At 49.3% G+C, this 69,883-nt stretch overlaps 4 protein-coding genes and 1 pseudogene across 6 annotated transcripts in view; 1 reads left to right on the forward strand and 4 right to left on the reverse strand.

The window, feature by feature from the left end:
• The window catches only part of LOC145540732 (CMRF35-like molecule 6), a 5,217-nt gene extending 728 nt beyond the window's left edge, over nucleotides 1-4,489 (reverse strand). The window contains exons 1-4 of the mRNA XM_081575811.1: nucleotides 4,280-4,489; nucleotides 3,441-3,770; nucleotides 1,462-1,585; nucleotides 1-165 (exon numbers count right to left, since the gene is read on the reverse strand). The exon at nucleotides 1-165 is cut by the window's left edge and continues 728 nt beyond it. Coding sequence (XP_081431937.1) covers nucleotides 18-165; nucleotides 1,462-1,585; nucleotides 3,441-3,770; nucleotides 4,280-4,340 — 663 coding nt within the window. The 5' untranslated portion in view covers nucleotides 4,341-4,489 and the 3' untranslated portion in view covers nucleotides 1-17. The remainder of the gene's footprint in view (nucleotides 166-1,461; nucleotides 1,586-3,440; nucleotides 3,771-4,279) is intronic.
• A 6,722-nt stretch (nucleotides 4,490-11,211) lies between these two features.
• Nucleotides 11,212-11,493, reverse strand: LOC145540978 (small integral membrane protein 10-like protein 3 pseudogene; annotated as a pseudogene).
• A 2,272-nt stretch (nucleotides 11,494-13,765) lies between these two features.
• LOC145540979 (protein CD300H-like) lies at nucleotides 13,766-21,258 on the reverse strand. The gene is given in 5 exon segments (XM_081576138.1): nucleotides 13,766-14,415; nucleotides 16,445-16,499; nucleotides 18,113-18,409; nucleotides 18,412-18,468; nucleotides 21,237-21,258. Coding segments are annotated over 4 exon segments (495 nt in total). The 5' UTR covers nucleotides 18,437-18,468; nucleotides 21,237-21,258; the 3' UTR covers nucleotides 13,766-14,297.
• A 9,460-nt stretch (nucleotides 21,259-30,718) lies between these two features.
• LOC145540828 (CMRF35-like molecule 5) lies at nucleotides 30,719-36,461 on the forward strand. Its single transcript, XM_081576011.1, has 3 exons — nucleotides 30,719-30,893; nucleotides 34,085-34,414; nucleotides 35,733-36,461. The coding sequence occupies exons 1-3, from the start codon at nucleotides 30,839-30,841 to the stop codon at nucleotides 35,762-35,764; spliced, it is 417 nt and encodes a 138-aa protein (XP_081432137.1). The 5' UTR covers nucleotides 30,719-30,838; the 3' UTR covers nucleotides 35,765-36,461.
• Nucleotides 36,462-38,822: 2,361 nt separating this feature from the next.
• LOC145540980 (CMRF35-like molecule 5) lies at nucleotides 38,823-46,482 on the reverse strand. Of its 3 annotated transcripts, none has more exons than XR_014078679.1 (5): nucleotides 46,342-46,482; nucleotides 43,267-43,596; nucleotides 41,847-41,934; nucleotides 40,365-40,468; nucleotides 38,843-39,847 (listed from the first exon to the last, which is right to left on the reverse strand). XR_014078679.1 is itself a non-coding variant. In XM_081576140.1 (4 exons), the coding sequence occupies exons 1-4, from the start codon at nucleotides 46,397-46,399 to the stop codon at nucleotides 39,712-39,714; spliced, it is 612 nt and encodes a 203-aa protein (XP_081432266.1). In that variant the 5' UTR covers nucleotides 46,400-46,482; the 3' UTR covers nucleotides 38,823-39,711. The 3 variants fall into 3 exon arrangements, 1 of the variants encoding a protein (XP_081432266.1); XR_014078677.1 differs by having other exon boundaries at nucleotides 40,365-40,640; XM_081576140.1 differs by lacking the exon at nucleotides 40,365-40,468 and having other exon boundaries at nucleotides 38,823-39,847.
• Between the last annotated feature and the right edge of the window lie 23,401 nt (nucleotides 46,483-69,883).

Below are 69,883 nucleotides of genomic sequence, written 5' to 3' on the forward strand. Positions count from 1 at the left end.
ACACGATGAACGTGCAGCTACTGGTTCTCATAAAAGGACTGACTCCGCCGGTCTGCAGAGCTGCTCAGAGGCCTGCTGACCCAGAGGACGGCGCCGAGCATGCCCAGGAGCAGGGGCACCTTCAGGAAGACCAGGAGCAGGAAGTGGATGCTGCCCAGCAGGGACCTGTGAGGGACATGGGGACGGACAGGGAGCAGCATCCTCAGGGGAGGCCCTGGTGTCTCCACCTTTCTTGCCCCGCGTCCAGTTTCTGTGGCTACAAGAATCTATACAAGGATCAACCCGACACAAAGCAGCCCCACCTGAAGGACTTCTGTGCCCCGATCTTCAAGAATTGCCCCTGAGACTTAGGAGTGTGGACATAAGGGTGGATGTGGCTATGAGAATCATGTGACGGAGACCAGGGATTCAAGGGGGACCTGGGCATTAGGAGGGTTTCTATCTGAGCCCTCCTCGTGGGGGCTTCCCCAGTGGCTCAGAGGGTAAAGAATCAGCCTGAGATGCAGGAGAGACCCAGATTCAATCCCTGGGTCAGGAAGATCCCCTGGAGAACCCACTCCAGTATTCCTGCCTGGAGAATCCCATGGACAGACTTGCCTGGTGGGCTACAGTCCATGGGGTCACAAAAAGTCAGACATGACTGAAACAACTAACACCCTCGTCATGTGGGGGTTTTGTGGTCTAGGGTATAGACCCCAACAATGGGGAGACTTGGCTGATGTCTGCCGCCAATAGAGCAAAGCTACCTCGAGCGCAGGGACTGTTCTGTCTTATTCAGTGAGCAGCCGGTACCTGCCCAGGGTCTCCAAAGCTCCAGTCCTTAAAAGTCCTTGGCTGATGAAAGAGTGACCCCCTCAGCTCTCCACCCTCAGAGGCCGGGGCTCTTCAGCAAGATGATACAGATGACCAGGGCTCCAGGGGACAGAGGGGTCACCAACGCCCAGAGCGTCTGCTTCCTGCCCTGCCCTGGGCTGGAGGCCTTTTGTTCAACCTGTTCCTCCTCGTGCCTGGTGCCTTATTTCTGAGGTCCCCGGCATACCTGGCTCCCCAGATCCTGCAGGCCTCCACTCAAGCGTCTATAATCAATGAGGTGCCCTCTCATCATTGTGTCTTAACTAGAGAACTCCGCCACCCTGCCACACAGGCTGGCCCCTCACCCAGGTAACATCTTCCTCCAAGCAATCATCAATAGGTGGTGTATTTTTACGACTGATGTGTCGATCTGTTCACTATGTGAATCCCCTCTCAGGACACGACTCTGTCAGGGCAGGACTGTGTCTGTGAGCTTTGCTGCTGTATCCCAAGTCAACGAGAGCTCCAGGCACTTAGTAGGACCTTTACTGCTTGTTACAGAATTTGTTGAATAAATTAGGGTCCTTGGTGAAGGAAGACTCACCTATTACTCCCCGGTCTCACCTAGAAATCACCCAGGTGAGATGTCCTGGGATGCGGGTCCCTTACCCATGAGCTTGGCCGGGATCGGGGGCCTCCTGCCCAGACATGGTGCCCCAGGTGGGCACTGGCAGGCTCGTGGGAGACTCCGGGGTGCTTGTGGACCTCTCGGGGCTGGTGGTTGTCATAGAGACTGAGGGAGAAACACAAGTCAGGCCCCGTTTCGTCCCCTGTGTCCCCGCTTTCCATCCCGGTGTGGCTCTGACTCACAGTCAAGGTCACTCACGCCATCTGGATGGATGTGCTGTGTCCACCACCCCCATGGCCGCACCCAGGCCTGACCAACACCCTGGGCCCCCCTCCCTGCCCCTCTCTAGGTGCCCCCTGGCCAGGTGGGCACTGTCAGAGGCATATGGGTCTGCTCCCCTGGGGATCTGAGAGCATGGAGAGGGACTTGGCTCCAGCTCACCCCCAGCCACAGCCACACCTCTGTCCTCCTGGCCCACCCTGCCAGGGGACAAACGGGGTGACTCGTATTCTTTAGGGATTAACACAGAGAGACGGGGCAGACAGTGGCGGGCAAGGGGAGTGGCTGGAGCGAAGCTCAGATGAAAAGTCCTGCAGCTAAGTCTGAGCTGAATCAGGAGACCACGTGTCATCTGTCACCCAGGCCCAGGGCCCCAGACAGTCCTCTCCGTGGGGGGGGGGGGGTGACCAGAAAGATCTAGAGAGATATCGACCTGGTGGACTCCATGAAATGTGGCCTCTCCTGAGGTAAGTGGACAAAGCCCTTCCCTGACACACCCTGCGGAACTAGTAATCTTTTGGTTCCTTTCTTGTAAAGAGAAACACACAAAGGAAACCTCCCTCGTGAGAGAGAAGCAACAGGAAGGAACTCAGGGGAGCCAGGGACAATGTCAGAACAAGAAATCAAGGGGAGAAAGCATATATATGGACAGAGGATCATGACTGGGTTCTTAGGAAGCCAGAGCAGCCTTCTGTTAAGGAAGACTTATTGGGGCTTCCCTGGTGGTCCAGTGGTAAAGGATCTGCCTTCCAATGCAGGGGACATGGGTTCGATCCCTGGTCTGGGAAGATTCCACATAAAGGATCTGCCTTTCAATGCAGGGGACGTGGGTTCGATCCCTGGTCTGGGAAGATCCCACATAAAGGATCTGCCTTTCAATGCAGGGGACGTGGGTTTGATCCCTGGTCTGGGAAGATCCCACACGCCACTAGGCGTGCACATCGACTGAGCCCGGGCTCTAGAGCCAGTGCTCCGCAGCAGGAGAAGCCACTGCAGTGAGAAGCCCAAGCGCCACAATAAAGGGTAGCCCCTGCTGGCTGCAACCAAAGAAGGCCCGCGTGCAGCAACCAAGACCCAGCACAGCCAAAGAGAAAGAAAGAAAAGTTTAAAGATTTATTTGCAGCACGTGGCGGTCTACTGAGGGCCATAACACCTCCTAAGAGCGCATTTCCTCATCCTTCTTTGCCTAACGGGCTCCTCTGGGCTTCCTCCTCGGGTACCAGGAGGAAGAGGGAGAGGCAACGCCAGGCTGGAGGGGGGAGGGGCCTCCAAAGCATCCAGAGCCCCACGTGGGCTCCGGGACTCCGCCTCCCACGTCTCGTGGCTGCTGCAGATCCCCAGGACCACCCCTGCGAGGCTGGGGCCCCAGCAGCCCTCCACGACACTGCAATGTCTTCTGCTGGCCCTGCTGGTCCCCGCCCCATAGGGCTGGCCAGAGAGGTCCAGGAAGAGACACAGGGTCACCTTCAGAGTGGACCTGACCCTTGTAAGGACAGCAAGGCAGCAGGTACCCAGATTCAGGGCCCCTTCTCCTCCCCTTCCACCCAAGGGAGCTTCAGGCGTGAGGTGGACACAGAGGAGGTCTCGAAGAACCAGAAGTGGACATGTGCCGTGTGCATGCCGACCACTCAGAGCCTGGGTCCTGACCACCGACCCCACGACACCTTCCGCTCCAGGTCCTTCCTGAGGGTCAGGGTCCCAGGTAAGGTCAGCAGCCCTAGAGCTGGCGTCACAGGCTCACCTGGGACCACAGACACCTCCACCTGGAAGGTGGGGTCAGCTGAAAATGGTACATAGATCCCACATCCGTACGTCCCCGCATCCTCCTCTCTGAGGCTCTCCAAGGTCACTGTGAAGGTGAGGCTCGCAGGACGGTCTCTGATGGACACGCGGCCCCTCCTCACTTCTCTCTCTGACTCTCTGGTCTCCACAATTTTCCACGGTGACACACATGGGTGTTTGCACCAGTATTTGATATTGTCCACGAATGCCTCCTGGTACCGACACTCCAAGCTCAGGGATCCCCCCACGATGCCCGTCACACTTCGGGGGCCACTCAGGGACAAACAGCCTGGAGAACACAACCGAGTCCAGCTCCATCAGGTGAGTCTGGGTCAGGGGAGCCCTGGATGCGGGCCCCTCGGGGGCCCATGAGGTCTGGAGGAGGCCAAGGCAGGAGGCAGGCCCTTCTTCAGACCCAGAGGAGGACGACGGGGGAAGGAGGGGACTCCTCACAGAGGAGAGGGCTCCGTGGAGACAGGAAGGGCACAGGATGGGAGAAACTCAGGGTGTGTGTGTGGATGTGGGTGTGGATGTGGGTGTGGGTGTGGGTGTGTGGTGCCCCAAGGGGTCATCTCTGACTGTGACCGTTGAGGTGTAACTATCCCAGGCGCCCCCTCCTACCAGCACAGTGGACCAGGCTCACCTGCTTCGCGCCCTGAACCCTCCTGCTCGCTGCTGAGACAAGTGACGGCCCCTTCTGGAACCTTCTCCCCCCCATCCCACCCCGCTGCTGGTCCCCCGCTCACCCACCTCCAGCCCTGCCCCCTCCCCACCCCCAGGAAGGGCTGAGCCGCTCACCTGGGACCTGCAGCAGCAGCAGAGCTGAAGGCAGCCACCCGGCCCTGCCCCTCGGGGTCATTTCTCCAGCAGGGATGTCACCAGCAGCAGCGCCAGGCCCCGGGCAGGGACAGGGTCGGGCCTCTCTAGAGGAGTCCCTCCCGGTCCCCTCTAGAGGAGTCCCTCCCGGTCCCCACTTCTGCTCCTCTGGGCCTCTCTGCTCCTTGTCCAGCCCGGTCCCTGGTCTCCACAGTCCTCCTGGTGAGCGGCGCTGAGCCGCGTGCAGAAAGCTGGGGGTGAGGAGCAGAAGGACTGTGCGACGCCGAGCGGTGACCCCTGGCTCCTCTCAATCTCGTGACTGGACGTCCGAGGTCACCTTCCGAGGATGAGCGGCCCACTCTGCTCAGCCCACAGCTGCCCTCTGTGGGTCTCGCACGCGCCCCCCAACACCTGGGTCAAGCTGGGCTCTTTCTCCGAGGCACGTCCCCACCCTTGGTGATACATCATTTCCTCTGCGGTCAGGGTGGACGGCTCCGGGGGCAGGTGCCAGGTTCCTCCATCCTTTCCGGCCTGGGTGGTGACCACAGCGGGTCTGTGTGCTGCCGACCCGCAGACCCAGGCACCCGTGATAGCACCAACCCTGTGGAGCCTCGGGCTCCTCTTCAGGCCACTCAGGTTGGCACCTCAACCTCAGATGCTTCCAGAAGGTCCTGTTTTGGGACCGAGCACAAATCCCACAGCCCATGGCTTCCCTCCCAGTGTGTCTCCCTGATCCCCAACACAGACGGGGAGCCACTGACCCCAACCCTCCACGTTCCTCACTTTTTACTCTTCTTTTGAGAGTGGACTGCATCGGGAGCTTCAGGACAGAGAACTGAGCGTGAGCTAGGGCAGTTCAGTGGTGGGAGAAGCTAAGGGGGAGGCTGGGACCCTGGGAATCTCACTCCGGCCCTTTACCCTCCACCCGAGGACATGGAGGGGGCGGCCATATAACACGGGGGCGGTCTGCCCGAAGACCCCAGAGCTGGCCTCTCTTCTGAGTTCGCAGTGCTGAGCAGAGATGCAGAGATGGGGGCTGGTCCTTCCCAGGAGGTGGGCAGGCAGGTCTGTCCTCACACAGAGCGACTCGGCCTCATGACATGATGGTTTAGGGGCAGTTTCCCCTGGGATTGACGGGGAGGTCGGTCCACGTGCAGGGTAATTCTCACCCACCTTATGCACATTTCTCCACCTTGTCCTGCACAAGCCAGGTCTACTGATTTCCTCCTAAACACTCTCTTCCCAGATCTGTTCCTCTTCTAGACTGTCTTATCAAGATCTGAGGCCACAATATTCCTGGAACCCATATCCTGTAGTCCTGGATTTGTCTAACTCTCTCTCTTTCTCCCTCCTTTCCCCAGGCATTACAATAGCCCTCTCTCCCTACAACACTGTGATTATAGCTGTCTCCATCTCAATCCTCCTCATGCCCTTTCTGTTTGTGTGTTATACCTCGATAAAGGAATTTAAGCACCAATTTAGAAAGAATAAAATAGTGCTGTGTGCAGCAATATGAATGGACCTAGAGAATGTCATACTGAGTGAAGTAAGTCAGACAGGGAAAGACAAATATCATATGATATCATGCATGGAGTTCAGTGTTTTAAAAAATGATATAAATAAACTATTTAGGAAACAGAAACAGACTCACAGACTTCAGAAACAAACTTATGGTTTACCAAAGGAGAAATGTGGGTGGGGGTAGGGATACGTTAGGAGTTTGAGCTTAGCAAACACATAACACTCTACATAGAATAGATAGACAACAAGGATCTACTGTGTAAAACAGGGAACTCTCCTCAGTATTCAATAATAATCCATATGGGAAAAGGATCTGAGAAAGAATGAATACACGTGTGTGTATAACTGAATCACTTTGCTGTTTATTTGAAACTAACACAACATCGTAAATCAAATAAACTCCACTAAAACTTTTTTAAAAAGAATTTAAAAACCAAAACATGGAAATAAAAAAAACAGTAATGAACACACATGCAAAACCAAAATGTGAAATTACACTCCTGAGAGTTTGCTTGATTTTTTTGACGGGGGAGAGAATTTCACGTAGCAAAGAGTATATCAGTAAATCTCGCCTCTCAGCTACGTTTCCAACGAATCAGAAGGTAAACAAAGTGCATGTGTGCATGTTCAGTCACGCAATCGTGTCTGACTTTCGCAACCCCCTGAACTGCAGCCCACCAGGCTCCCCTTTCCATGGGATTTCCCAGGCAAGAATACTGGAGTGGGTTGCCATTTTCTTCCCCAGGGGATCTTCCTGACCCAGGGATCGAACCCATGTCTCCTGCATTGGAAGGCAGATTCTTTACCACTGCACTACCAGGGAAGCCCAGACAAACTGACCAGAAGCATATAAGTGATGGCGTCAAGACCCGAACCTAGATTTCCCTGGCACAACGGCCCAAGCATCCGCTCACCATATGGTGACTCTGAAGGGGAAAGAGCCAGGAGCCAGCAAGAAGGAGCATCAGACCCAGGAAGCAGAATGGGGTGGTTTGTTGGTCACCATGGCAACCTCAATAGAGAAGCCTGATCTGGACTCTGTTTCCTACACCTTCTCCACCCACCAAGATCTCTCCCTTCTCGCTAACTTCCCCAGGGTGTCTTCCTTTCCAGAAAAACGTTTCTTGAGCTGAAAGTAGTTTCTGCTGGCTCCTGGCTGTGCTGACTGGTTGGAAGAATCAACATGGGCAATGACAACAGTAATTCAGGAAATGCATCTGGTTTTCTGCAGGGGTTCCTGTTATGATGGCTAATTTTATGCATCAACCTAAGTGGCCACAGAGTGCCCAGATTAAACAATTCTGGAGGTGTGTGCGAGGCCGTTTCCCGGTGAGATTACCATGGGAATGGGTGGACTCAGTGAAGCAGGTTGCCCCTGCCCAATGTAAGTTTTTGTTGTTGTTTTTCAGTCCCTATGTTGTGTTCAACTCTTTGCAACACCATGGGCTGCAGCACGCCGGGCTCCTCTGTCCTTCACTGTCTCCCAGAGTTTGCTCAGGTTCATGTCCACTGAGTTGGTAAGGCCATCCAACCATCTCATCCTCTGCTGCCTCCTTCTCGTTTTGCCTCCAATCTTTCCCAGCCTCAGGATCTTTTCCAATGAGTAGGATCTTTGCATCAGGTGGCCAAAGTATTGGAGCTTCAGCGTCAGCATCAGTTCTTCCAATGAATATTCGGGGTTGACTTCCTTTAGGAAAGACTGGTTGGATCTCATTTGATCTCCCAGTGTAGGTGGGCATCCTTTAATTGGTCTGATGAAATTAGCCTGACAGGTGGAGGAACAAGGTATTCAGCCCTTCCTGCCTGGCTGCTTCCTATCCTCGGCACTTCTACTTCTCAAACTATTGAACTCGGTGTGAATAATGTCACCCGGTTTTCTTGAGTATCCAGCTTACAGACAGCAGATGGTGGTATTCCCAGGTGAGCCAATTCCTCAAAATAAATCTCTTCATATGCAAACATCTCCTATTGTTCTGTTTCTCTAGAGTGTTGACCAACATAGGTGTGTATCTGGCCCTGTGGGAATTTCCTTCTTCAACTCTCAAGTCTGTACATGAAGACTTAACTCAGAAAGATTTCCTGCGAGGAATTGACACACAGATCCCAAACCTCTATGAGGGAAATAAAGCTGATACTCCTGATCCACTCCCCTTCAAAGAAAGGCAATTACTTGGCTTTAAGCTCAGGCTGTAAAGAATCTGTCTGCGATGCGGGAGACCTGGATTCGATCCCTGGGTTGGGAAGATCCCCTGGAGAAGAGCATGGCAACCCTCCTACGGAGTGACATCTCCCACACTCTGCAGACATTCCCCGGAGCTGATGAACTATTTGTGTTTCAGAGGGCTGCAAGAGAGACATGTAGAGCAAAAAGCCTAAAATGTCAAGTGAAGCATTAAAGAGCATGGGAACCAACCACAGAGTGAATTTGATTGGGACAGAGTAAAGGGACAAAGTAGGTGATTAAACAGTTACCCCACTAGGGATTGTAAGTAGAAAATAAATGGGTGGTGGGTGGGTGAAAGCAAAAGTCGCTCAGTCGTGTCCGACTCTTTGCGACCCCATGGACCATACAGTCCATGGAATTCTCCAGGTCAGAATACTGGAGTGGGTAGCCTTTCCCCTCTCCAGGGGATCTTTCCAACCCAGGGGTCAAACTTAGGTCTCCCACATTGCAGGGAGGATTCTTTACCAGTTGAGCTACAAGTCTTGTATGTTGATGATTACTCATGAAAGCAGGTTTGCTTAACCACAAAACCGAGCAGGCTTGTTTAGCAACAAAACCATGCAACAGAAGCTCCCAAAAATAAACCGATGGTGGCGTGAGCCCCACATCCCGCCCAGTGAGCTCAGTAATTAATGCTCTCTGCACACGTAAGAAACAATAATTTGTGGACCTAGCTTGACCGCGTGGGGACAAGAAAACTCCACTACTCAACCTGGAGGAGGGGCTGCTGATGGAAGCACTACGTCCACTCGAGAAGGACAAAGTTCTCCTCCCCCTCCCCACCTTTCCTTTGATTATAAAACTGTAGCCCAGTAAGTTCTCAGGCGCGACATCTCTCAGCCACCCTTTTGCAAACCTCACAAGCATCCTATTCTAACAAATCATTTCTTATCTACCACTTTGCTGTCATTGCATTCTTTGCACTGAGACGTAAAGGACTATGGTATCAGAGCTCTTCGGAGCCCCCTGAGCAACACCTAACGTTTCAAATTGGGTCTCTCTTTTGACCGGGAAAAATATAATTAAACTAATAAAAAGTTGTGTGCTTAGTTGCTCAGTCATGTCCGACTCTTTGAGACCCCATGGACTGCAGCCCACCAGGCTCCTCTGTCCATGGCGATTCTCCAGGCAAGAATACTGGAGCAGGTTGCTATGTCCTCCTCCAGGGGATCTTCCCAACCCAGGGATCAAACCCAGGTCTCCCGAATTGCAGGTGGATTCTTTACTGACTGAGCTTAAAGCCAAGTAATTGCCTTTCTTTGAAGGGGAGTGGATCAGGAGTATCAGCTTTATTTCCCTCTGGGTTTCAAGGTCTCTCTAAGCTCCTCAGAAACCTGGGGAATAAGATAGATACTTTATAAAATAAAGCCTTTTATTTTTTTTTTTTATTTTTTTTTCACACGTAAAATAAGACGTTTATTACACTAAACAACAGGGTTTATTTTTCATTTCCCCAGAACACTAAAATAGCACACGGCATAGTAATTTAGCACACAACAGAAACTGATATATGCGACCAATAATTCCGAAAATGGGGATGTCTTACTTGGGGACTCCTTCAAAACTTCTGCTCTTCAGTGCCTTTTATCAAAGCTAGCAACACACAACAAGAGGGGTCATCTCAGAAAACATTTTAGTGTAGGAGGCATCTCAACTCCTAGAGACTGGAGACCTTCTCTAAGGGGAAGTCCTTGCTGTTTTTTCCTCCATGACTGAGCTCCGGTGGACAGGCTCGAGCTCATTTTTTATCTTGGGTAACACTGCTAGGGTTCCTAGTTTGAGGAAGGGTTATCTAAAGGTAACATTAATATTGCAGCTTTCACCATAGGGCCTCCATGTAGATTGCATGTCAAGTGGAAGGAAAGGGGTGTGAGAAAAGATATCAGATTTTTGCTCAAATTATTCTACAAAACACAGAGATGACAACAGCTTGCCATCAACTTGGCCTGGCTCAGACCAAGCCCAGCAGGGTAGACTTTTACAAATATCTCCTCTCATCAGATGGTCAGAGACAGGCTGGAGAGATAGTGCCTGGGATGGCAGCCCTGCCGGATGGGTGCTGAAGGTAAACTTAAAACTTGCTGTTACATCTTTCGATTTTAGTCTGATAGGTGTATAAGGTAGTATCAATAACCTCCTTGACATGGCTTCCCAACCCTAAATATCTTTCAAGTACAGAGATTTCCTTCCGTATCAACCAGCTTTCTGTGGGTTTAAGTTCCACTGACCTTGTCTGTCACACGAATCAAAGCCGGAGCTTCACTGCCGCAGCGTGTGCGTCCAGAGTTAACGCAAAGACAGCATTCGAGGACAGCGCTTCAAGTTAGTCTCACTATTTTTATTGTTCTGCCTGTACCTTAACCACGGCATAACAGAGTTGCTCATTCAAAAGCTTGTGGAGCTAGTGATGCCACTGTTATCTGCAGATCATCTGAGGTACTTTTTTCCCATGAAAACATTTTCTTGTATCCTACTCTTGGCTCTGAAAACATGGGCTCTGAATGGCCAGGGAGAACACTTTTCGTCTCATCATTCAAGAATATTAGGGGATGTGCGTGCAGCAAGATGGATCGCAGGCAAGAGGGTGCAAATGCCAAGTCCAGCTTCTCCAGGAAAGCACTGGGCGGGTCGTCCTCAGAAGCCCCCTTTGTGGACCCTCTCTGCCGGCCCAGCAGTCCGGACCCCCAAGGCTCTCCACTGTGGCTCCGTCCTCTGTGGCCGCCAGTGGGCCTGGGCGCTGCCTGCAGCCAGTCCGTGCCCGGAGCCTCCCCGACGCAGCGGACCAGCCCCACACCTCGCTCCCCTGCAGGAGCCGAGGACAGACCTGCAGTGTTGTTCTGCGCGGCCGCTGAGGCTGAATTTCTTTGTACTGATTCTTGCCACCGTGGAAGTGCTTCGAGGCCACTGCGAAGCAAGGAGCTGGCCCCACGCAGGTCATGCTTTGCTTCCAGTGAGGACTTCTCCTTTCGTGGATTTCCCCAGGCATCGATCGCAGGCCTCTTCACCCGGGAAGCGGCATCTGCTGGCCGAGGGCCCTCCTTCTGCCGTCTCTCACTCCAGAGTTCTCTGCACAGGGCTCTGTCCAAGGCAGCGCCCACTCCTTGCTCCTCCGCGAAGCGGGTGCGGAGAGGCCTGCGTCCGTCCTTCATGCTGTGTCTCTGACCCCTGAGCCCCAGGACACGCCGGTCAGTCCGCAGAAGGCCTTCAGTGGATCTCAATATGAACCTGCAGACGGACGTTGAGCATCATGGAAGCCACGATGTAGAGGTAGGGGAAGTTGATGCGCAGGCGCCAGGCCAGGTCGAAGAAGATGAGCAGCGTGCGGTCAGCCCCTTGCAGAAGACCCCATAAGAGCGGGCGGCGGCCGAGCGCGAGAGCCGGACAGCCAGGCCCGACAGAGCCGCCGCCATATAGACCGGCGCCCGCCGCCGCCGCCGCCCGCCGCCGCGCACCGACCGGCCGTCGGACGCGCCAAAGCCCGGCCGCCCGTCCTCTCGGCGCCGCGACGCCCCTGAGCCTCCGCCCCGGCAGCTGGCCCGCGCTGAGGGAGCGAAGGAGGCGGCGGCGAGGCCGGCGGGCGGGCGGGCCGCGGGGAGGGGAGTCGGCGCGTCACGCTCTCGGGAAGCGCCTCAGCGAGCCGGCGCCCCGTCCCAGCCCGGCCGCGCGAGCCTTTTATTTTTTTGAAGCTCTTAGAGTCTTAAAAAAAGGAGAGATGCCAAAAGAGGATTATAAAAATTGCAGTGTATTTTAAATGCGCCAAGTTCACAAATTGACTTTCTGTTACACAAATGGCCATAAAGTAGAATTAATTGGGCTATAAAATGACTACTGTATTAAAACTTAATTTGCTGATGCAAGTTCGTTTGCCCGACACACAGTGAGGCCAAACAAACTGAAACGTCGGAGTCCGGAGGAAAGGAAGTTTCATTGCAATAAGAGGAGGCTCATACCCTAGAAAGCCTTGAGCTCCCTGAAAGACTTCAGCAAAGCATTTTAAAAAACCATTTTGGGGTGGGGTGGTCGCTAGGTCCCCCACAATCCTCTGATCAGCTGATGAGGGAGCAGGGGGTGTCACAGGGGTTCCGTCTACCAGTCCTGAGGCTCCAGGAGGCCTGGGGCCAGGTGCTCATGGTCCTCAAGTAGTCAATATCTTCCCTTTGGTGGGGGGTTTTCACCTCTGCAAAATAGCTCAGGAAATGTGCATCAGATACTACTACCTAGGTACTTCAGAGAGGAGCTAAAGCGGAGGGTAAGGGGAAAGGCCTGACCCCACACACACACCCCCACCCCAGGAAGGCCCCGTAGAGTCCTGCTCACTTACACATCTACTGGTGGTTTGATAGGAATAGCAGCTTGCCTCACTCATGGTCAATTCCAAGCAAGTAGACACGTTCTGCGAGGGGGCGCTGGGTCTCTCCACTCATCCCAGGGAGGAAGAAATCCAGAACAGTTAGGGAGGTGCTGCTCAGGGAAGCTGAAGTCCCGGACTGCAATCAGACGTGTCCTTATCTTTCTTACCTGAGTCTAGCCCCTCCCTGGGGAACGGGTCTTTAGGACCTCGATCGACTCCAGTCTTAACTACCCACTGGGCCCCAGACCCCTGGTTGCACTTTGAGCCCTGGCCCTGGAACCCCTGGATGTCTGAGTCCGTGTCTGGTCAATCCCAGGGTGGGAAGGTGACCCCTACTCAGACAGCTCAGGCTGACAAGAGGGAAGGGGCTGTAGGACTCAGCCTGGAGAGGAACGGCTGTCAGGATGTAACGGGTCTTGTTCAGATACTCACGGCGGCCAGGATCAGATCCAGCAGCTGAGAGGCAATCCCGTTAGAGTAGAATTGTTCCTATGTCCTTGAAGGAGTGAAGCTCTGCAAGAGGCCACTAGCACCATCTGTTGGTGGGCTGAAGAACTGTCACAAGTGTGCCCTGGTGTGTGCCGAGTTGCCTCAGTTGTGTCCAGCTCTTTGCGACCCCATGGACTGTAGCCCGCCAGGCTCCTCTGTCCGTGGGATTCTCCAGACAAGAATACTGGAGTGGATTGCCGTGTCCTCCTCCAGGGGATCTTTCTGACCCAGGGATCAAACCTGCATCTCTTATGTCTCCTGCATTGCAGGCGGGTTCTTTACCACTAGCACCACCTGGGAAGCCCGAGTGGTTACCTGCTATTTTTGCCCTTGAGGTCAGGAAATAGAGATGCCACATCCACCCAGCAAGGCTTCCGACTGACCTGTGGCTCGGACACAGGGGATGGGTCCCAACGAGGTAAACTACACCTCTGCCCAAGCTCCCACCTCCCAGAGAGCAAGAGGCTCTATTTCATGGAGACTGTTTTTGATGCTGGCTGACTTAGAGGAGATCACCCGGCTGAAGAGAGAGGATCGTCACAGCCCCGCTCCTTCTTGACCCAGGCCTTTGCCTCTGTCCAGCCTGTCCACCTCCCCCACAAGCCAGCTGGAGGCTCTCATCCGAGAGGTCGTCTCTGCCCTCCTGTCACCCCACTCTCTGAATTCTGTTTTTTTCTCTATAAGGCTTATTTTTTTTATGTGAACCATTTTTAAAGTGCTTATTGAATTTGTTACAACATTGCTTCTGTTGTTTATGTTCTGGTTTTTTGGCCATGAGGCATGTGGAATCTTAGTTCCCTGACCAGGGATCGAACCCACACTCCCTGTATTGGAAGGTGAAGTCTTAACCACTGGGCCACCAGAGAAGTCCCCACAATGCTTATTATAAACCAGTGTTATATCTTTATTTTTTTAAAAAACTTCCATTAGAATATAAACCCATGTTTTAATGATTGCTCTCTCCCCGGCACTTAGAAACATGTTAGGCTCTTTGTATTTGGTGAGTGAATGAAGAAATGAAGAGTTGGGAATCTACACCTGGGGGAAAGGAACGCAGGTGGGTGAGATGGCAGCAAATCAGACCCTGGGGTCCCCTGACGGGTGGTGCTGTGCCTGGGGCTCCCTCCTAGGGAATGAGGGGTTCTGGGTGCCCTTGTGAAATGTTCTCCCCGCTTCTCCCCAGCCAGGTACCAGGCAGGTAAACATCATATAGACACTTGTCTATGTGATATATTTCATTAAATTTTTTAAAGTTTTTTTTTTTTTTTTTGTAATGAGTCTCTGGCTATAAGGTGAAAAGAGGCATGAAGTTCAAGGTCAGAAGTTCTTCTCTAGTCTGAGCGGCTGTGTCTCTGGACAGGATATTGATGGCGGGGGGATGGGGCTGCAGGTTGTCTTGGGCAGACTGGTTCTGTCTACCCACAAATTGCCCGCTGAGGCCTGTTGACCCAGAGGACAGCACCAAGCAAGCCCAGAAGCAGCGGCACCTTCAGGAAGACCAGGAGCAGGAAGTGGGCGCTGCCCAGCAGGGACCTGTGGGAGGATGCGGTGACCAGTGGTGAGTTTCTGCTTCAACAGGAGGCCCAGGCCCCTCCCCCATCTTCCTCTGTGCTCAGGTCCTGTGGCCTCAAAACTCAAAATCAAGGTCAAGTCTGGTTGGTATTGAGGCTGCACTGGGTCTTCGTAGCAGTTTGCGAGATCTTTAGTTGTGGCAAGTAGAATCCTAGTTCCCTGACCTGGGATTGAACCTGGGCCGCCTGCGTTGGGAGCATGGAGTCTTAGCCACTGGACCACCAGGGAAATCCCCACTCATCCGTAACATCTGCGTGGGAGAGCATCTGTTCTGTTTAAATGGTTCCGCAGTCTCAACCACAACGATCTCAACTCCAAGCTCAGCTCATGGCCAATTCTCTCACCTCCGGGTCCCAGGACCTGCCCTCACTCCGGCTCCTCACAAATGCTGCGTCCTCTCCCCACCCTGAGCCTCCCCGCCTCCTCGCCCCTCATCCTGGCTCCCAGCCTAAGGCGGCCCTCCAGGGTCACCTCCAAGATTACCCTGGGCTCCTGTGGCCAACCCTGTTGGTGCCCCGCCTCGCACCCTCTTTGCCCACGTTTGAGCTCCTGGCTGCTTGGACAGTGCTCAGCCCACCAGTGGTTTCCCACATCCTTGGCTTGAGGGCGGTCTCTGGCTTTTGGGGTGTGCGTGGCTTCCTGCAGCAAGCAGGCCGGACGTGCCGCGGAGCCCTCTGCCGGGACACTCCTCCAGACTCCACCTCGGTGGGCTCTGCTGCTCCCCCCGGGGTTCTGCTCCAGGGTCACTTGTTCTGAGAGGCCGTCCCTCATCACTCTGTATGGAAACCGCCAGCCTCTCCATCTTCTCCCACCGTGAGGACCATGACTGTCCCGGGGGATGCCCCACAGAGTCTCTCTGAGAGGGAGTGAGCCCCGTTGCTATGCTGACACCTCTTTCACTGACGTCTACTTCACTGGCATTCCCTGCTTCCCTGTTCCCTCACCATTATTCCTGGGATCAACTTGCCAAAACGTGTCTTAGGATCGAGTTCGAACAAACCTAAGCTAAGACAATCTCTGGGTTATTTGTTTTCACTCAGCCTCGTGATAGCCTGCATCATGTCCCGTCATCTTCCTACACGTCTCTCACCCTATCCTTACCCACCTGCTTCATTTGCCTCACAGTGATTGCCGTTAACGGACGTTTCCTCTATTGTCTATCTATCATCTATCCAAGTACCTCTCTCTCCATCTACCTCTATTATCTATCATATATCTATCCACCTGTCACATGTCTCTATCTCTACCAACTATCCTCTGTATGTATGTATCTGTAAATCATCCATCCATATCTATCCATATTCATCTATGTATGTATCATCCATCCATCCATCCATCCATCCATCCATCCACCCATCCGTCCATCCATCTGCCCATCCGTCCGTCCGTCCATCCATCCATCCGTCTATCCATCCATCCATCCATCCACCAATCCACTCATCCATCTGCCCATCCGTCCATCCATCCATCCGTCTATCCATCCATCCATCCATCCATCCACCAATCCACCCATCCATCTGCCCATCTGTCCATCCGTCCATCCATCCATCCATCCACCCATCCACCCGTCCACCTATCCATCCATCCATCCATCTATCCATCCATCCATCCATCCATCTAGCCATATCTAGCTATCCTTCCTTTCACTCATCTCTATCAACTGTCCTCTAGCTATTCCTATGCGTGCATGTATCTTTGTATCTATCAATCATCCATATCTATCTACCTATCTATCTATCATCTATCTATCTTCTTATCCATCTTGCCATTGTCTAAAATCTACCCATTTGAAAGAAACTTCCATGAAAGCACAACCTTGCCCATCAGTTCCCAGTCATATTCCTAGCCTTTGGATCAGTTCCTGGCACACGGCAAGTAAATTAAACGTTTGTTGAGTGGTGACTCATTAAGGAAACCTGTGTCTAGGAAGCCCTACCCTAGGGAAGAAGCCGTGAAGATGATAGAGGACACCAGGAGGCATGCACCTTACCCTTGCTGCTGGCTGAGCCATCCAGAGGTCCACGTAGAGCTGTTGCTACTGGAGGCTGTAATGGAAGGTGGAGTGAAGAGCAGTGAAGGGTGAAGAACGGTGTCCTGTCCACGACTCTCCCCAGCCAGCTCCCTGTCACCTGCCTGGTTCCCAGTCCACAGAGGAGAGGGAACTCACAGAAGGGGCTGGACAGGTGTTCTGGGACCATCGCCTCCTCATGCTCAGACCCAGGCCTGACCAGCATATAGGAGTATCTCCACCCAACTCCATCCCAACTTGTTCTGCATCCATGTGGACACAGCCAGGACCAGCGTCATTGCCTCTAGCATTAAGCATTTTCCTTTTCCTCACCTCGTTGAAAACAGGAGCGCATGAAGGTCAGCACAAGAGTTGGACCTCAGGTCCCACCCCCTAGCCAGTGCATTCACATTCCACCCCAGCTCACCCTGCCCACCCTGGCAGAAGACAGTACTACGGAAGCTACTGAAGCCTGAGCGTCCTCGAGCCTGTGCTCAGCAACAGGAGAAGCCCGTGCACCAGAGCGGGAGGGCTGCACCCACTCACCACACCTGGGGAAAGCCCGCGTGCAGCAGTGAAGATCCAGCACACCCATAAATAACAAAGTAACTATTTTGAAAATATTCTGTTAGTGGTCCCCCAGCCCACTTCCACCTTGTCCGGTCCAGGGGTTTGTGGGCTCCCTCCTGCCCACGACTCAGAGCCTTCTGGTTCAGAGTCCAGAAGGGAAAGGAGCAGAAGCGGAGGGAGGCTGAGGAGACAGCGAGGATGCCAGACAGATGAGACAAAGCACTTAAGCACAGCACAGACACTATGCACAGCATGTTGAGTGCAGCACTTTCACAGCATCATCTTTGAAGATTTGAAATAGCTCAACTGGAATTCCATCACCTCCACTAGCTTTGTTTGTAGTGATGCTTCCTAAGGCCCAGACAGGGGCCAGAGGCTTGGGGGCTCCCTCTCAGCCTTTCCCTTGTCTACAAACCACTCCCCTTGGCCCCCAGCCCAGTTGCTGGTGCCTCTGGGAAACGGGTTTTCCCTGGGTCAGCACAGCAGTCAGAGGCCGAGGAAAGGCCCAGGGGAGGAGCTGGGGCTGGGGCTTGCCCTTTGGGATCATGCAGTCAGAGGGGTGAGCCTGGCAGGCTCAGCCATCTCTGAGCCTGGACCACTCAGGGCTCCTGGATGAGGATCTGGGTTGTTGAGAGGCCCCAGTTCTGACGGCGGAAGCCAGGGGAGAGTGAGAAGAGATTCTTTTGGAGTGGACCCCCCACCCCACCTCCCACATACACACCCTGTGCCCCGTGAGCACAGGGAGATGGCAAGAGCCCCTTAGTCCTGATGGATCCGGGATAACAGCAGGCCCTTCCCCCCTCTACAGCCTCAGAATCCCCCAGGCCCACGGACAATGTCAGGGCCCGGCGTGGTGGCAGGAACCCAGATGTCCCTCCCTCACTCTCATACCCTCTTACACACTCACACTCTCACACACCGGACACACACTCATATGCACACGACGCACTTGGCCCTGAAGCTCTGACACATGAACACCAGGCCCAGTTCCTCTCCCCTGGGCTGAGATTTCCTGGGATGCCCCGCAGAGCTGAACTCAGATTCCTTCACTGCCAGTACCAGAGAAAAGGAGGGTCTTACCTGGGGAGACAATCACTTGAATCTGGAAAAAGGGATCAGGCAGAAAGCCAAGGAGTCCTTCCTCCTTCAGAATCATCGCAACCCCATACCTGTATTTCCCTGCATCATCTGCAGTGAGGTTTTCCAAGGTCACTGTGAAGGTGAGATCCTCCGGATGGTCCGTGATGGACACCCGGCCGCTCTTCACCTCCACTTCGGACCCACTGGTCTGCACAGTCCGCTGCCAAAGCAGGAAGCATGGTTGTCTGCACCAGTATTTGTGAAATGCCTCGTATTCCTCCTCGTACCGACACTCCCGCTCAGGGAGTCCCCCACGGCGCCCATCACAGTGCTGGGGCCACTCAGGGACAAAGAGCCTGGGCCAGAGGAGCCTGGGGGGTCAGTCCCTCTGGGGCCCGGAAGTCACCCTGAGGCCAGAGGAAGGATGGATCAGAAGCAAAGGACGCAGAGGATTAACCCAGTGTAAAGGTCGGTTGAGAAATGGTTTTGGCAAAGCACCAAACTTCTGGAAAAAAATCGTGTATGTAATATACTTGTGTGTGTGTGTGTGTGTGTGTGTGTGTGTGTGTGTGTGTGTGTGTGTGTTAGTCGCCTCAGTTGTGTCTGACTCTTTGCGACTAACAAGCTAACAAACTAACAAACGTGTGAAGGAGGCCAGAACTCGGCGACGATTGTCGTTGCTGTTTAGTCGTGTCTAGCTCTTTGCACCCCCATGGACTATATAGCTTGCTAGGCTCCCCTGTCCATGGGATTCTCCAGGCAAGAATACTGGAGTGGGTTGCCATTTCCTTCTCCAGGGGATCTTTCTGATCCAGGGATCGAACCCAGGTCTCTCTCATTGCAGGCAGGTTTTTTACCATCTGAGCCAGCAGGGAAGCCCAAATAATCTACTTACTGATCACCTATCTGTCTGTCCATCCAGCCATCGTTCCCTCTCTCCTTTTCTCTTTCCTTCCCTCTCCCCATCCACCCATCCAACCAACCATTCAGGCATTATACTGTCATCCACAGATAATGAGCCTTTTGCTTTTTCAAATGTTCAAATTAACATAAAAAATACATTTTTTGCTTCTTCATTTTTTAAAAAATTTTTTGGCTGAGCTGCCCAGCTTGCAGCATCGTAGTCCCCCACCCTCCGCCCCAGGGATTGAAACCAGGGCCCTCAGCAGTGAAAGTGCTGAGTCCTAACCGCTGGACCACCAAGGAATTCCCACTTCTTCACTTTTAATATCTTGAATTTTATTTCCCAGCAGGTTCAAGTGGCCCCACTAACCTATATTCTGCAACACAACTCTGTCTACGTCTCCCACCAACATTCCCTAGTGCACTGGCTCCCAGGCTGCAGCGATAGTCCCCAGTTGAGATACCTGGCAATGTTTGAAGACATTTTTGAGGGTCACCACTGCGGGGCAGGGGGAGGGAGTACGGGAAGGGGGTGCGAACTGCTCCTGCCATCCAGTGGGCAGAGGCCAGGGATGCTGCTAAACATCTCTCAGTGCACAAGGCACCCCCCACTACACAGAGTGATGCGCCCCCATGTCAGCAGTGCTGGGGTTCAAGAGCCTTGCTGGAGGGGGCAAAATGCCCCAGCCAGAAGACCTCCACGCTGAGGCTTGGAACTCAAGGCGAAAGGGGGCAGCCTCGCTGAGCCCTCTCTGTGCATCTGGGCTCTGCAGGCGCTGTCTCTCTGATTCTGACCGCCAGGAGAGGAAGGGGGAGGGGAGGAGGGGAGGGACGGGGCGCGGGAGGAAGGCGACTTCTGTCCTGGACTCTGACATTGGACTCTTTCAGTTGTATGAGCCCCACCCTTAAAGATCTGGGGCCTGCCTCCTCAGTTACGGACAGGAAACGTGAGGGACACTCGGAGTTTCTCCAGAACCTCCCTGCCCTCTGATGCTCCGCCAGACCCTGACCCCAAGCCAGCGTGAGCAGCTCCCCCAGCACCCCCTAGAGCAAGCTCCCTGCCCACCAAGGCCTAAAAAAAAAACCCTTGACTTTTTCCTTCTACCGTCATTTACAGGAGCTCTCAGACCAGGACTGACCACATTCCCAGCAGTCTGACTTTCCAGAGGCCCACAGGGCAGGGACACCCCGCCCCCCTGGTCTGTGTGCCCCCACCTGGGGCCAGCCCAGACCCCCAGAGAGGCACCGGCCCGCAGGGCGTCAGGGTCTCCATGCATAAAGGGATATTCACTAGGGGACTTAGAAGTAATTGACATTGTACTATTAAAAAGACCAACACCCTTGGATATAAAAGTATTTGGTTTGAATCTTGACTATGTCTTTTATATATGTATGTATATATATATATATATATATACACATACACACATATTTATCTACTTATTCTGCTGTGCTGGGTCTTACTTGCAGCATGCAGGATCTTTAGTTGCAGCATGTGGGGTCTAGTTCCCTGACCAGGGATGGCACCCCGGCTCCCCGCATTGAGAGGGCACAGTCTTAGCCACTGGACCTCCGGAGAAGTCCATTGGCTTTGCGTGTCTTTATGAACCGATTTAGAATAAATTATCTACACCTCTCTGAGTTTGTCTCTCTTTTTCTAAATGTATGTATTATTTTTATTATTTATTTAATACAACAAATAATATTTATTAATTAATGCATAAATAATATAATTAATTTTATATAATTATTTATTATTTAAAAAAATTTTTTACAATGTTGTGTTAGTTTCTGCTGTACAGCAACATGAATCCATTATATGTCTACATATATCTCCTCCTTTTCAGCCTCCCTTCCACCCTACAGTCTCTTGTTTTAATAAGAATTAAGGATTAGATTAAGTAACAGGAGAAAATCTTGTCTACATTGATTTGTCCAATTAGTATTAGTTCTCTGCTCCCCCTGCCCTTCTCTCTGGTGTATCAAGACGACATTTCTGATTTTAATCATGTTGGGATAATGACTCAAGTGCCCAGATATAAACTTAGGGCTCAGTACGTGCTGCCAGGGAGGAAATATGCTGAACTGGGGTTTTTACGGGCACATCTCACCCTCTGTTTCCTTATGCTTCTTCTCCTTCCCATCACCACCCTTTGCTCACACCGTGCTCACCCTGACTCGCCCGCATGAACTTCCCCACGTCAGGCCCAGCCCTGCTCACCTGGGACCCAGAGAAGCAACAGAGCCGCCAGCAGCCGCGTGGCCGTGTCCCCCAGGGATCTCTCCAGGCTCCTCCAGAGCCTGGCGCCTCCTCACCCAGTTCCACTCACTGTCTCCCTTTTCTGCTTTTCTTGGCACTTTTCTGCTTCCTCTGTCAGCCTCTAAGAGCTATTCTCTGTTGGTTAGAAAATGAGGGAAGCTGGGGCCTTGGGACATCATATGATAATGATGCTGAAAACTTGTTGAAGGTCGTTCTCATGTTGCAGTTTGAATGTGCAGTTCCAGTTTCTGTTCCTTGTGAAGATGATGCCCTTCCCATTCCTTGCCTGCGGTTGATGGGCCCATCCACCCTTCTCTAAATCAGTATTGCCCAGACAGCCACTCCTGTCTCGGTTAAATTCCATCTAGATTTTCTGAGCAAGTCCTCCTCTATGTAAAGAGAGCCCATTTCCTGTGGCTGGCATGGGCAGTCCCGGGTGATCAAGCATTGACTAAGCCTTGTCTGGACATAGCTGCTTGCAGGGCCCAGTGCAAGATGAAAACATCCTCATTCTGGAAATATTAAGAATTTCAGGAGTGGTCTAGTGGCTAAGACTCTGTGCTCCCAATGCAGGGAGCCCAGGTTTGAACCCTGGTCAGGGAACTAGATCCTACATGCCACAACTAAGAGTGATGCAACGAAGATCGAAGATCCTGCGGCCACAACTAAGACCCAGTGCAGTCAGATAAATAAAGAAATACTAAAAAAAAAAAAGCATTTCAAGATGGCGGCAATGGAGTATCAGCCAAGCATGTGGCTCTTCTAAGTGTGAAGCCTGGTGATGCTACACCGGCTGTACCCCTGTGAGGCTGGCTCTGTCTTGGCCCTTGATGGCACAGATCAAGGGCATTGTAGAAGCCAGTGAGGCTGGCAAAGATAGAATGGGGGGAGATTAGTTGGACATGATGTCAGAGAGAAACTCAAAAGTGAAATGGGGACCTTGGAGGGTTTTGAGCAGAGGAGTGGCATGATCCCATGTTTGTTTTTGAAGCATCGTTCTTGCTGTTAAATGAGGAATAGGGGCTTCCCTGATGGTCCAGTGGTTAAGACTTCGCCTTTCAACGTAGGGGATGTAGGTTCAATCTCTGGTTGGGGAGCTGAGATATCACATGTCTTGTGGCCAAAAACCCAAACCATAGAACAGAAACAATATTGTAACAAATTCAGTAAAGACTTTAAAATTGGTCCAGATAAAAAAAAATCTTTTTAATAAATGAAGACTAGACCACCCCATCCCCAAGAAAAAGAAATGCAAAACGGCAAAATGGTTGTCTGAGGAGGCCTTACAAACACCTGAGAAAAGAAGAGAAGCTAAAGGCAAAGGAGAAAAGGAAAGATATATCCATTTGAATGCAGAGTTGTAAACAATAGCAAGGAGAGATAAGAAAGCCTTTCTTCAGTGATCAATGAAAAGAAATAGAGGAAAACAATAGAATGGGAAAGACTAGAGAGCTCTTCAAGAAAATTAGAGATACCAAGGGAACATTTCATGCAAAGATGGGCTCAATAAATGACAGAAATGGTGTGGACCTAACAGAAGTGAAAGATATTAAGAAGAGGTGGCAAGAATACACAGAAGAACTATATGAAAAAGATGTTCATGACCCAGATAACCATGATGGTGTGATCACTCACCTAGAGCCAGACATCCTGTGTCGGGAGCCGCGATAGGCATTACTGACAAAATGGAGGCACGGCCCCAACCCCCTCTCCTCATCCCGCAGGCACGGTCCCGGGATGAAGGAGTTAGGTCTTGTGATTCTGACTTGTCCTTTCCTTCCTCCTGTTGAGTTGGCTGGAAAGAACGTTATAATCCATAACGTTAACTACTGACATTTGTTCAAGGATCTTTACAAAGAATGCTCCAGGATGAGCACATAGGCTGCAGCCTGAGATCATGGGAAACATTGTCATCTGAAACCTGCCTGTAAGGGGAATGTTTATGGCAAAAGAAGTTTGCTGAGTTTAGGGGTTAGGAATAATTAAGAATAGTTAGAAGCTAAAGGTTTAAGGTATGTTGTAGTGTTGGCATATTTTACTATAACTTATGGAAACTAGGTATTTTAGAGATACTAATAGCCAAAAGCCTTTTTAGGAGATGATGAGCTTAAGTTACTAGGGGATAGCAGGATTTAAAGAGATAAGAAATAAACTGAGGAATGTAATACACAGCCCAGAGACAAACTCGAGTTACAATGTCATCACAAGGACACTTAAGAAGAAACTCTGAAGGACAACAATGATTTATGGAGACAGTAAATATGGGTGAGGGGAAACTGAAGATGTCATACCTCTGACCTAACGCTTTTGTAAAAGTATAAAAGAAAACCTGATGCTTAAAATAAACATGCAGCCCAGTGCTTTGAGCGAGAGACTGCATCATTTTCTCCGCCGACGCCGTCCATCCTGAGGGAACCCCTGGGCCAGCTGGAGCAGGACTCCGGCAATCCTGGAATGTGAAGTCAACACTATGAACACTATGAACATCACTATGAACAAAGCTAGTGGAGGTGATGGAATTCCAGTTGAGCTATTTCAAATCCTAAAAGATGATGCTGTGAAAGTGCTACCCTCACTATGCCAACAAATCTGGAAAACTCAGCAGCGTCCACAGGACTGGAAAAGGTCAGTTTTCATCCCAATCCCAAATAAATGCAACACCAAAGAATGTTCAAACTACCGCACAATTGCACTCATCTCACATGCTAGTCAAGTAATGCTCAAAATTCTCCAAGCCAGGCTTCATGAACCGTGAACTTCCACATGTTCAAGCTGGATTTAGAAAAGGCAAAGGAACCAGAGATCAAATTGCCAACATCTGATGGATCATCGAAAAAGCAAGAGAATTCCAGAAAAACATCTATTTCTGCTTTATTGACTATGCCAAAGCCTTTGACTGTGTGGATCACAATAAACTGTGGACAATTCTGAAAGAGATGGGAATACCAGACCATCTGACCTGTCTCTTGAGAAATCTGTATGCAGGTCAGGAAGCAACAGTTAGAACTGGACATGGAACAACAGACTGGTTCCAAATAGGAAAAGGAGTACGTGAAGGCTGTATATTGTCACCCTGCTTATTTAACTTATATGCAGAGTTCAGTTCAGTTCAGTTCAGTCGCTCAGTCGTGTCCGACTTTTGCGACGCCATGAACCGCAGCATGCCAGGCCTACCTGTCCGTCACCAACTCCCTGAATCCACACAAACCCATGTCCATCGAGTCGGTGATGCCATCCAGCCATCTCATCCTCTGTCATCCCCTTATCTTCCTGCCCTCAATCTTTCCCAGCATCAGAGTCTTTTCCAATGAGTCAGCTCTTCACATCAGGTGGCCAAAGTATTGGAGTTTCAGCTTCAGTATCAGTCCTTCCAATGAACACCCAGGACTGATCTCCTTTAGGATGGACTGGTTGGACCGCCTTGCAGTCCAAGGGACTCTCAAGAGTCTTCTCCAACACCACAGTTCAAAAGCATCAATTCTTCTACACTCAGATTTCTTTATAGTCCAACTCTCACATCCATACATGACTACTGGAAAAACCACAGCTTTGACTAGATGGACCTTTGTTGGCAAAGTAATGTCTCTGCCTTTTAATATGCTGTCTAGGTTGGTCATAACTTTCCTTCCAAGGAGTAAGCGTCTTTTAATTTCATAGCTGCAGTCACCATCTGCAGTGATTTTGGAGCTCAGAAAAATAAAGTCAACCACTGTTTCCACTGTTTCCCCATCTATTTGCCATGAAGTGATGGGACCGGATGCCATGATCTTAGTTGTCTGAATGTTGAGCTTTAAGCGAACTTTTTCACTCTCCTCTTTCACTTTCATCAAGAGGCTCTTTAGTTCTTCACTTTCTGCCATAAGGGTGGTGTCATCTGCATATCTGAGGTTATTGATATTTCTCCCGGCAATCTTGATTCCAGCTTGCGCTTCCTCCAGCCCAGAGTTTCTCATGATGTACTCTGCATATAAGTTAAATAAGCAGAGTGACAATATACAGCCTTGACGTACTCCTTTTCCTATTTGGAACCAGTCTGTTGTTCCATGTCCAGTTCTAACTGTTGCTTCCTGACCTGCATATAGGTTTCTCAAGAGGCAGGTCAAGTGGTCTGTTGTTCCATGTCCAGTTCTAACTGTTGCTTCCTGACCTGCATATAAGTTTCTCAAGAGGCAGGTCAAGTGGTCTAGTAGTCCCATCTCTTTCAGAATTTTCTACAGTTTATTGTGATCCACACAATCAAAGGCTTTGGCATAGTCAATAAAGCAGAAATAGATGTTTTTCTGGAATTCTCTTGCTTTTCAATGATCCAGCGGATGTTGGCAATTTGATCTCTGGCTCCTCTGCCTTTTCTAAAACCAGCTTGAACATCTGGAAGTTCACGGTTCACGTATTGCTGAAGCCTGGCTTGGAGAATTTTAAGCATTACTTTATTAGTGTGTGAGATGAGTGCAATTGTGAGGTAGCTTGAGCATTCTTTGGCATTGCCTTTCTTTGGGATTGGAATGAAAACTGACCTTTTCCAATCCTGTGGCCACTGCTGAGTTTTCCAGATTTGCTGGCATATTGAGTGCAGTACTTTCACAGCATCATCTTTGAGGATTTGAAATAGCTCAACTGGAATTTCATCACCTCCACTAGCTTTGTTCGTAGTGATGCTTCCTAAGGCCCACTTGACTTCACATTCCAGGATGTCTGGCTCTAGGTGAGCGATAGTACATCATGCAAAATGCCAGGCTGGATGAAGCACAAGCTGGAATCAAGATTGCCGGGAGAAATATCAATAACCTCAGATATGCAGATGACACCACCCTTATGGCAGAAAGTGAAGAAGAACTAAAGAGCCTCTTGATGAAAATGAAAGAGGAGGGGGAAAATGTTGGCTTAAAACTCAACATTCAGAAAACTAAGATCATGGCATCCAGTCCCATTACTTCATGGCAAATAGATGAGGAAATAATGGAAACAGTGACAGACTTTATTTTGGGGGGCTCCAAAATCACTGCAGATGGTGACTGCAGCCATGAAATTAAAAGACGCTTACTCCTTGGAAGGAAAGTTATGACCAACCTAGACAGCATATTAAAAAGCAGAGACATTGCTTTGCCAACAAAGGTCTGTCTAGTCAAAGCTATGGTTTTTCCAGTAGTCATGTACGGATGTGAGAGCTGGACTATAAAGAAAGCTGAGAGCCGAAGAATTGATGCTTTTGAACTGTGGTGTTGGAGAAGACTCTTGAGAGTCCCTTGGACTGCAAGGAGATCCAACCAGTCCATCCTAAAGGAGATCAGTCCTGAATATTCATTGGAAGGACTGATGTTGAAGCTGAAACTCCAATACTCTGGCCACCTGATGCGAAGGGCTGACTCACCTGAAAAGACCCTGATGCTGGGAAAGATTGAAGGCAGGAGGAGAAGGGGACGACAGAGGATGAGATGGTTGGATGGCATCAATGACACAATGGACATGAGTTTGAGTAGGCTCCGAGAGTTGGTGATGGACAGGGAGGCCTGGAGTGCTGCAGTCCATGGGGTTGCGGTGCTACAAAGAGTCGGACATGACTGAGCGACTGAACTGAACTGAGTATACTGTTCAGATGAGGAAGGGGGTCTAAATTGAGAACTGGGAGACCAGTTAGTCTGCAGAAGTCCAAGAGTCGATGATGACTGGCTCTCAAATTAAGAGCAGGGGAGGGAGTGGTTAGATCCTGGAGATCGGTATTTTGAAGGAAAGATATTTTAACAGATCAGATATGGTGTATGAGCAAAAGATAGGGGTCAGGAGTATGGCTCCAGTTTGGGGAGCAATGGGAGGAATGGAATCGAAATAAACTGAAGTGGGAAAAGCAGGTTTGGGGATGAAGATCCGAGTCTGACTTGTTTTGTTGTTATTGTTGTCTTTAAATTTTTTGTCTGGGCCACACAGCATGTGAGATCCTAGTTCCTCTAGCAGGAATTGAACCCAGCCCCGCCCCACCTCACCCCACCCACCACATTGAAAGCGCCGAGTCTTTACCATTGGACCACCAGGGAAGTCCCTGATTTAAGTTTTAAGATGTCTGTCAGTCATCCATCATGGACCAAACAGCTGTGTCTCCTTTCAACCCCAGTTTATATGTTGAAGACCTGACCCTCTAGGGGACAGCATTTGGAGATGAGTCCTGGGGAGGTAAACATGTTAGATGAGGTCATGAGGGTGGGGCCCTGTTCTGAGAGGATGGTGACCTTATTACAAGAGAAAGATTTTTCTCCCCCCTCTCTCTCTCTTTCTTTCTCTCTCTCTCAAAAAGATAAAAGCAGAATTTAGTGAACTTTAAAACAGAAAAGCTAAACTAAAGAGCCTCTTAATGAAAGTGAAAGAGGAGAGTGAAAAAGTTGGCTTAAAGCTCAATCTTCAGAAAACTAAGATCATGGCATCTGGTCCCATCACTTCATGGGAAATAGATGGGGAAACAGTGGAAACAGTGTCAGACTTTATTTTTGGGGGCTCCAAAATCACTGCTGATGGTGATTGCAGCCATGAAATTAAAAGATGCTTACTCCTTGGAAGGAAGGTTATGACCAACCTAGATAGCATATTGGAGAAGGCAATGGCACCCCACTCCAGTACTCTTGCCTGGAAAATCCCATGGACGGAGGAGCCTGGTAGGCTACAGTCCATGGGGTCGCACAGAGTCAGACACGACTGAAGCGACTTAGCAGCAGCAGCAGCAGCAGCAGCAGATAGCATATTGAAAAGTAGAGACATTACTTTGCCAACAAAGGTCCATCTAGTCAAGGCTATGGTTTTTCCAGTGGTCATGTATGGATGTGAGAGTTGGACGGTAAAGAAAGCTGAGCACCGCAGAATTGATGCTTTTGAACACTGGTGTTGGAGAAGACTCTTGAGAGTCCCTTGGACTGCAAGGAGATCCAACCAGTCCATCCTGGAGGAGATCAGTCCTGGGTGTTCATTGGAAGGACTGATGTTGAAGCTGAAACTCCAATGCTTTGGCCACCTGATGTGAAGAGTTGACTAATTGGAAAAGACCCTAATGCTTGGAAGGATTGGGGGCAGGAGGAGAAGGGGACCACAGAGGATGAGATGGTTGGATGGCATCACTGACTCGATGGACATGGGTTTGGGTAAACTCTGGAAGTTGGTGATGGACAGGGAGGCCTGGCGTGCTGCGGTTCATGGGGTCGCAAAGAGTCGGACACGACTGAGCGACTGAACTGAACTGAAGTGAAAACAGAAGACCAGTAAAACCATGAACAAACCCGAGCACTGACCTTTTGTGGAGTGGAGGAAAATGTGGGAAGAAAAGACAACACAACAGAAGAATTAGAAAAGAGAATATTCTCAGATAAAGAGAAAATTAAAAGAATCTCACGAGAGCATTTTGAAAAAATATTTACAAGTATGCTCATAAACTGAGATTAGACCAGCAATTTCCTAGGGAAATATACACCACCTAAGCTTACTGTAGATGAAATAGAAATCTTCAAAATGCTGTAGAAAGGGCTTCCCTGATAGCTCAGTGGTAAAGAATCCTCCTGGCAACCCAGGAGACATGGGTTCGATCCCCGGTCCTGGAAGATCCCATGTGTCCCATGGGCCACGACTACTGAGCCTGTGCCCTAGAGCCACACTCACAACAAGAGAAGCCATAGCAATGAGGAGCTCGTGCACCGCCCCTGGGGCACAACCCCCATTCTCTGCAACTAAAGAAAAGCCCACGCAGCAATGAGAACAGCCAAATAAATAAAATTATTTTCTTAAAAATGCTATGGAAAAATATGAGAATGTTACCAAGGAGCTATTTATTCCTTCAGTCCCCACTCCAACCCTCAAAATGATGGACAAACCCCAGTGATTTGTCCTTCCAAAGCTTCAAGGAACAGATACTTTCAACACTATGGAAACCATTCTTGGCCATCAAGAAAGAAGGAACGTTTTGGGGTGAAGTCAGCATAATACTGATATGACAACCTGACCAAGAGAACACTTATGAGAAAGAAAATATAGTCCAATCTCATTGATAGGCATTGATGCAAATGCTCTTATATTTAAAAATCAAAGATAAATTTGGGGAAGTATTTTAAAAGAATGATACAATATGATCAAGTTTGATTCATTCTAAGAATCTCAGGAATCTAGGAATCACAGGGTGATTCATATGGGAAATATGTTTGTATTATTAATCACTTTAAAATTCTATTGAGAGATAGAAATATGAGTAAATGGAAAGGTATATCTCTTTCAACCCCATGGACAGAGGGACCTGGTGGGCTACAGTCCATGGGGTCGCAAAGGGTCGGACATGACTGAGTGTCTGATCACACACACACACACACACATACACACACACAACTCTTTCAATACCGTGAATGTGTGTGTGTGCCATGTGCCCTTCTGTTCCTTCTTTCAGTCCCATCTTGGTTCTGACCTAGAGCCGATCACAGAGTCAGGAGGCTGGGGGCACATCAAGCCGAGCTCTGGCTCCATCTTATCCTGTTAATCCTGTTTAGATGCCAGTCCTTGTTCTGTTCTCGCCTTCGGTAAGTATCTATGCATCTCCTTCTCAGCAGTTAGAGGGACCCTCGTTTCCTTTAACAAGAAGAACAGTTGTGCTATAGATCAGGCTGGGGCCTAATTTTTTAAAATGATTCTTTCAATTTCATTTTTTAATTGACGTATAGTTGATTTACGACGTTGTGCCAATCTCTGCTGTATAGCAAAGTGACTCAGTTATACACATATAGAATTTATATATATATATATTCTTTTCCCCCTATGGTTTATCACAGGTTATTGAATATAGTTCCCTGTGCTATACTGTAGAATATACTTGCTGTTTATCCATCCTACAAAAAAATAGTTTACATATGCTGAACCCACACTCCCAGTCCTTCCCTCCCGAACCACCCTCCCCTTGGCAACCACAAGCCTATTCTCTGTATCTGTGAGTCTGTTTCTGTTTTGTAGATATGTTTATTTGTCCCATATTTTAGATTCCACACATACATGATTCTTGTTGTTGTTCATTTGGTAAGTCGTGTCCAACTCTTTATGACCCCACGAACTGCAGCCCGCCAGGCTTCCATGTCCTTCACTATCTTCCTGAGTTTGCCCAAATTCATGTCCATTGAGTTGGTGATGCCATCCAACCATCTCATCCTCTATCACCCCCTTCTCCTCCTGCCTTCAATCTTTCCCAGCATCAGTGTCTTTTCCAATGAGTCGGCTCTTCGCATCAGGTGGCCAGAGTACTGGAGCCTCAGCATCAGTCCTTCCAATAAATATTCAGGGTTGATTTCCTTTATATATGAAATCATATGGTGTTTGTCTTTGTCCTTCTGGACACAGCTCTCATCACTTGCCGCAATTCCTCCTCTCAAAGAGTGGCACCCTTTTCTCCTAATATGTAAAATGCAGAAGTAGGTGCTGATAGTGGGAAGTGAATCAGAGACAAGTGCAAAGGAGATTCAAGCAGCTTCACTTAAACCTTAAGGGCATCCAGGGTGCCCACTTTTGACCTTGGCTTTGCATCCTTGAAGGGTGTTGAGCGTGTGTTACCACCAAGGATGGGAGGCTGGACCACGTGGCTGCTCCTGCCTCTGCTCCTTCCAGTCGTCCCAGGTGAGTGGGGTGGGGCTTCAGACACTGGGGTGACTGAGGTTGGGCGGCAGATCATGAGGTTCCGTCCTGGCTTGCAGATAGGCAACTTTTTACTGTGACCCTGTCTCTGTGTCTATGCAGAGAGAGAGAGAAAGTCTGCACCTCCAGGGAATTCTCTCTAGCAGGCTCTTGAGAAAAGCCACATTGGAACTTTTGACTGTGAACACAGTATCAACTTCCTTGATCATTCAGAGGAGTGTTAGCACCTGCCCAGGACACCACGCAGCCTCATTCCTCTGGCCGTCTCCCCGCTGAGGCAGAGTTAGCAACCATGTCCATTGCTTGAAGTTATATCCACTAGAAAAAAAAGTTCCCCTCTTCCATGCTTGGTTTATGGTGGGTTTCTCAACCTTGACATTGTGGACACTTGAGGCCAGATCATTCTTTGTTGTAGGGACCTTCCTGTGTTAAGCAGCATTCCCGGCTTCCACCTGCCAGATGCCAATTGCACCTCCTCCCCCAGTGATAATCAAAAATGTCTCCAGACCCAGCCTAATGTCCTCTGGGAGCAGGGGAAGGGAGTGATGGCAAAACACTTCCGTGAGAACAGCTGCTTTCAGGTCGCCCCTACATTTATCCAAGTGCTGAAGCCATTCACTTACAGGAGGTTCAGCATACCACGCAGAACCATCTGATCCAGCCGCGTGCCTTTCTTCTTCGGTCCACTGACGCCCCAGATCACAGGATCTGGTCTACTCATGAATGCGACCAGCTGGTGCCTCCAGGACCTGCCTGGTCCCCATCTGATACAGAGGATTTCCTCTTGACTCTTGATCTGCAGTGTTCTCAGGTCAGGAGATGCATTGGCAAGCAACACAATCTGTAATGTCTCATACACACTGTAGCACATTGTGCCAGGAGAGTGTGGCTTCATGTGCCACTGAAGGACGGACAAGAGTCCCAGCTGGCTCCCGGGCGGAGGGGCCTTGACAGGGATGCTGGGCAGAGACTAGTGTAAAATGAGCAAGGACGCAGGGGCCTGACCGCGTTGTTGCAATAGTGCTGGAGTACCTAGACTGTTGTGTGAGCTATGAGAATATCTCACCCGGTGAATATCAAGGTGAGATGATGTGCTTAGTTGCTCAGTCGTGTCCGACTCTCTGAGACCCCATGGACTGTAGCCCACCAGGCTCCTCTGTCCGTGGGATTTCCCAGGCACAAATACTGGAGTGGGTTGCCATGCCCTCCTCCAGGGGATCTCTCCAACCCAGGAATCCAACCCAGGTCTCCCACATTGCAGGTGGATTCTTTACCATCTGAGCCACCAAGGAAGCCCAAGAATACTGGAGTGGGTAGCCTATCCCTTCTCCAAGGGATCTTCCTGACCCAGGAATCGAAGCAGGGTCTCCTGCATTGCATAAGGATTCCTCACCAGCTGAGCCACCCAGGAAGGGTGAGATAACGCTAGAGGAAAATAGCAGAGGAACTTCCCTGCTGGTCCAGTGGTTGGGACTCTGCACTTCCATTGCAAAGGCATGGGTTTGATCCCTGGTCGGGGAAGTAAGATCCCACATACCATATACCACAAGGCATGGCCAAAAATTTAAAAAAAGAACGTAGTAGAGAAGATGCATGCAAATAGGCCCCAGATTTTGAATTTCACAAGCAGAGCCTCAGGGAACTAGACAGCTACATGCTGCTCTTTGAGGGAAGATGAGCTTTTGAGGTTTCTTATGAGGTTAACTATGAAAAAAATTTCTTCATCACGGAAGAAAGACAACACTAAATATTAAAAAAGAGTAAACCTGAAAATTATTTACAGGCCATAAAAATACACCTGAAAGTGGTTTACAGACAATAAAACTTGAGATGGGAAGGAGGAAGTCCTTTTAAAAAAAACACCTGATCTGATATAGACAACATAAAACTATAGGAAGACTCACTGTATATTTTGAAATTATTTATTTATTTATTTTGCTGTGTCAGGCCTTAGAGGCTTTCCGGGTGGCTCAGTGGTAATGAATCTCCCTGCAATGCAGGAACTGCAGGTTCGATCCCTAGGTCAGGAAGATCCTCTGGAGGAGGATATGGCAACCCACTCCAGTATTCTTCTCTGAGAAATCCCATGAACAGACGAGCCTGGCGGGCACAGTCCATGGGGTCTCAAAGAGTCAGACACAACTGAGCTCTCACACGTCACCACCACATCAGGTCTTAGTTGTAGCACAAAGGATCTTCACTGAGTCAAAATCTTTCACCGCAGCCCATGGACTCTCTCGTACATCTCTCCAGATGTCCATGGTCCTCACTCCCTCCCAGGCTCTAACACTGACGCCACTTTTCATTATGCACGGGGTGTTTTTCTTGTAATAAAGAAACATTTCTCTGTACCCTAAATCTTTCAAAAGTGAGAAAATGAAAGAAAGAACAAGAAGAACATATATTATAAGAAAATGCTGTTTCATTCTATAATACCTGCCTTACTGCAAGGCGATAGTATTCAAGACATTGTGGACTGGCATAAGCACAAACAAATGGATCAATGGGACAGAATGGAACATCAATAAAGAACTCACATATTTGATTTTTGACAAAGCAACCGAAGCAATTCAATAGGAAGAAATGGGATCTGGGTAATAAGAATTCCAGAACATGGGGAGACCGATCGGCATCACTGTTTTGGTCCATTTCAAAGGTGTTCCTACCAAACTGCTTTACTATAGATCCAGTAGACACAGTTAGAACCATTAGAAACAGTTTCTCCAGAGCTGGGTGATGGGATGTTTCCCCTGGGCCTCCTGAGGTCGTCAGTACAGAGTCATCTTCTGTGGAAATAGGTCCTCTGCTCTTTCTTCCCCATCAGACCAGAGTAACACAGGGATGGCTGCAAACAGACGTGGCTGGAAATGGAAAGACTTAGTGGCTACAGATAGGGGAAGATGGGGGAACTACAGGAAGCTGCTGTTGCTCTGGGTCAACGTTTTTGCTTCTTTAATCTGTAGTTGTGCTTTTACGGGATTTTCCTTTTCTATTGGCTTTGACCCAGTAGAATTTTGAAGGACAAAAGGTCCATCTTGTGGAAGGTGTATTCCTTCCTTGACTGTTACTCAGCTCAGGAGACCCTTGGGTCTGGTTGAACTATTCACAATGCGGGAGGCTGTGGCCCTGCCCCCAGGGCGGGAGGTGACAGGTACATGAATTTGTATTTCCAGGCTCATCTGCCCTCTGGGGTCCCAGAACCAGGAGCAGTCTGGAGCAGGGCTCACTGACTGTGCGGTGTCGATACGACCCTGGGTGGGAGCCCTACGTGAAGTGGTGGTGCCGGGGGGCTGACTGGGGCAGCTGCCAGTTCGTCGTTAAAACCACTGGATCAGAGAGTGAGGTGAAGAAGGACTACGTGTCCATCAAGGACAACCGGAAAGACCGCTCGTTCACTGTGACCATGGAGAAGCTCAGGCTAGACGATTCAGACGCTTACTGGTGTGGGATTGAGAGAATTGGAGCTGACCTGGGGGACAAGGTAGACGTGACCATTGACCCAGGTAAGAGTGTGTGGACGTGTGGACGTGTCTCTTCAGGGCCTGCTCTGTCCAGGGACCCAACTGTCCCTCAGAGTGAAGGTCACAGGGGTGCGGGAGTCCTGAGGTCTCACGGAGCCCCCGCTGACCACCTGGGCTGGGAGGGGCAGGGCTTCCCCTTGACGCTCTCCTGGCTCCAGGGCCTCCTCCGGGACGGGATCAGGCTTTCCCGGCACATTGTTTTCCTGTGCACAGTCAGTGCCTGGATCTGTTCCCAAGGGGATGAAGGTGGTGGTCCCAGTGTCAGCCGGTGGGTCCCTCCTCTGTGGGACCTGGAGACCCCGATTCCTGCCAGTGCTTTCCTGGGACCCATGCTGCCCTGGGGGTGTTCCTGCTCTTTCCAGAGTTTAAGTCTGAGACTTTAGAGCTGCCATGCCCACCCCCTGTTCCATATCCCATCTCGGGGGGAACGACCCAGCACAGTAAGAGTGCTATGGTTTATTCTTGAATCTGGAAAGGCCTCCACACTCAAAGCGCGTTAAAATCTACCAAGTACAATCTACCAGGTCTGACAATCATATGATATTCTCTTTACTTCATTAATACAATGCATCACATTTACTGATATCTAATGTTCAAACAATTGTGCCTGCTTGGCATAAGCACAAATAGGTGATGAGGCATGAATTTTCATACATATTTCTGGATTCGGTTTACAGATGCTTTGTTTTAGACTTTTGCATTTACACTCATGAATGACAACTGCCTGTCATATTTCTTCCTTTCACTGACTTGTCAGGTTGGCATCAAAGTTATGCCAGTCTTATGGAATGGATTAGGACTTGCATCTTCTTTTCCTTTGTTCCAGAATTTTTTTAATATAGAAGATAGACATTATTTCTTCCTTCAATGTTTAGTGAAAATTGACATTGAACTTTAATAAGTATCTAGCACTTTATTCGGGGGAGATTTTTAATAATGGAGTTGATTTATTTCAATAGTAGTAAGATTATTCAGCTTTACTATTTCTTTCGGTGCTAATTTTAGTATATTATTTTTTAAAGATTGTTATTCCTTCTAAAGTTTCAGATTTATTGGCATAAATTTGTTTAGTATCATTTTATTATCGCAGCCCCATATCATCTTATCCTTTTATTAGCTTTTTATCATGTGCAGGATGTATAGTGATGTCTCCCTTTTCATTATTGATTATTCAGACCCCCGTCAAAGATATTGTAAATATCTTTCAAGGGCTTTTTTTTTAAAAGCAATCATTGACTTTGTTGATCTTCTCTATTTTATCTGATTTTCTACTTCATTAACTTTTTCTCTTTTTTTCCAGTATTTTCTCCCTCCTACTTTTTCCTGAGCTAGTGACCACTGACTGTCACCATGGCCCAGGGTGGGAGAACCGTGTGAAGTGGTGGTGTGGAGACGCTGATCAGAAGCACTGTATCCTCCTAATTCAAACCACGGCGTCCAAGCAGGAGGAGACGGCGAACCGCGTGCTTCAATCAGAACAAACGCGTGTTCACCACGACCACAGCTGATGAGAAGATCATCTTTTGAGAAAAACATTTGTTTTTCTGACTTTCTACCTAGGCATTGTATAGGAAGATAACCCTTCTCATTCAGATAAAGATCTGAGTTTAAGATTCCCACCAGAAGTTCCTGCTTTACTGCTCCCAGGGCACCTTTAAAAATAACCACTTAGGGACTTCCCTGGTGGCCCAGGGAAGACCCTGCACTCCCATGGCGGGGGGTCCAGGTTTGATCCCTGGTCAGGGAACTAGATCCCACATGGTGCAACTAAAGATCCTGCCTGCTGCAACTAAGACCCAGAGCAGCCAAATACATTCTGAAAAATAACCACTTCGAGTTAAGGCTGCAGAAAATCAGCGGCCTCTGCCCTAACCACCTATTAAGTAACAGGTGCTTGCTACCCTGCTCTCTGTCTCCTGCTCTCTCGTGACCTGGGACTGAGGACTGCCCTTTCCTTGGCTCATTGCCACCCCACCTCACCTCCTCAACCCTTCTTTTGAGATCTGTAAGTAATAAATCTTTTGACTCTACTTCCCTCGTCTGGGTGTACTGGCACTGTGCCTTCAATTAAAGGCTTCCCTGGTGGCTCAGCAGTTAAGAATCCTCCTGCAATGCAAAGGGATGCAGGTTCAATCCATGGGTATCGAAGATCCCCTGGAGAAGGAAATGGCAGCCCACTCCAGTATTCTTGCCTGGGAAAGCCCAAGGAGAGAGGAGCCCGGTGGGCTACAGTCCACGGGGTCGCAGAAAGTCGGACACGACTGAGCGACTAAACAACTTCAGCCAAAAGGACCTCCCGGGTTTCACTCCCAAAGTGAGACATTTGGATGCCGACAGTCAGCTACCTGCTGACCCAGTGTGAGTTGCTTGTACCTTCGCATTCAAAGGGTTATCACCTGCATATTCCTTTTTTTATTTTGGGGTTTTCAAACTCTTTTTTTAATTAAATTTTTTATTGAGGTATAGTTGATTTACAATGTTGTGTTAATTTCAGCTGTGTAGCAAAGTGATTCAGTTGTACATAATATATCTTTTCTCAGAATCTTTTCCCTTATAGGTTATTAGTAATACAAAATACTGAGTTGCGTTCCCTGTGCTATAAGTAGGTCCTTGTTGGTTATCTGTTCTACGTATAGTAGTGTGTATATGTTAATCGAAAACTCCTAATTTATCCCTCCCCCTCCTTTCCCCGTTGGTAACTATGAGCTTGTTTTTTTAGTCTCTTCATCTGTTTCTGTTTTTTATATGTTCATTTGTATCATTTTTTAGATTTCACATATAAGTGATATCATATGATATTTGTCTTTCTCTGGCTTACTTCACTTAGTATCATCATCTCTAGGTCCAACCATGTTGCTGCAAAGGGCATTGTTTCATTCTATAATCTGCATAGTTTTCATTCAACACATTAGCTCCAGCTTCTCAATCCATCTGGAGGAGCTCAGGGAAAACAATGCAGACACTTACCCATGTGGGGCTGAGAGAATCAAAGTGGACCCTGGGGGTCTGAGTTAAAGTGACCGCTGACCCAGATAAGGACTCTTCCTTCCTGCATCATGTTGCTGGGGGACTGAGGTTTCAGGATCCCCTTCATTCTTATGCAAACTATAAAAATGAATCCTCAAACCCTTCCCTGAGGCCATGGGTACGGGTGTGAGTGAGGGAAGGAGAGGGTGTGTGCGATCAGAAGAAGATGACTGTCTTAGCCTCTCAGAGCAGGACATGCTCAGCTCAGGTAGAAGAATTTGAAAAAGACCGTGTCCCCATTTTGATCATTGATGGCACCCACTCTGCCTTCCTTGGAACTAGACAAGCCTGACAGTCCTACTGCAATGGAACCTCCAATTTTTACTATAAGTATTTTCCCAATATTTCACAGGATATGCTTATATTTTCAAAGTATTTGTTGTTTAGCCAAACTTCAGTTATAACTGAGTGTCCTGTGGAGCTTTCTCCAAGATTTTTTTTTAATGTAGACCACTTTAAAGTTTTATTGGTTTGAAATATTGCGTCTGTTTTTTATATTTCTTGCTTTTTTGGCCACAAGGTGTGTGTGATCTTAGCTTCCCAATCAGGGATCGAACCCACATCCCCTACATTGGAAGTTGGACTCTTAGCCATTAGGGAAGCCAGGGAAGCCCCAAGGGTCCAGCAATTTTATTTGCTAAACGTGATAACTCTATCCTCTGGGGTAGTCAAGCTGGGGCCCCCACACATGGTCCCTCTGATGTTTCCTTGTGTCAGCAGAGTCTTTGGGAAGTCTGGGGTGGGCCTCCCCAACCTCATTTTGTCTTTAAATACAGTCAATTTCCCACCGGACCTTTAGCTATGTGAAGGCAAAATCTTCAGCTGGATGGCAGGACAGGAGGCTGAAACACTGGTCTCTCTCCTACATGCCCCTCACCTCTCAGGGGGTAAGGTCTCAAGGTTTGGCCTCTAGCTTTAGAAGAAAACAGTTGACCTTTCCTAAACTAGCTCCCTAAGGCCCTGCCTCTTTCTTCCACAATGAACCAACAGGAAGAGCTTAATTCATATCCCAGGACTCTTAGTCTAGGGATCTTCCTGAGAATAAAAAGTCTTATCCAAGCCCCACCCTCCCCAGCCCACCCTAGCTCACAGCCACTGATCTGTTCTAACTCCAGGGTCTCACTGATGGATTACTCCACCGTCCCCAAAATGCATGGAGGATCTCCTTGCAGACCCCAAGTGAGAGTCACAGCCAAACTGAATACATTCAAGAGAGGGAAGAAAATGTGGAGATATTAACGGGGCGGGGACTTATGGTAACAAGGAGAGGCTGTGAGGTCGTTCTCATCTTCAGGTGTGGTGAGGGATGGTGCTGGTACTAGAATCTCAATTCACACAAACATAAAGTACATCAGGGCAGGGATGCCAGAGTCTTCTGACCACTTTTTAAGAAAAGATTTTCTTTATTTCTTTGGCAGCATCACCCCCCAGATTCTTCCTTAAGTCATGCAGAATCTTTCGTTGCACTGCACGGTCTTGGTTCCTCAACCAGGGATCGAACCCACAGCCCCTGCACTGCAAGGCAGATTCTTAACCACTGGACCACGAGCAAAGCCCCTCTGTCCACTTACAGTTTCATGTCTGCACATGCAGTTAGTGCATTCTCAGTGTTTAGCACAGTTTTTCTATTTTCATGGGGCTTAGAATTTCCCAAGTGGCTCAGTGGTCCACCTGCAAATGCAGGAGATGCAGGAGACACAGGATCAACACCTGAATGGGAAGATCCCCTGGAGGAGGAAATGGCAACCCACTCCAGTATTCTTGTCTAGAGAATTCCATGGACAGAGGAGCCTAGTGGGCTACAGTCCAGGGGGTCACAAAGAGTCAGAAACAATCGAGCACACACTCAGAGAATCTCAAACCCACAATTGGCTGAAGCCCTGCGCCACATACAAGGCAGAAACAAGTGCATTACGTTGTGTGCGACACAGACTTGAGGTCACTGATGTCCTCCAAGGAACTGGGCCCAGAAGAACGCATCTGCTCTTCCATTCCTTCCTGTAGTGTCTCCTCTGTTGGAGGCCTCAGGACGAAGAAGGCCAGACGCTGTGCAGGGAAGGGGGAAACTAGAGCCAGGCCCGAGCATCACAGCAGCAGGTTTCCAGGGACTAGGGGACTGATTCTTGAAGCGAGGGGGCCACACTGCCTCGAGAACCACAGTCGCCGCTGACCACCGTCATTGCCTGAGAAAAATGCCTTTCTCTTCTGTTTGAGGGTCTTTCTCTCTGGACAACACTGAAGACCCGTGGGGGCTATCGGTTTTCCTGGGGCTTCCCCGCAGAGCTCCTCAGAGGCCTGTTGACCCAGAGGATGGCAGCAAGCATGCCCAGGAGCAGGGGCACCTTCAGGAAGACCAGGAGCAGGAAGTGGACGCTGCCCAGCAGGGGCCTGTGGGGGACGCGGGGACAGGAAGTGAGTTCCCTCCCAGGCCCACTCCTCCCAGCTCTCCCAGTGCCTGGGTTCCAATAACCTACACGAGGGCCAGCCTTGACGCCAGGGTGACAACGGCCTTCACCCCCAGACTCTCCTTTATGTCTCACTGTTCTTACCCTTGCTGCTCTCCTGGGCAGGAAAGGACTAGTGTCCTCATCAGGAGGACAAGAGCCAAGAACATAGACACACACAAAGGGGAAACCACGTGATGCCACAGCGAGGAAGACGGCCGTCTACACAGCTAAGGAGAGAGACCTTGGAAGAAAGGAATTCTGCTGACACCTTGATCGAAGACTCTGGCCTCCGGAGTTGTGAAAAATTAATGTTGTGTAAGCTGCCTGTGTTGCTTTGTTATGGCAGCCAAGCTAATGCAAGAATCATCCCTTATTCACTCTTCACAGAAATTTGTCAAATAAAGTCATCAATCAATCACTTAACTCTGTTTGGTACGTTAATTATGTAATATAAGTACCTGGAAGGCAGACAGCCGGATATTTGAATAATCCTCATATCCCCTTGTATTCCTAAAACAGGGATGGGCAGGCTTCCCTGGTGGTCCAGTGATAAAGAATCCACCTGCCAATGCAGGGGTCATGCGTTGGATCCCTGGTCTGGGAAGATCCCACATGCTGCAGAGCAACCAAGCCCATGTGCTACATCTTCTGAAGCCCATGCACCGCACAGCCCATGCTCCATAACAAGGGAAGCCACTGCGATGAGAAGTCCACAGACCACAACTAGAGAGAGCCTGCGTACACCGATGAAGACCCAGAGGAGGCAAAAATAAATAAATTAATTAACTGGGAAAACAGGAATAGGCAGGGGTGGGTGCTCAATGCTTAACTGTTGGATAAATGAGTGAAACGGTCATCTCGTGTGCATCAAAGGCCCTACCTGATACTCACGGGTGCCTTTGATCCATTCAGTGAAGCTATTCCTTAGTGATCACTGATTCACAGCAGTTCGGTAGAAAGAAACTTTCCAAACACAGAGCAAAAGTGACGGGGAAGGCAAGTGCTCCTGGGGGGAAAAGGCGGCGGGATGGCCCACAGATACTCTGTGTGAACGCCCAGCAATAGGAAACGGGGCACATCTAGAAGCAGAGAGGGCCAGAGAGAGAGAAGGAGGAAGTGAAAGGGACCTCACAGCGTACAGAAAGCCCCTTTGGCTGCAAGGGCTGGGCACGGCAAAAGGGGCGTGGGTGAGACTGTTTGTTCCTCTGTAAATGTGGGACGTGCCTCTCTGTCCGTTCCTTCTCATGAGGGGTGGAGGCAGGGGCAAAGAATTAATAGAATAATGACAGAAAAGCCTCTGAGAGCCGCCAGGAGACCTGAGTGTCACTGCTGTTGCCATAGCAGAAGGTGGGGAAAACAGGACTCACTCAGGCCCTCCCTGCTCTCCCAGAATCGGCACCAAGAGCCCCGCTGTGGCCCACACACACCAGCCGTGCCATCCACACTGGCTGCCGTCCCGACCGAGTCCCAGACTCAGCGTCTCCGTCTCTGAGCTCCGCAGGAGATGCTCCCTGTCTGTGTCCTCGAGCCCCACACGGTGCAGGCCGTGAAGAAGTTCACCTCGTAAAAATGGGACGGATGAATGTTGGAAGCACCACGCCTGCAGAAGGCACTGAGCCCAGGCCGAAGGCTCCGGAGGCTCCAAGGACACTTGTGGCCCAGGAGCAAGTGGGAAGAGAGCCCAGAGTCCTTGCCCTCTCGACAGAGCTGGATGACCTACTGTCAGAGCGGGAGTTGGTCACAGTAGGGGACCAAAGGGCCACAACTAGTAAAAGCCCGTGCACAGCCATGAAGACCGAGCATATCCAAAAAACTGATATAAATAATTGATTTTCTTTTTTAAAAAGGGATGGGCAGGAGTGGGTACTCACTGCTTATCTGTTGGATAAATGAGTGAATCAGACATCTCATGCAGATCAAAAGACCTAACTGGTACTTACAGGTGCCCTTGATTCTCTTCTGGGGCAAGTGATGCCGTGAACATGTTGGCATTGGAGGTGGCAGGGGTGGAGATCAACAATGTAGGTGCTGTAAGACATACAGACCAGGTTACACACCACTCTGCCTGCTCACCCACCCGCCACCCTGAACATGGCTGTGAGTCTGTCAGATGGGGTTTTAGGGAGCATGGGCCTCCCTGCCCTGAGGAGTCTGGAGCAGGACCAAGGGAGGGGCCGACAACCCGGACTGCTCATATCTCCCTGGCCTCCAGGAGACTCAGAGCCTCAAAGGTAGTGGGGCTGGCACAGGTCCCGGGAGGTTAGAAGGGCCCTGGGTCGCTTCAGGACAAGGGCAGCTGGAGGTCAGCTGAATTCAAATGCTCCAGCTGCTTATGACGGGGCCTCAGCCAGGGCCTCCCCCATTTATTTACTACGAGGATAGGAGTAGATTGGAGTCTACCAGGCAGCTGACATAGCCAAGATCTGGGACTTCAAAGGTCAGGACCAGCCCTGAGCAAAATCCCGAGGTTCAGGAAGAGCCTGTACTTGTTGGAAGTTAATAAGCTCCCACGATGGGGATGGTCCGTCTCAGGAATGTTTTCAGGATTGAAGCAGATGACCTGATCTGCTTTGCAAGTATAATGAGCCTCACAGGTTCCAGGTGTATGCATAGGGGAGCAATTGACTGTGTGCCCACCCCTCTTTGCCAGAGGTTCCCAGTGAGCTGGTATTGCCTGGTCCATGGGTCAGGAGAAGCAGAGCTCAACAGACAAAATCTGTCAAACCAGGGTGCCTCAGCTAATACGCCCAGGAGTGTTTGCCTTCTAGATGGATTTGGGAAGAGTGTCATTCAACGCAAATGTATAAATGGCTCCTGATGGGGTTTCATGCATCAGAAATGCAGCCTTCTGACTGTGGAGTCCTAGACCCCGAAATTAAGCACAGCATCTCCCACTGGGCTGGGTCTTTCCCCTGAAATAGGATATGGAACACCGGGTGGGAACGGCAGGTCTGAAGACCCAACACTGAATTCCAGAAAGAGCAGGAACACCCCCAGGGCAGCAGGGGTCCCAGGAAAGCACTGGCAGGAATCAGGGCCTCCAGGTCCCACAGAAGAGGGTTCCTCTGGCCCACAGACTGAAACTGGGACCACCACCTTCATCTCCTTGGGAACAGACTCAGGCACTGACTGTGCACAGGAAAACAATGTGCCGGGAAAGCCTGATCCCGTCCCGGAGGAGGCCCTGGAGCCAGGAGAGCGTCGAGGGGAAGCCCTGCCCCCCCCAGCCCAGGTGGTCAGCGGGGGCTCCGTGAGACCTCAGGACTCCCCCACCCCTGTGACCTTCACTCTGAGGGGCAGTTGGGTCCCTGGACAGAGCAGGCCCTGAAGAGACACGTCCACACGTCCACACACTCTTACCTGGGTCAATGGTCACGTCTACCTGGTTCGCCAGGTCAGCTCCAGTTCTCTCAATCCCACACCAGTAAGTGTCTGAATCGTCTAGCCTGAGCTTCTCCATGGTCACGGTGAACGAGAGGTCCTTCCGGTTGTCCTTGATGGACGCGCGGCCCTTCTTCACCTCCTTCTCTGATCCAGTGGTTTTAACAACGAACCGGCAGCTGCCCCAGTCAGCCCCCCGGCACCACCACTTCACGTAGGTCTCATACCCAGGGTCGTATCGACACCGCACAGTCAGTGAGCCCTGCTCCTGACCTCTCACTGCTCTGGGGCCCAAGATGGCAGATGAGCCTGGAAATACAAATCCATGTACCTGTCACCTCCCGCCCTGGGGGCAGGGCCACAGCCTCCCGCATTGTGAATAGTTCAACCAGACCCAAGGGTCTCCTGAGCTGAGTAACAGTCAAGGAAGGAATACACTTTCCATAAGATGGACCTTTTGCCCTTCAAAATTCTAGTCAAAGCCACCAAGAAAATCCCATAAAGCACAACTGCAGATCTCGAAGAAATACAAATATTGACACAGAGCAAGAGTAACTTCCTGTAATTAACCCCACTTCCCCTGTCTGGGGCCAGTAAGTCTTTCCATTTCCAGCAGGTCCATTTGCAGCCATCTCTGTGTTATTCTGCTCTGATGGGGAGGAAAGACCAGAGGACCCATTTCCACAGAAGATGACTCTGCCCTGACAACCTCAGGAGGTCCAGCTGAAACACCCCCTTAACATGTCTGTGGGGAGGCTGTTTCTACGGGTTATTATGTAGTAAACCAGTAAACTGTGGTAAACTGGGTATGGTGTAGTAAATGTACTGGCAGGGGCCTCTTTGAAGCTGACCAAAGCAGTGGTTGCTACTGGGGCTCCACGTGCTATGGACTCCATACAGGACACATCCCATTATGTTCACTGAATTGTAAATTCCACTCCCAAATTCCTGGGAGAAGTGCTTTTGTAGGATAAGAGCAAGGACGGGTTAGGTATGAAACAGAGCAACAGCTATGTATGTCTTCAGGTGTCTTGTAAAGTTTTTATTAGATCTAATGGAAATGATTCAATCAGGAGATCAATACTGAGTAAACTGATATAACCATTTCTCTCTTCTCTGCAACCATCTGCTCTGGGACAGAACTCACTTGCTCATTATTCTCAGTCTAAGCCTGTCTAGTCAAGGCTATGGTTTTTCCACTCATGTATGGATGTGAGAGTTGGACTATAAAGAAAGCTGAGCACCGAAGAATTGATGCTTTTGAACTGTGGTGTTGGAGAAGACTCTTGAGAGTCCCTTGGACTGCAAGGAGATCCAACCAGTCCATCCTAAATGAAGTTAGTCCTGAATATTCATTGGAACAACTGATGTTGAAGCTGAAACTCCAATACTTTGGCCAACTGATGTGAAGAACTGACTCATTGGAAAAGACCCTGATGCTGGGAAAGATTGAAGGTGCGAGGAGAATGGGATGATAGAGGATGAGATGGTTGGATGGCATCACCGACTCAACGGACCGGAGTTTGAGTAAACTCCAGAAGTTGGTGATGGACAGGGAGGCCCGGTGGGCTGCAGTCCATGGAGTTGCAAAGAGTCGGACACGACTGAGCGACTGAGCTGAAATGAATTGAAATTGTGTAATCCACTCAGAGCACTGGAAATAACTTAAATCAGACCTCCATTAAACATTATTTAAATTTACTTAAGTCAACACAAACCCGGAGCTCCCCCCTGGCTCAGGGGTAAAGAATAGCCTGCAATGCAGATGCTGCAGGAGATAGGAGTTCTGTCCCTGGGTCGGGAAGATCCCCTGGAGGAGGGCTTGGCAACCCACTCCAGTATTCTTGCCTGGAGAATCCAATGGACAGAGGAGGCTGGCAGACTATAATCCATGGAGTCACAAAGAGTCGGACACGACTGAAGCAACTTAGCATGCATGCATGCAAGTGCAAACCCATTCACAGAAACTCTGACCACTTCTTTACAGTCAATAAACATTGAGCGTGATTGTTCAGCATGAGTTTGAGATGCAGCTAGAAGCATGTGGAACCCGATCTAACAACTTCAAACAACACGTTTTTTTAAAGCACGTAGAGAACATTTACAAAAATGGACCGTTAAAGAGACCTGCCGCAAAATAGGTCACTGAAATTTTCCAGGGACTGAAGTCATTGAGAATGTTCTCTGGATATAATTCAACTAAGCCAGAAATTTTAACAAAACAGAAGTGAAACATTTCCGCATGCTCAGAAAACGTCTAAAGAGCAAAATAAAGTGAAAGTGTTATCGCTCAGTCGAGTCTGACTTTTTGCCACCCCATGGTCTGTCCATGGAATTCTCTAGGCAAAAATACTGGAGTGTGTTGCCATTCCCTTCTCCAGGGGATCTCCCCAACCCAGTGGTTGAATCAGGATATCCTACTTTGCAGGCAAATTTTTTTACCATCTGAGCTACCAGGGATGCCCAAAACAACAAAATAGTGGGGAAAAAATCACAATAAAAACCTTAAGGACTTCCCCGATGGTCCAATGCAGGGGCACGGGTTCCAACCCGGTGCAGGAAGATTCCCTGTTCCGTGGGTGCGGCGGGCAACTCCGCGCCTGCAGCACAGCCGTGGAGGCTGCACACCCTGGAGCCTGTGCTCTGCGACCAGAGAAGCCACTGCCACGGGAAGCCTGCGCACCACACGCAGAGAAAGACCCTGAGCACCTCCACCACCCAGTGCAGCCAGAAATAGAGCCTTTTAAAAAGCTCTTCAGGAGTGGATTCCTTCATTACTCCCATTTTCATTCATTCATCTGTTTGGGTAAAATGGCCAAGGTTGAAAAACTCTGTCCTAAAAGGGGGGACACTTTGGTTTCATTTTGTGTCCTGTTTCGCAGCACCTAACATAGAACCTGTGAGGTGTTAATAGTAAACGTGATATTTGACTAACAAATAAGTGTCTAGATGAACGAATGGACCCTGCTGCGTTCCCTGCCATGTTGCCCCAGGACAGACTCTCAGGATCTCCTGCCTCAGTCACTGCAGTGTCTGAAGCCCCGCCCCACTCACCTGGGATGACGACAAGTAGGAACAGAGCCGGGAGCAGACACATGGTCCTGCCTCCCATCCTCAGAGCTCACGAGCTCTCGGTCCCTTCAAGGACCCGAAGCCAAGGTCAGAAGTGGACACGCCTGATGTCCCTCAAGCCTCGAGAGAATTTCCTGAATCTCCTTTGCTCTTGTCTCTGGTTCACTTCCCACTGTCAGCACCTACTTCTGCATTTTACATATTAGGAGAAAGGGGTGTCTCTCGTTCAGAGGATGAATTGTAGCACTTGATGAGAGCTGTGTCCAGACCTCTGTGCCTCTGAGGAGAACAAGAGGTCTGGGTCCGGGTGGGTGTGCCCACGAGGAGCCGAGACATCGCTGCTGGGGGAAGAGGGCAGAGCTGGTGGTGGGTGAGGAGAGAGGACCCCAGAGCAGGGGTCGGAGGCAGGAATGGACTCAACTGGGTCTGCACTTGGGGGAGAAGGCAGAGCTCGGGGCTCAGGCCCAGCCTCGCTGCAGAAACAGCCCCACCCTCCCCTCCCTGCAGGCAGCACCCCCATCCTGCATCTCAGACTACCTTCCTGCCCTGAGCCTGACCCCTGCCCCTCCCTGGGGTCGGCTCCCTTTGAGGTCCTGAGTCACTGCAGAGTAGAGGCCGCCCTGGAGGAGGATCAGAAAGGAGAAGCCCCTCTTCCTTTCACTCGTTTTGCCCGGAGGCTTCCTCTCCCATGTCTGCACGTGCCCCCCGGCTCCTGGCTGCTGGTCAGCGCCCTGCACAGGCACTGCTTTTTCTCTGTCTCCTGGGTGACCCGCTCCCCTGCCCTCGGGTCCCCCCGTGTCCCCTGCTCCCTGTGCCCCTCCTCTCTGGACTGATTCTTTGTCTCTCCTATTCTCTGTCATATTTTAGTAGGAGAGTATCTCTGAGCCTCTGACCCCTTCTTCCTTGCTCTTTCCTGGTCAGTTCTGTTTATTTCACGTAATGTGTGGTTTTGTGGCTTCCGTGCTGCTAAGAGCTACCCAGCGGTGAACAGGGCCCAGCTCCCCAGGCTTGGCAAGTGTGCTGAATGTCCCCATGCTGTGTGTGTGTGTGTGTGTGTGTGTGTCTGTGCGCGCACGCGCGCGTCCCAGGTCGAAAGACTCCTCCTCGGTCAGCATGAGATTCCACCTCCGGGATCTGTGCCTTGAGATCCACTCCCAGGCACACCCTATGGTCGTGACAAAAGGAGCTCATTTTCTCATCCGCAGCAGGGGAGCCACTGTCTTCTAACGGGTGTTCGGGCCTCTTCTGCCCACCCTGACGGTTCAGGGCACCTGGGCAAGCGGTGAGGAGCTCAAGTGCACTGGTCTCAGGGCCTCAGTTTCCCTCCAGGAAGCGTGTGTCCTGAATCACTGGTTGTGGCTGAGGATTTAACCCTGGCTGAAATTCCACTTCTCTTAAAAGTAGGTCTCGGCCATTTCTCCAAAGAAGACATCCCAATGGTCTACACAGGCACATGAGAAGATGCTCAGCATCACTAATTAGTAGAGAAATGCAAATAAAAACTCAGTGAGATATCACCTCAGTTCAGTTCAGTTCAGTCGCTCAGTCGTGTCCGACTCTTTACGACCCCGTGAATTGCAGCACGCCAGGCATCTCTGTCCATCACCAACTCCCGGAGTCTACCCAAACCCATGTCCATCGAGTTGGTGATGCCATCCAACCATCTCATCCTCTGTCATCCCCTTCTCCTCCCGCCCCCAATCCTACCCAGCATTAGGGTCTTTTCCAATGAGTCAACCCTTCGCATGAGGTGGCCAAAGTATTGGAGTTTCAGCTTCAACATCAGACCTTCCAATGAACAGCCAGGATTGATCTCTTTTAGGATGGATTGATTAGATCTCCTTGCAGTCCAAGGGACTCTCAAGAGTCTTCTCCAACACCACAGTTCAAAAGCATCAATTCTGCGGCGCTCAGCTTTCTTCACCGTCCAACTCTCACATCCATACATGACCACTGGAAAAACCATAGCCTTGACTAGACAGATTTTTGTTGGCCAACTAATGTCTCTGCTTTTCAATATGCTATCTAGGTTGGCCATAACCTTCCTTCCAAGGAGTAAGCGTCTTTTAATTTCATGGCTGCAGTCACCATCAGCAGTGATTCTGGAGCCCAAAAAAATAAAGTCTGACACTGTTTCCCTATCTATTTCCCATGAAGTGACGGGACCAGATGCCATGATCTTGGTTTTCTGAACGTTGAGCTTTAAGCCAACTTTTTCACTCTCCTCCTTCACCTTCATCAAGAGGCTCTTTAGTTCTTCTTCACTCTCTGCCATAAGGGTGGTGTCATCCGCATATCTGAGGTTATTGATATTTCTTCCGGCAATCTTGATTCCAGCTTGTGTTTCTTCCAGCCCGGCATTTCTCATGATGTACTCTGCATATAAGTTAAATAAGCAGGGTGACAATATACAGCCTTGACGTACTCCTTTTCCTATTTGGAACCAGTCTGTTGTTCCATGTCCAGTTCTAACTGTTGCTTCCTGACCTGCATACAGGTTTCTCAAGAGACAGGTCAGATGGTCTGGTATTCCCATCTCTTTCAGAATTTTCCACAGTTTATTGTGATCCACACAGTCAAAGGCTTTGGCATAGTCAATAAAGCAGAAATAGATGTTTTTCTGGAACTCTCTTGCTTTTTCGATGATCCAGCGGATATTGGCAATTTGATCTCTGGTTCCTCTGCCTTTTCTAAAACCAGCTTGAACATCTGGAAGTTCACGGTTCACGTATTGCTGAAGCCTGGCTTGGAGAATTTTGAGCATTGCTTTACTAGCATGTGAGATGAGTGCAATTGTGTGGTAGTTTGAGCATTCTTTGGCATTGCCTTTCTTTGGGACTGGAACGAAAACTGACCTTTTCCAGTCCTGTGGCCACTGCTGAGTTTTCCAAATTTGCTGGCATATCGAGTGTAGCACTTTCACAGCATCACCTTTGAGGATTTGAAATAGCTCAACTGGAATTCCATCACCTCCACTAGCTTTGTTCGTAGTGATGCTTTCTAAGGCCCACTTGACTTCACATTCCAGGATGTCTGGCTCTAGGTGAGTGATCACACCATCGTGATTATCTGGGTCATGAAGATCCTTTTTGTACAGTTCTTCTGTGTATTCTTGCCACCTCTTCTTAATATCTTCTGCTTCTGTTAGGTCCATACCATTTCTGTCCTTTATCGAGCTCATCTTTGCATGAAATGTTCCTTTGGTATCTCTAATTTTCTTGAAGAGATCTCTAGTCTTTCCCAATCTGTTGTTTTCCTCTATTTCTTTGCACTGATCGCTGAGGAAGGCTTTCTTATCTCTCCTTGCTATTCTTTGGAACTCTGCATTCAAATGGGAATATTTTTCCTTTTCTCCTTTGCTTTTCTCTTCTCTTCTCTTCCCAGCTATCTGTAAGGCCTCTTCAGACAGCCATTTTGCTTTTTTGCATTTCTTTTCCATGGTGATGGTCTTGATCCCTGTCTCCTGTACAATGTCACGAACCTCTGTTCATAGTTCATCAGGCACTCTATCAGGTCTAGTCCCTTAAATCTATTCCTCACTTCCACTGTATACTCATAAGGGATTTGATCTAGGTCATACCTGAATGGTCTAGTGGTTTTCCCTACTTTCTTCAATTTAAGTCTTAATTTGGCAATAAGCAGTTCATGATCTGAGCCACAGTCTGCTCCTGGTCTTGTTTTCGCTGACTGTATAGAGCTTCTCCATCTTTGGCTGCAAAGAATATAATCAATCTGATTTCAGTGTTGACCATCTGGTGATGTCCACGTGTAGAGTCTTCTCTTGTGTTGTTGGAATAGGATATCACCTCACACTGGTCTGAATGGCCATCATAGAAAGTCTACATTTAACAAATGCTGGTGAAAGGGCAGAGAAAAGGGAACCCTCCTACCCTGTTAGTGAGAATATAAGTTGGTGCAGCTACTATGGAAATTGTGTGGAGGTGCCTCAGAAAACTAAAAATAGAAATACAATATGATCCAGCACTCCTACACCTGGGCATAGACCTGGACAATCTCTAGTTCAGAAAGATGCACACACCTCTACGTTCATAGCAGCGGTGTCCACAATAGCCGAGACATGGACACAAGCTAAATGTCCGTGAACAGACGAATGGATGAGGAAGAGGTGGTGTGTATATATGTACACATGCATACACACACTGGAATACTACTCAGCCATAAAAAAGAATGAATAATGCCATTTTCTGGAGAAGGAAATGGCAATCCACTCTAGTATTCTTGCCTGGAGAGTCCTATGGACAGAAGAACCGGGTGGGCACAGTCCATGGGGTTGCAAGACTCAGACATGACTGACCAGCTAACACAATGCCATTTTCATCAACATGGGTGCAACTAGAGATTATCCTACTAAGTGCAATACCTCAGAAAGTCAAAGACAAACACTATACGATATCACTTATATGTGGAATCTCAAATATGGCATAAATGAACATATCAACCAAACAGAAACAGACTTGTGGTTGCCAAGGGGGAGGGAGGAGGGAAGGGACAGTCTCGGAGTCTGGGATTAGCAGATGTAAGCTGTTATATGTGGATGGATAAGCAAGATCCCACTGCGTAGCACAGGAAACTGTCTTCAATATCCTGTGATAAATCACAATGGAAATGAATATTTTAAAAAAGAGTATCTCTGTACGTATAACTGAGTCACTCTGCTGTACAGGAGATGTTGGCACAACATAGTCAATCAACTATACTTCAATTAAAAAAATAGAATGAAAAGCCCCATTATAAAAATTGAGTCCTGACCTGATCTATACATGATTGTTTCTTCTGATAAAGAAAACAAGGGTCCCTTTAAATGCTAGAAGAAGGTATACAGATGTTCACCAAAGGCATGGGCCAGAACGTCAGAGCAACACTACTCATAACAGTCAAAACTTGACTTGACTCAGACACCCACCAACAGAAAGGATCGGGCCTTCCCTGGTGGCTCAGTGGGTAAGAATCCACCTACCCATGCAAGGGACATGAGTTTGATCCTTGGTCCGGAAAGATTCTGCATGCTGTGGAGCAAGCAAACCTGTGTGCCACGGCTACTGCAGCCTAGGGCCTGAGAGCCGCAGCTGCCAAAGCCCAAGCTCCTGGAGGCCCCGCCCCTGGAGGCCCCGCCCCTGGAGACCCCCGCTCCAGAAGAGCCCCCGCTCCTGGAGGCCCCTGCTCCTAGTGAAGAGGAAAAGTTAAAATTTTACATCACCTCTTTCTTCTGCCTCTGTAACTCAGCTTGCCCCTTGCAAAATCTAGATCATGTAAGTCATGTAATCTCAGTAAGTGGGGACTTGCAATAGTAGGAACTGGAGTTTATCTCACTCACCCTTGTCCTGTTCTTTGCTATCGCCCAGCCCCTGCAAACCTGCTTCATTATGCCTGTCCAGGCCAGGCATCCCCCTCCCCATCTTGACCACTGTTCCCGCGCACGCAAAACCCCTTAGTTTAAAGCAGCCTATTAACAGCTAGTGTTGCCCACTACAGTCTGTCTATAAAAACTCTGTAACCTCTTTGTTCGGGGCTCAGAGCTTGGAGTGTTAACTCCTCTGGGCCCGCTGGTGTAATAAGCCTGAGTTCTCTGACTCTCCGAGTGTGGGGCTCGTTTTCTCAAGTAGTGGTTTCTGCAGCATTTCTGGAGGCCCCACGAGATTCCAATCATGCCAGCCCCTTGAGCCACCAGACTCGGCCGGGCTGGAGTGAAGGAACCCCGAGCGAACGAGGAGGCGTGCCACCTGACGGTATTCCGGGTTCTTTTTAGGACCAGTGTTCCAGCTCTCCAGACGGCCGAGCCCCAAACGGACTCATTGGAGTGACGGACCAACTCACCAGGAGTGGCCACAGGATAAGGTAAGGCTCCAGGACCGGTCCCCAGGCAGGAACCTACCCCAACGTGTAGGAGAGGAGACTGATCACCTCCCTGGGCTCCCAGGAAGGGAGCATCAGATAGGGAGACCTGGGGACTTGGGAGGAAGGGAGGCATCGTGACTGATAACCTCCTTGGGGCTCCCAGGAAGGGAGCATCAGATAGGGAGACCTGGGGACTCCGGAGAAGGGAGGCATCGTGAATGATAACCTTCATGGGGCTCCCGGGAAGGGAGCAACAGTTAAGGAAACCTGGAGACTCTGGAGAAGGGAGGCATCGTGATAGCCTCTGAATGATTGTGAGTGCATGATTGCTGATTATGACCAACCTAGACAGCATATTAAAAAGCAGAGACATTACTTTGTCAACAAAGGTCCGTCTAGTCAAGGCTATGGTTTTTCCCGTATTCATGTATGGATGTGAGAGTTGGACGGTGAAGAAAGCTGAGCGCCGAAGAATTGATGCTTTTGAACTGTGGTGTTGGAGAAGACTCTTGAGAGTCCCTTGGACTGCAAGGAGATCCAACCAGTCCATCCTAAAGGAGATCAGTCCTGGGTGTTCATTGGAAGGACTGATGTTGAAGTTGAAACTCCAATACTTTGGCCCCCTGATGTGAAGAGCTGACTCATTGGAAAAGACCCTGATGCTGGGAAGGATTGAGGGCAGGAGGAGAAGGGGACGACAGAGGATGAGATGGTTGGATGGCATCACCGACTCGATGGACATGGGTTTGAGTAAACTCCGGGAGTTGGTGATGGACAGGGAGGCCTGGCGTGCTGCGGTTTATGGGATCGCAAAGAGTAGGACATGACTGAGCGACTGAAACTGAACTGATTGCTGACTGAACAGAGTGAGAGAAATTTTTCTTTTTGGAAACTACAAAACCAGTTCTTTCTGCACACGCAATTAAAAACAACTAGCTAGTTAGAAAGACCTGCCAAGGGAGAAGCTTGAAGTTAACCCTTTCCATGTCCTTGAAATATACATGCAGCTTTGCCTGAGACCTCAGCCTTGGGCAAATTAGAACTTCAAGTGCAGAAAAAAAGGGGGTTGAAGACATATTTTAAATCTCAAACAGAAAACTATAAGATCTCTGTCTGTCTGTCTGGATTTATGTATGTCTCAATATATGTCTTTTTGCTGATAATATAGTTGAAGTTGTAAATGAATTCTAATTTAATTGGCCTAAAGAAAAGTAAGCACTTACAAATCAAGCAATTCTAAATACAAGAAAAATTAACTAAGCGGACATTTCTCCAAAGAAGACATCAGTTCAGTTCAGTTCAGTCGCTCAGTCGTGTCCGACTCTTTGCGACCCCATGAATTGCAGCACGCTAGGCCTCTCTGTCCATCACCAACTCCCGGAGTCCACCCAAACCCATGTCCATCGAGTTGGTGATGCCATCCAACCATCTCATCCTCTGTCGTCCCCTTCTCCTCCCGCCCCCAATCCTACCCAGCATTAGGGTCTTTTCCAATGAGTCAACCCTTCGCATGAGGTGGCCAAAGTATTGGAGTTTCAGCTTCAACATCAGACCTTCCAATGAACAGCCAGGATTGATCTCTTTTAGGATGGATTGATTGGATCTCCTTGCAGTCCAAGGGACTCTCAAGAGTCTTCTCCAACACCACAGTTCAAAAGCATCAATTCTGCGGCGCTCAGCTTTCTTCACCGTCCAACTCTCACATCCATACATGACCACTGGAAAAACCATAGCCTTGACTAGATGGACTTTTGTTGGCAAAGTAATGTCTCTGCTTTTCAATATGCTATCTAGGTTGGCCATAACCTTCCTTCCAAGGAGTAAGGGTCTTTTAATTTCATGGCTACAGATGGCTAACAAACACATGAAAAGATGCTCAACATCACTCATTACCAGAGAAATGCAAATCAAAACCACAATGAGGTACCATTTCACGCCAGTCAGAATGGCTGCTATCCAAAAGTCTGCAAGCAATAGATGCTGGAGAGGGTGTGGAGAAAAGGGAACCCTCTTACACTGTTGGTGGGAATGCAAACTAGTACAGCCACTATGGAGAACAGTGTGGAGATTCCTTAAAAAACTAGGAATAGAACTGCCATATGACCCAGCAATCCCACTGCTGGGCATATACACTGAGGAAACCAGAATTGAAAGAGACACGTGTACCCCAATGTTCATCGCAGCACTGTTTACAATAACCAGGACATGGAAGCAACCTAGATGTCCATCAGCAGACGAATGGATAAGGATGCTGTGGTACATATACACAATGGAATATTACTCAGCCATTAAAAAGAATACATTTGAATCAGTTCTACTGAGATGGATGAAACTGGAACCCATTATACAGAGTGAAGTAAGCCAGAAAGAAAAACACCAATGCAGTATACTAATGCATATATGTGGAATTTGAAAGATGGTAACGATAACCCTATATGCAAGACCGAATAAGAGATACAGATGCATAGAACAGTCTTATGGACTCTGAGGGAGAAGGTGAGGGTGGGACGTTCTGAAACATGTATTGAAACATGTATATTATCATATGTGAAACAGAACACCATTCCAGGTTTGATGCGTGAGACAAATGCTCAGGGCTGGGGCAATGTGATGACCCAGAGGGATGGGATGGGGAGGGAGGTGGGAAGGGGGTTCAGGATGGGGAACACATGTAAACCCATGGTTGATTCATGTCAATGTATGGCAAAAACCACTACAATATTGTAAAGCAATTAGCCCCCAACTAAAATAACTAAATTTATTTTAAAAAATAATAAAAAAATAAAAATGGTAAAGAAAAATTAACCTGAATAAATTTCAGATTCAAGTGAAATGGTAAATTTTCAATAGTAAATATCTAGTATTAATGTTTGTTTGCTAATCTAATAAGAAAGTTGGATGTGTGTTTTTAATAAAGAAGATATTAAAAAAAATTAAATTGCATTTTATAAAGGGAAAGAAAGTAGGTTTGATTTACAGGTGGCTGTTACAGAAAGTGATTAAAAGTTTTGTGGAAGGTGGACCAAGAAAAAGTTTTGTGCATGGTTAAGACTGAGTAAGTTGAAAATAAATTTAATTAAGTTTACCTAAAGGAGTTTAAAGTTAGCTGGGGCAAAAACTTAAATTCAGCCTTTCTCTCTGTTAAGAGGACAGACTTTCTTCAGATGTTGAACTGCTTTTAATAATAGATTTAAGTTTTTTTACCTCTTAATTGATCTGTTCTATATTTACCTTTGAAATCTTTTGTTAACTTTGGCTAAGTAAATAACTATTATTTCACAGTAACTTATACAGTCCTACCTGACGGAGTGTTATAAACTCTTTTGATATTTATCAACAAAACTTCCTAAATAACTTGACTTCTAGCTAACTTTGGGATGCTTCAGAGGGCCCCTGAGACATCCCAAAGAGCTATTAAGCTACCTGGGTTCATTGGATGTGTTAAATTACATGGGAATCACTGTTAAAGGGGTGAAAAGTCTTTTCAGTTTATACTGTATGGTTGATGTTACTAACATAGATATTCTAAAATTATGTGAAATTCATATAGATCTAATATGCCCTGATAAAATGTGGTCAGTTATAATTCTAGTTATCATATGAAAGCACTATGACCAGGTTTCTTTGTCAATTGCAATAGAACCAGATTTTAAACCTGCCTTCTATGGTTTTACTCTCCTGCCTTTGGAAGAGCACTGCTAGTTCTTCAAGATTTATGTAAAAGACCTTCTAAGATTAAACAGATAAACAAATTTTGTTATTAACAGTAAGCTGGTACTAGACTGGAATTTGGTCTTTTCTCTGTTTAGAGAACAAGATTTTCTTAAAATGCAGCTTTCGATAACAAATTATGAATTTCTTTGCCTTTAAATGATTTATATTTGTTTTTAAAATCTCTTTGTTACTTTGGTAAAGTAAATAAACATTATTTAAGATTATGCCACCTATAAACAAGCTCATTCTGCTTCTACAAAAACTAACCCCTCATGGTTAGACTTTTGATATCTTGATGTCCTTAAAACATGGCAATAGTCTGCTCTTAAATAAGGAAATTAAAAATGCATAAACAACAGCTGAAAATCAAAGAGCCAGGGCTATGGGAGATCCAAGATGGCCACTTGGCTTTTCCCGGCTCCCTGACAGACCTCAGTTTTATTTGATGGGTTAAAGCCTTCCCTGGCTACAGTGTTAATGCCCTCACAATGAGTTTCCCAAAAAACAAAAAACTATGTTTCACTAAATATTAAGTTCTAGTTTTGTTAATTAAAGTCTGTGCTTACTAAGACTCACTTCTGAGATAGTTCCTTGTTATGTTATATTGCTAAAAGTTGTAATTAAGTTATTAAAAAGGACACTCGAAGCTTGTTCTAAAGCTTATCTCAGTAACCAGTCTTTGGATAAAGGTCAGATGCTCTATGATGTACAACCAGGAGATTAACACTTGGCTATAATCATTTAACTGAGACAGATGACCTGGGGAATCCTGGGCTATACCCAATGAAAGTTCTTGACTTAAATTCTTGCTTGTGACCTTGCTAATAACTGCTAGCTATATTATTTTCTATGTAGCTTGTTTCAGAAGATTATTTCTTACATTACCAAATGTGTGACTGAGCCTGTGATAAAAAGCCGATATGCAGTTCCGTATGAGATCAATAATTGTAATAATGTAACTCTAGATATGGGAAGAAGCAACAAGAGGAAATATTTTCCTGGACCAAGAGACTAGTAAGACAGGTATGGTCCGGAGACTTTTGCTGCTTAACAAGGCCTGGTCTAGTGACAACACATTGAGTGGCCTGTCAATGGAATCTTTGTTAGACCTGGGAATGAGCCTTCCCAGCACCGCGGGACACCGTGACCATGAAATGCCCCCAAAACATGGTCAAATATGACTCTGAAGGGGCCTGCTGACTGGAAGCTGGCCCTTGCCAGCTGCCTCTACAAAGATTAAATCATGACCACTATAAGATGCTGACCTTCCTCACTCCCTTGAAAGGAGGGCAAGATGGAGACAAAAAAATAAGGCACTCTGCTCTGGGAAAACCCAGAAAAACAGGCCTTCAGATAGTCAGATGTTTTCAGGTAAAGATTTTCATGAGTCCAAATTCTTGCATCTTCTCATACCTAGACAAACACTAACGTCACGAACCAATGTCTGGACCTGGTTCTCCTAGCTAGCACCTCAGCAGCTTTCCTACTTCTATTAGTCTTTGGGCCATAGATCTCTAACTTTCTTGCCAAGTTTTTTCTCCAAGTAGTAGTACGACAAGAATATCCCCAGGCCAATGCCCAGACAATGCTAGAAGGAGCTGCCTTATTCTGTGGACTCTCATCACCCTCCGTAAATGCACCCTGAGGCCCTCAGGCTATTCTCCCTTTGAGATCTTATAATACATTGTTTATAAATTATAAGATAAAGTCAAGCATGTATCTGCTGATACTTTTTAAGTTGACCTGTCTTTATACTTAGAAATGTCTCTCAATAGTAGGCTTCCCTGGTGGCTCAGATGGTAAAGACTCTCCTGCAATGCAGGATCCCTGGGTCGGGAAGATCCCCTGGAGAAGGAAATGGCAACCCACTCCAGTAATGTTGCCTGGAGAATTCCATGAACTGAGGAGCCTGGCAGGCTACAGTCCATGGAGTTGCAAAGAGTCAGGCACGACTGAACAACTGTCACTCACTCACTCACGGGAGACCACCTCCAGTGATTAAAAAAAAAAAAAAAAAAAAGCTCAAGGGAGACCACCACCAACTAGCTGACCTGGAGATGTCCCAACACCTCCAGGCCCTGGGAAAGTCTTCTGCCATATCGTCCAAGAAACCTGAGAAAGGACACCCATTCCACTGGGCAATTGGATTCACCCCTATCAGCCAGGAGATGAGTTGTAGGTGTCATCTCTTGGATCCACCACACCAGAGTCAAGAAGGCAACAGCTTCCTGTAATGAGAACACCTGGAAAGCAGTTCAGGACCCCAAAAACCCGCTCAAGGTCTGGTTCCAAAAACAACGCTCGCCCACGAAGGACGCTGAGCTCTGCTCTAGTCACTCTGGGAGCTGACTAGTCAACGCACGGCAGAAGCTTGAGGATTCCTCAGCCTTGCTCCAGCCACACTTCAGCAGCTGGCTGGTCAATGCACGGTGGAAGCTTGAGGATCCAGCTATCAAAATATCAATGGATTTTCATTGTCAACCCTGGCTCTATCCCTGATTGCTATCATTTCTGTGCTCTTTGCTACAGGACTAGCTTCAGTCGCACCCCAGGACTGGGATTTGGGTCAGAAGCTGCCGTTTGCTAGCTGTCTGTTATCTCACTCTAGTGGGAAGCCTCATTCTTATTAAAAGTCTCTTACTATCAATTCTCCCTACTAACTAAACTGCTCCACAGTATAGCTGACCCCCCTTCATGACAGGCTCAGTTGCTGTAGCTGTGACAACCCAAAGATGGGGAGAAAACCTTTTGCTGGGGATCAGTTATCTGCTATGTGCAGGCTGCGTTGCAGCCTTTTGGTGTCCCTTGCTGTAACAGATGGTGCCGCCCCATCAAGGCCTTTTCTTTGTTTGTGGGGCAGATGCTTACTTATGTCTACCTGTCAATTAGACAGCTATCTGCACCTTAACTTTCCTCACTTCCCAGATGAATATTGTCCCAACAACCAGACTCTCACAGTACCTCTGGCAGCACATAAGTGGTCAAAAAGAGACATCCAGTTTACACCCCTACTAGTTGGTCTGGGAATCACAACTGGGATACGTATGGGAGTAGGAGGAATTGCTTCATCAACCACCTTTTACCATACACTATCCAAGGACTACGCAGATGACATTGAGAGAGTGGCCAAATCTTTAGGGGCCTTACAGGACCAACTAGACTCCCTGGCTGAGGTGGTTTTACAGATAGGAGAGGGCTAGACCTAGTGACAGCTGAAAAGGGAGGACTCTGCCTCTTCTTGAATGAAAAATGCTGCTTTTATGTAAACCAATCAGAAATAGTCAAGGACATGGCCCAACAGCTCAGGGAACAAATCCTAAAAGGAGAGAAAAACTAGCTAATCCCTGGGGTAATTGGAGCGATATCTGGAGCTGGGCATCGTGGCCTCTCCTTTTAACAGGTCCTCTCTTCATGCTCTTTGCAGCACTCTCGTTTGGCCCTTGTATTCCCAACTATTACCCAGTTCATAACCTCTTGGAATGAATGCATAAAGTTACAAATGGTAATAATCCAATATAGTCCCCTAAATGATAGGGAGCTCTGAACGTCCTACGAAAACATGAGATGACGCTTTCCACGAGTGATAGAAGCATCAAGAGGGGGGCATGAAGAGGAAAAGTTAAAATTTTACATCACCTCCTTCTCCTTCTGCCTCTGAAACTCAGCTTGCCCCTTGCAAAGTCTAGATCACGTAGGTCATGTGATCTCAGAAAGTGGGGACTTGCATTACTAGGAACTGGAGTTTATCTCGCTCACCCTTGTCCTGCTCTTTGCAGTCGCCCAGCCCCTGCAAGCCTGCTTCATCATGCCTGTCCAGGCCAGGCACCCCTCTCCCCATCTTGACCACTGTTCCCGCGCACGCAAAACCCCTTAGTTTAAAGCAGCCTATTAACAGCTAGTGTTGCCCACTACAGTCTGTCTATAAAAACTCTGTAACCCCTTTGTTCGGGGCTCAGAGCTTGGAGTGTTAACTCCTCTGGGCCCGCCGGCATAATAAGCCTGAGTTCTCTGACTCTCCGAGTGTGGGGCTCGGTTTCTCGAGTACTGGTTTCTGCAACGCTAGAGCCCCTGCTCCTAGAGACCCCACTCCTGGAGACCCCGCTCCGCAACAAGAGAAGCCACCGCAGTGAGAAGCCTGCCCCCACAACTAGAGAGTAGCCCCTGCTCACTGCAACTAGAGAAAGCCTGAGTGCTGCAATGAAGACCCAGCCAAGCCAAAAAATAAATAGATAAATCTTTTTAAAAACTAGAAGAAGAAGCAGCGTGGGGGCGGCGGGGCCGGGAAGCCAGGGCGTGATTCTCCTCATGCTCCGTCTGCCTGGCCCTGGAAGCTGACCAAAGCCGACAGGGAAGACAAAAGCCTCAGCTTTCCAACCTCAGGACCAGGAGGCGGAGGGGAGGGTGGGGGGCGCTCTAAGAGCTGGGAAGGGGTCATGGAGTTCAAGAAGAGGAGGCAGCTCCAGAGAGGGACCCTGGACAGTCAGCTCACCCTCCAAGCTGTGCAAGCCAAGCGGGACCCTGAGAGAGTACCCCAGACTGAGAACTGGGGAAAGGCCACGCCTGTGTCACGGACTCGCCGCTGGGTGGCGCACGCGGGCCGGGTCCGAAAGCACCTCAAAGCCTCCGAAAGCTGAACTCAGTTGGAACCGCAGTCCTGGGAAGCCTTCAGCACGTGAAGCTCTTGACAGCCGGACATTAAAGAAGCAGAATCCACAGGTGAAGACCCTGGGAGGAAAGTGATGGAATTGCGCTGTATGTTTGCGGTGGTGTTTGCAAGAAATGATGCCTGCATTAAAAATTCATCAATCTATAGATTACAAAAGAGTGAGTCTTACTCTATGCAAAATTTGAAAAATAATAATAAAAACAAGAAAACAGCTTTCAACTGGGCACTTTCAATGTACACAGTTTATTTTATTGCAATTATAGCTTCCCGGGTGACCAGGTGGTAAGAGTCGCATGTGAACGCAAGACACGCAGTTCCCGTCCCTGGGTCAGGAAGACCCCCTGGAAAAGGAAATGGCAACCCACTCCAGTATTCTGTACATGGAACAGTCCAGGCAAGCATACTTACCACCTAGTCACCTGGGATGGCCACCCACTCCAGTATTCTTGCCCGGAGAAGTCCATGTAGAGAAGAGCCTGGCGGGCTACAGCCCATGGGGTCACAAAGAGTCGAGCATGGGTTAGTGACTAAACAGTAGCACACCATTGAGTCAAACCACTGAGAACGGAAGGGAGGCAGGGAGGGGGTTGGTGTTCCCTGCAGCCCTGCCCACCCCCTTCATGAGTTCTTGGCTGCAGGCAGAAGCATCTGGGCTCACTGGACCCCCCTCCTCCCAGGAGAACCCTCAGTCCTAGGACATAAACCCACACAGAAGCCGCTCAGCCTCCTCCTCCTCACAGCTCCCTCCCCAGCACCAGCTCACCACCCCTCTCCTCCTCCTGCAGGCTTCCCACTGCACCTCCAAGCCCCCCACCCCTGCAAGGCCCTCGGAGGGTGACAGGAGGCAGGAGGAAGACTCGGTGGACTATGTCTTAGGAAGGCTAGTCTGGAGGGGGAAGCTTTAGCCACAAAGACATCAGTCTGAGGACAGGAGTCACAAGGAATTTCAAGGAATTTCATTCTGAGTCTATCTGAGCACCTACTGGGGCGGGTAACTCTGCAAAAGTGCATTGGGTTTGAAAGAGTCGGAGATGGGGGTGGAGATGTGCGTGTGACGGTCCTGTCCGTGGAGGGGATGCTGAAGAGAGCTCTGGAGATGCTTTTCAGAGAGGAGGGCAACAAGGACAGAGTCCAGGAGATGCCAGGGTGAGGGGCACGAGAGCGAGAAGAGGGACTCGGCCAAGAAGAGAGGGGAGACTTCCCTGGTGGCGCAGCGGTTAAGAACCCTCCTCCCAATGCAGGAGACAGAGGTTTGATCCCTGATCCGGGAAGATCCCTCGTGCTGTGGAGCAGCTAAGCCCATGCGCCTCAACTACTGGGCCTGAGCCCTAGCACTACATCCTTCTCGAAGCACAGACCGGGTCTCTCCATCACTCGTCTCCCCGGCTCTGCAGCGCTCTCCTCCCAGCCCCGCCGCACACATCATGCTGTTTGACTGGCTGCCTCCTCAGACCCTCACACACACTTGCAGGGAGATCTTGGGCAACTGGGATGCTCCGCAACTCCCCAGCCACTGAGGACACGTTATCACACCCATCACACGCTCTAAAGGACAGCAATTCATGAAATTGGGAAGTAAGAGCAGAAAAACATAAGGGAAGTAGATGAGAGAAACTGAAAACTAATGATTTGGACACATAGAGGGCGGTTTCCTGTGGGCTCAGTTCAAGTCCCTAGAGAGCAGCTGGCCCTGATGATCCACAGGGTGGGGACCCGGGGGCAGGACCATGTGGCCGCTCCTGCTGGTCCTCCAGGTGAGAGGGGCTGGGCTTCGGGAACTGGGACCTGCCAGGCTGGGCTGGGACACAGAGAGGGTCTGTGCTGGGGTAAACCGCAGGGCCCATCCATTCATCCAGGCCCTTATTTTTTTTAAAGGAAGGTTAATACGTTTGTGTTCTCTGACAGGGTCTAAGTGAGGTGTTGGAGGGAAAAATGAAAATGAATAACATGAAGGAGATCTGTTTTCTAGGGTACCGTTTCTCAATGCTGGCAGATAGATGGGTAAGAAGACAGAGGGTGGGTGGACAGATAGGTAGATAGACAGAGGCATGCGTGTGTGCATGAATGTGTGAATCTCTGAGTTTTATTTTTTAGTATTTATTTATTAATCTGGCTGCATTGGGTCTTAGCTGCATCTTTTAATTTCATGGCTGCAATCACCATCTGCAGTGATTTTGGAGCCCCCCCCAACAAAGTCACCCACTGTTTCCACTGTTTCCCCATCTATTTGCCATGAAGTGATGGGACCGGATGCCATGATCTTAGTTGTCTGAATGTTGAACTTTAAGCCAATTTTTTCACTCTCCTCTTTCACTTTCATCAAGAGGCTCTTTAGTTCTTCTTCACTTTCTGCCATAAGGGTAGTGTCATCTGCATATCTGAGGTTATTGATATTTCTCCTGGCAGTCTTGATTCCAGCTTGTGCTTCCTCCAGCCCAGCATTTCTCATGATGTACTCTGCATATAAGTTAAATAAGCAGAGTGACAATATACAGCCTTGCCGTACTCCTTTTCCTATTTGGAACCAGTCTGTTGTTCCATGTCCAGTTCTAATTGTTGCTTCCTGACCTGCATACAGGTTTCTCAAGAGGCAGGTCAGGTGGCATATTAAAAACCAGAGACATTACTTTGCCAACAAAGGTCCATCTAGTCAAAGCTATGGTTTTTCCAATAGTCATGTATGGATGTGAGAGTTGGAGTATAAAGAAAGCTGAGTGCATAAGAATTGATGCTTTTAAACTGTGGTGTTGGAGAAGACTCTTGAGAGTCCCTTGGACTGCAAGGAGATCCAACCAGTCCACCCTGGAGGGGATCAGTCCTGGGTGTTCATTGGAAGGACTGTTGTTGAAGCTGAAACTCCAATGATGCAAAGAGCTGACTAATTGGAAAAGACTCTGATTCTGGGAAAGTTTGAAGCTGGGAGGAGAAGGGAACGACAGAGGGTGAGATGGTTGGATGGTATAACTGACTGAATAGACATGAGTTTGAGTAAACTCTGGGAGTTGGCGATGGACAGGGAGGCCTGGAGTGGTACAGTCCGTGGAGTTGCAAAGAGCAGGACACAACTGACCGACTGACCTGAACTGAGCTGCACCAGGTCTTAGTTGCAGCATGCGGGATCTTCGATCTTCGTTGTTGCAGGAAAACTCTTAGTTGCAGCATGTGAGATCTAGTTCCCTGACCAGGGATCAACCCCAGGCCCCTGCATTGGGAGCTCGGAGTCTTAGTCACTGGACTACCAGGGAAGTCCCTACCTGTGATTCTTGAGCCCACTTAGAAAGCAGAGAAAAGTCTTTCCAATTTTGGTAATATATGCAAATATGGTATATGGAGTGGGGAAGTATGCTGGTTCTAGAATGTTCCAGAAATAAGCTGAAAAATGGCAGCCAAGCTGGGGTGGATCTGTGGAAGACGAGTTGGCACTGGGAGAATTGGAGGCGGAGACCCTCCAAGCCCGACAGTCCTCCCAGGCCGGGTGGTGACACCGGAAGCCACCAGGAGGTGGAAGGAGTCCAGGGGGACACGGAGGCCGCTGGTGCTTGGTCGGGTGCAGGAGAGGGATCCTGGGGTCACACAGCTTCAGGGCAGAAGGCCCAGAGCCCACTGCGGCCAAAGCCAAAACACAGAAAAAAATCTATCTTGGCCTGACTTAAAACCCCAAGGAGGGACTTCCCTGGCAGTCCTTCCAGTGGTTAAGAATCAGCCTTCCCATGCAGAGGATGCAGGTTCCATCCCTGGTCGGGGAACCAAGATCCCACATGCTGCCTGGCAGCTAAGCCCCCATGCCACAACCTGAGACCTGCATGCTGCAGCTGCAGCCTGACGCAGCCAAAGAAAAAATAAAGAAAGGGAGACAATCCCAAGGAGTGGGAACTTGGTTCTGACACACTCAGCTATGTCAACAGGACTCTCGGATGACTCGCCTACCTAGCCCTCCACCCTCAAATCCCTCACACGGTGGTAAATGGATTCTCCGTAAATGACGGAATGTTATGTTTTGAATAAAAATAAAGAAGATGCAGGAGAAGGCCAGTGTGGCTGATTGGAGGTGCTCAGACAGAAAGGTTCTTAATGCCCGGGGGAGGGAGAGGGGGTGGAGAAGGCCAAGGGGAGCCGTCTGGGTCACCCTGGGGGCCAGGCTCTGCTCTGTATGTTCAGCAAGAGAAGCAACACCCACCCCGTCAACAACATTCACGCCTGGACCTGTGACCGCAGAAACGACTGAACCTGTGACAGCAGACACACCGGCCAGCCCGGCCTCCTCGCCTCCAGCTCCCCAGAGGGTCAGCAGCAGCAACCCACAGCCCTGAGCAGCATCCTCACCAGGCAAGCAGAGACAGTGTCCTGCAGACCTTCCCTAGGGGCGCTCAGTCAGGGACCCCCGTGTGGCCCCTCTGATGTCTCCTATGCAGAGAGAAGAAACAGTCGTCTGTCCTGGGCTTACCCCTTCCTGTTTATGTCTCCGAGGACTTACAGAGCTGCCTGCTCCCTGCTAGGAACCAGAACAAAGTTCTCCAGCTGGGCTGCACGAGACAAGTCTGAGGTCTCCCTCTGACCTGTCCCCTCCCTAAACTCAGAGAAGCAAAAGGAGGCGTAGTGGGGTTCAGCCTCGAGTGTGCCAAAAGGAAGCACTCTGTATGAGTTTCCTGTGGCTGCTGTAACATCGCCACAAAATTGGTCTCCCTGCTGCGTCCCTCCCCCAGCACACTGGTTTTGTGTTTTTTTTGTTTCTTTTTTGTTTTTTTCTCTTTTTACCCAGAATAAAATCAGATATACATTTAAAAAAAAAAAAAATTGGTGGTTTAAAGCATCACAATTGTATTGTCTCCTAGCTCTGGAGATGAGAAATCTGAAATAAGTCTCATTGGGCTAGAGTCAAGGGGCTGGCAGGACTGAGTTACTTCATGGGCTCTGGGGTAGCATATACCTCCTTGCCTTTGCCAGCTTCTAGAGGCCACTGCGGGCTTCCCAAGGGGCTCAGCAGTAAAGAATCTGCCTGCCAATGCAGGACATGCCGGTTCGATCCTTGTGTCAGGAAGATCCCCTAAAGGAAAAAATGGCAACCCACTCAAGTATTCTTGACTGGAGAATCCCGTGGACAGAGGAGCCTGGCGGGCTATGGTCTATGGAGTCGCAGAGTCAGACACAACAAGGAGACTAAACAAGAAGCCTCTGCATTCCTTGGCTCTTGGCCCCCTCCGGCTTCAAAGCCAGCTGTAGCGCGTCAAGTCTTCCTACAATGTGTTGCTTCCCTCTCAAAGTCAGTGGATCGCCAATCTTAAATCTGTCTGCACGATGAAGCCTCCCTTGCTGTGTGACATAACACATTTGCCGGTTCTGGGGGTTAGGACGTCTTTTGTGTATGCGTGCATGCTCAGTCGTGTCCCACTCTCTGCAGCCCCATGGACTGTAGCCCACCAGGCTCCTCTGTCCTTTGGATTCTCCAGGGAAGAATACTGGAGTGGGTAGCCATTTCCTTCTCCAGGGGATCTTCCCAACCCAGGGATGGAACCCTAGTCTGCTGCACAGGAAGGTGGATTGTTTACCATTGAGCCCCTGGGAAGGGGAGGGTCATTAATCTGCTCGGGACAGTCACAGGCGTACACTCTGGTCCTCCTCTCCCCAGGGGTTAGGACGTTCCAGGAGGGAGTGGGGAGCTAGGGTTCCTGCTTTCTCACATTCACAGCATGGGAGAGAGGCCTGACGGCAGTCTGGAGCCCACCCCCTTCAGAGGTCAGCTTTCTCATCAAAGGACAGCGTCTCCCCCTCACGCCGCCCCAGTTTCATCCCAGCGCAGCCTGGTGCCCTCAGGCTCCCACGGTCAAGGTCCAGTTTCTCCCTGGGTCCTGCCTCCCAGAATCACCCTCCGCCGTCTTCCTGCCCTGCTGCAGTCCAGCTTTCTTTCTTGAGCATCCTATTGCTTGGAGCCTGGCCCCCTGGCTTTCGTTTGTTCAGTAATGAGTCTGAATGGAACAAGGTTATGGGAGATGCTTCACGGCCCACTTCTGTCTTGCTCGCTGCTGTGGGGGAGTTGTCCCGTGGAGCCACAGAATGCAGGACTTCGAGAGAAGCTGGAGAAGCCGGGGGCAGTGGGCAGGGGGCAGGGGGGTGGGGGACAGCCCCACGGGGACCGGGACTGGTGAGAAGAGCACAGTGGGTGAAGGGCTATTTTAAGGCTGACATTGCAGCGTGCCTGCTCTCTCTCTCAGGAAAATGGGTAGTGACAACATGACTCACCAGGCTCAAGGCAGATGGAGGCAGAGACCAAGGCTGGCATGCTGGGGCGGGGGGGAGGCATTGCAGGGAGAGGGGGTCCTGGCACTGCTTGTGGGGGAAGTGTCAGACTCTCTTCTGTACCGGGAGGGACTACCCAGGGAGCAGAGACAACCAAGGGCCCAGCAGTGTAACTAGACCAAGTGTCAAATATGTGTTATGCATATATATTTAACACAAATATATTATTGTGTTAAATATTGTATATTAATGTATATATATAGAATCTAGAAAAGTAGTACAGCTGAACCTATTTGCAGGGAAGCAATAGAGACACAGATATAGACACAGACTTGTGGACACAGCAGGGGAAGCAGAGGGTGGGACAAATTGCGGGAGTATCATTGAAACATATACATTGTGCATGTTAGTCGCTCAGTCATGTCTGACTCTTTGTGACTCCATGGCCTGTAGCCCGCCAGGCTCCTGTGTCCATGGGATTTCCCGGGCAAGAATACTGGAGTGGGTTGCCGTTCCCTTCTCCAGGGGATCTTCTTGACCCAGGGATCGAACCAGAACCCAGGTCTCCCACTTTGCAGGCAGATTCTTTACCACTATCTGAGCCACCAGGGAAGCCCATTACCATATATAAAACAGATAGCCAGTGAGCTCAACCCAGTGCTCTGTGACAACCTAAGAGGGGTGGGATGGAGTGGAGGGTGGGAGGGAGGCTCAAGAGGAAGGGGACATGTGTATATCCATGGCTGGTTCACGTTGCTATATGGCAGAAACCCACACAGCATTGTAAAGGAATTACCCTCCAATTGAAAAAATACGTATGTGTTATATGAGATATTCCTTCTCATATGCACTATCTGATGGGGGTCAGAGCAGGGACAGACCCCTCCCAGGAGAACCGAACAGGTAAATAGCCAGGTTGATGGGGTTGAGGAACCTTTCTCTGCTTCTAAGAGGTGATATTAGATCCGAGCTTGAAAGACGGGCAGAATTTACCAAGGGCAACACAAGGTGGCAAGGCGAGCTGAGGCCGAATCAGAAAGACAGGAGAGGGTCTAGACTGCGGGGGATTTGAGAAGGATCGTGGGGGAGCAGTAACAAGGCAGGATGGTAACAGACGGCAAAGGGTGCGGACCCCCGGCACCGAGCCTGTAGGGAGGCCCTGAACGCTTAGCCCTTGAGCAGAATGGCTGTGCCCCTCGAGGAGACTTCCCCTGCAGGGACGCAGGCTTGCCCCTCCGTCACCCAGGTCTGAGCTCAGGGAGGGGGCAGAGAGGCAGGGCCCGGGGCTCCCCTAAAGACGCAGCTCACTCCTGTCACCTGTTCCTCATAAGCCTCCTCCTCGGCAACATCCATGTGGTGCTCTTGACCTTCGTGAAGGTGTCCCTGCTTGGGGGCCTGCTCTGTGCTGTGCCGTGGCTGAGAAGGAGTCTGGGGCAGCCCAAGGGGCAATGAGCTGGGCTGAGCGGGAGAACCGCAGCACCCTCACCACCAACACCCATCCGCCCACCTGCCGAGCAGATGGAGAAGCTCCTGACTTATCAGAGAAGGAGCGGTGATTTCAGTTCCAAAGGAGATGAGCGTCCCTGCTGCGGTGAAGATCCCTTTCATCCTGGCCTTACGGGGCCTATCTGCCTCCTGCAGCCTCCACTGCAGGATCAAAGAGAGGAGAGGCGATGGCTTTCCCCTTGCACACGGGGCCCTCAGAGGCCCCTGTGATCTCACCTGGAGCGGGGAGGGTCCTCCCAGTGCCTCCATCCCTGTGACTCTGGAGTGGGGTGGCTCTTCTGAAGATAATTGACTAAGACCTTGTTCAGGGTTCCCTCCCAACGATGGGTTTCAAAATTCTAGACCCATCAGTTTACATAAAACTGGAATTAAACTGAAAAGCTCTGGGACTTCCCTGGTGGTCCAGTAGTTGGGAATCCACCTGCCAGTGCAGGGGGACACCGGTTTTATCCCTGGCCCAAGATGATCCCACACGCCTCGGGGCAGCTAGGCCCATGCGCCACAACTCCTGAGCTCCAGAGCCTGAGCCCCACAGCAAAACAAGCCACTGCAATGAGAAGCCCGAGCACTGCAATGGAGAGTAGCCCCCTTGCTCACCAGGACTAGAGAAAGCCCACACCCAGCAACAGAGAACGCATGCGGCCAAAAATAAATAAATAAAAATTATTTTTTTAAAAGATTCAAAGTGTGTCTAGATGGGCAAAGACCCCCCACCACAGGCCAGGTGTACAGGGGTCCACCAAGCCCACCTTTTGTTGCATCCATACCTCCTAGAGAAAGAGTGGCCTGAACACAGATAATTGAAGATGGGGTTGGTCCAGAGCCCAGCTCATGTGTTTGCAAGCTGTACATTTGTGCTGTACCTTTCCTATTAAAATCTACAGATTTCCTGTGCTCCTCTGAGATTGTTTCATTGGGACACTAGTTTCATTTTTCATGTATGAGAGGATGACCCATATATTCTAGAGGGTGTGAGGTGACCCTAAATCAAACACAAGAGTTAGAATATATCTGGCAGTGGTGAGTTAGCAGCAAACAGAGGGGAGAGACCTGGAAGATACCTTTTTATCCCCTCACAGAAGTCATGATCAGACTCTCTACATATATATGCAAACCGTAACTGATGGTTGTGCGGGTGGTTTAGCTGCTAAGTCATGTCCAACTCTTTGCAACCCCATGGACTATAGCCCGCCACGCTCCTCTGTCCATGGGATTTCCCAGGCAAGGATACTGGAGTGGGTTGCCATTTTTTCCTCCAGGGAATCTTTAGGAGGATGATAATGGAAAAAACACTGAGAAACATTGCTCCAGTCTATGATTGAGGCAGTCCTAGTGCACCCAGACTCAAGGAGGGGAAGTAAGCCCCAACCCTTAATAAGAGGAGCGTCAAGGAACTTTGAAGTCATGCTTTAAAGCTGCCACACACAAGTCTTGATGCAGCACATATAAGAACAAGGAGACGTGAAGGGTAAGGGCCCTGGTGCCCAGTCGCAGAGCCAGGTAGCAGAGTCGAATCTGCCCCTGGACCAGCATGCGCCTGGCTCACCC

The sequence above is a fragment of the Giraffa tippelskirchi genome, chromosome 3 (genome assembly GCF_054371585.1).
Source record: "Giraffa tippelskirchi isolate mGirTip1 chromosome 3, T2T-mGirTip1v1.2.pri, whole genome shotgun sequence".
Taxonomy (NCBI): Eukaryota; Metazoa; Chordata; class Mammalia; order Artiodactyla; family Giraffidae; genus Giraffa; species Giraffa tippelskirchi.

Bases quoted from the DNA above. Each gene is read 5' to 3' on its own strand.
- LOC145540980 (XM_081576140.1), bottom strand. From the start codon at position 46,399: ATGGGAGGCAGGACCATGTGTCTGCTCCCGGCTCTGTTCCTACTTGTC. The intron at 41,935-43,266 runs GTAAGAGTGTGT...TATGTCTTACAG, and splicing joins AGACGTGACCATTGACCCAG to CACCTACATTGTTGATCTCC. The intron at 39,848-41,846 runs GTAAGTACCAGT...CGTCCCCCACAG, and splicing joins GAAGAGAATCAAGGGCACCT to GCCCCTGCTGGGCAGCGTCC.
- LOC145540828 (XM_081576011.1), top strand. From the start codon at position 30,839: ATGGGAGGCTGGACCACGTGGCTGCTCCTGCCTCTGCTCCTTCCAGTC. The intron at 30,894-34,084 runs GTGAGTGGGGTG...TTGTATTTCCAG, and splicing joins GCTCCTTCCAGTCGTCCCAG to GCTCATCTGCCCTCTGGGGT. The intron at 34,415-35,732 runs GTAAGAGTGTGT...CTTTTTTTCCAG, and splicing joins AGACGTGACCATTGACCCAG to TATTTTCTCCCTCCTACTTT.